The sequence below is a fragment of the Squalius cephalus genome, assembly GCF_949319135.1.
Source record: "Squalius cephalus genome assembly, chromosome: 6".
Lineage (NCBI taxonomy): Eukaryota > Metazoa > Chordata > Actinopteri > Cypriniformes > Leuciscidae > Squalius > Squalius cephalus.
This window is the reverse complement of record NC_137127.1, coordinates 26,881,843-26,953,931: the sequence shown is the minus strand read 5'-3', so window position 1 is coordinate 26,953,931 and position 72,089 is coordinate 26,881,843. Positions and strand designations below refer to the sequence as shown.

At 40.1% G+C, this 72,089-nt stretch overlaps 2 protein-coding genes and 1 long non-coding RNA gene across 3 annotated transcripts; 2 read left to right on the top strand and 1 right to left on the bottom strand.

Annotated features, from left to right (window-relative positions):
- Positions 1 to 2,905: 2,905 nt before the first annotated feature.
- Positions 2,906 to 6,630, top strand: LOC307160748 (extracellular calcium-sensing receptor-like; the record flags this gene model as incomplete). Its single annotated transcript, XM_079874933.1, has 6 exons — positions 2,906 to 3,114; positions 3,368 to 3,656; positions 3,742 to 4,497; positions 4,592 to 4,819; positions 5,440 to 5,563; positions 5,717 to 6,630. The coding sequence occupies 6 exons, from the start codon at positions 2,906 to 2,908 to the stop codon at positions 6,628 to 6,630; spliced, it is 2,520 nt and encodes an 839-aa protein (XP_079731059.1).
- Positions 6,631 to 36,148: 29,518 nt separating this feature from the next.
- LOC307160750 lies at positions 36,149 to 36,958 on the bottom strand. Its single transcript, XR_013821628.1, has 3 exons — positions 36,915 to 36,958; positions 36,431 to 36,481; positions 36,149 to 36,204 (listed from the first exon to the last, which is right to left on the bottom strand). It is a non-coding gene; the product is annotated as an uncharacterized lncRNA (long non-coding RNA).
- A 1,838-nt stretch (positions 36,959 to 38,796) lies between these two features.
- LOC307160747 (extracellular calcium-sensing receptor-like) lies at positions 38,797 to 48,640 on the top strand (the record flags this gene model as incomplete). The annotated part of the gene is made up of 6 exons (XM_079874932.1): positions 38,797 to 39,005; positions 39,096 to 39,384; positions 39,460 to 40,215; positions 40,307 to 40,534; positions 42,778 to 42,901; positions 47,736 to 48,640. The coding sequence occupies 6 exons, from the start codon at positions 38,797 to 38,799 to the stop codon at positions 48,638 to 48,640; spliced, it is 2,511 nt and encodes an 836-aa protein (XP_079731058.1).
- Positions 48,641 to 72,089: the final 23,449 nt, after the last annotated feature.

The following is a 72,089-nucleotide window of genomic DNA, read 5'->3' as shown; positions in this document are numbered from 1 at the left end:
CATACTTAATGAGCCATTCATTCAGGTGACGTGTCACCTATAGCTAACTTAAATATACAAGCTTCATAAAAATGATCATTCTAGGAGAAAATTTCAGATGGCATTTAGAGGCTTTTGCATCTGAACTCTTCATATATACACACACACATATATATATGCATGCACATACATACTTTATAATCTTTTCAAAACTAGTCAACGTCTTTCAAAACTAAAGTATACATTTTATCATACGTATTTCAAAGTAAAGGATTCATTAGTTAGTTGATGACTTTATTTTTGACAAAACACATACAGTATATATTCCTCATCTCAGTATAGCAATAGAGTTTGCTAAAAGCTGTTCATTCAATACAGCAGTATTTGAAAATCGATCATATTTTGTAAAATTACATTTATATTTGCATTTATGTCAAAACCTAGACACTTTTAAACATCAAAAGGACATTTATTAATATGTATTCGTGTCAAAATGACAAATAAACAGATTTTCCTATTCAATTTTGCATGGAAACGCTTCCAAGACGCTTGCGTGTCGCGTGAAAAATAGGCGTCGGTTCTATTTCTAGAATGCACGCGTTTTCCACGCGGCTCATGCCGCGCCTGAGACGCGCGTCTCACACAGGCAGTGTGCAAACTCTAAACTGTTAACATGGATGGGAGCCGAAATAAAAACGGACACGCCACGCAGCTGAGACGCTTACGCCACGCATCCAGTGTTTCACCGGCCTTATCCAGCGGATGTGGGCGTTTCACAGGTTTGTATGGATCGCCTCACATTTGCGTTTGAATAGCGCGGTCTCCGTAGGCGGAGTCACATTAAAACTTAATTAGCTGAGATGAGAACGACTGACATCTCTCTCTTTACATACATATTATATAAACTGTGAATATTTGTTTTTTATAAAAATTACTTCATTTGAAAGAAGATAATTCAAGCTTCATGCCTGTGTGACTGTATGCCTGTTTGACTGAGTATTCGCTGAGTTACAGTTCATTTTCGGACGCGTTTCAGAATTGACTTCACTGACGGAGAGTAGGCAGAACTCGCATCATGTTTATTTTTCTTTATTTGGCGAAAAGCACAACACTTTGTTTTTATTATGAGCATACACAAAAAAAATACACACTAAACAGGATCGATTGATGTATAACACAAGCATATAAGATAAAAATTAATTTTTTTTTTTTTTTTTTTTTTGCACTCATACGAAAAAAAACGAGCCTATCGCGCCGGCGCGATAGCCGACCTCAGGGGGTTAATAAAAAAATAAATAAACAAATACAAAACGAAAGTAAAGACAGCAGCCCCTCACGGACGACTGCTGTCATATATAATAAAACATAACACAACATAAAATCCAGGTCTGGCCTCTCTCGATCTTCACTGTCGTCACTCCTCCTTTAATGCTTCCGCTCCTCCTTGAGAGATACGAGACCGGTGCGTCTCATAGATGTCGCTCATTATCAATCATGCCTCTCGTCCTGCTCACCACAGTATGTAACCCTCGTTCCCTGAGGAGGGAACAGAGACGTTACATCCCCCTGCCACAACGCTGTACCACTGGTATCAGCCGGGAGTTCAGTCTCGGCTCCTCAGCATAACATGATGCGAGATTGCCGCACTGCTCCTTTTATACCCACGCGGTGGGGCAGTGTTGCGCTATGCAAAGACCCATTGTGATAGGCTTCTAAGCAAATCCCAGTGTTGCGCTATGCAAAGACCCATTGTGATAGGCTTCTAAGCAAATCCCCCATTTTGTCAGTCACTGACGTAACGTCTCTGTTCACTCCTCAGGTAATGAGGGTTACATACGTAAACGAGACGTTCCCTCCATGAGGTTTACACTAGTAACCGAAACATTTCAGCTTGACAGTGACGATATGAAGGACTTACATATTTCATTAACAAAATTCCCTTTCTGTGGGGAACATACACTGCCCAACCAAAAAATAAAATAAAATCATTGTTTGGATTTAAATAGGCAAATGCTTATCATTGGATAATTGCAGTGATTATTATGTTTCTAGCATGTTATATGTTTGGCAACAGTTCTTCTAACCCTATTTGATGGAGTGTATAGCTTTTAATTTCTTAAACAACCATGTGGGAAGACACATCATGGCCATATTTCAGGATGACAATTTCAAGATTTATCAGGCTCAAATTGTGGAAGAATGGTTGGACTTTTTTTTTTTTTTTTTTTTTTTTGGCCGGGCAGTGTAATTCATTCAAAAAAGAGGCCTTGTGTATAACAAAATGCATTTTCTGAATTAGCATGTTAAAAAATATCCACAAATTGTTAATTCTGTGCATGAAACAATCAATTAATACTTACCCTCGCACACCTGCAGGTAATATATATCAGTACTTGCAAAAGTATCAAAATTGCTTTATTCAGCGTTTCGGTCCTATGGCCTTGTATATGCCTGATGAAGGTCATGGGACCGAAACACTAAATAAAGTTATTTTGATACTTTTGCAAGTACTGCTAGTGTGTGGGACTTTCTTTTGTTCTTCATTCTGTGCACGAGAAACATATCTCAATGAAAGAATTAGTTCAAAAATGAGTATGTGCTTCCTGTTATGTTACTTTACTGAAACCTTACTTAAACTGCAGGGCCTTCTTGAAAACACAGAAATACATATATATATATATATATACTGGTGTAAGTTCAATGCAGTAACATAAATATTTACTACTGCAAAAGTATACTTTCAAGCAACCAAGTGTGACTGTATATAGATAAAACAAATTCTAACATAAAAACATGACTCATGCCCTACCCTGTGAGGTCATTGGCTACATTCTTAATCATTCATCCATACTAATTATGTCTATAAAAGTGCAAATACTGTCAAGTAATTTGCATTTGGCAGCCACAGCTGAGCTCAATGGTTAGAATGCTTCTCTTTCTTTACATATTCCTGGTTTTCCATCAACTTCATACCAAGGCGGGAAACACTCTTTGCCGAATGATAGGAGAACCTAAGTCCCCGCTGCTTTCCAAGAACGGAGACATAACCATTGGTGCACTTTTTGCAATACGCAGTAAAGAAACTTTACCATCATTTCAGTTTACACGAAAACCTCAGCTTCTGTCATGCTCCAGGTTTGTTACATTAGACGCATTATGTCAGATAATGTTTTTAAAACAAACAGATATTTTAAATGAAATCTTAAATGCATTATATTTATAAATGTATTGTATAACAGCAAACTATTATAATATTTGAAATGTTATAATATTTCAAACATGAGTATCTGAATTTTTTTTTTTTTTTAAACTGAAAGCAAAAAATATTGTTCACTTTTCTAACTTTTTATTTTTATTAATTGTTATTAATAGTTTAATGTTTTCACAGTGTGAATTTAAGAGATTTCAGGATGGCTCAAATTATGATTTTTGCAATTGAAGAGATTAACAGAAGTGAAAGTTTGCTCCCAAATGTTTCTATTGGTTATCGGATTTATGATACCTGTGGTTCAAGACTGTCTGCTATGAGTGCAACTATGGGGCTGATGAATGGGCCAGAGTTTTCTGCTGAGTATAGATGCAATGGACAGTCTCCTATACATGCTATCATTGGAGAAACTGAGTCTTCTGCCACAGTGATTCTGTCCAGAACTACAGGACCTTTTAAAATTCCAGTGGTAAGGAGTAGACACCAGACATTTTACAAAATCACCACACTGATGACTGTTTCAATGTTTGTTTGTTCTTTGTTTATTTTTCTAGATAAGTCACTCAGCCTCATGTGAATGCCTCAGTAATAGGAAAGATTACCCCTCATTTTTCAGAACTATTGCTAGTGATTACCACCAAGGCAGAGCACTTGCATACATAGTCAAGCAATTAGGCTGGTCTTGGGTGGGAGCTGTGAACAGTGACAATGACTATGGAAACAATGTTATGGCCATATTTCTGAATACAGCTCAGAAAGAGGGGATTTGTGTGGAGTACTCTGTGAAATTCTACCGAACAGAGACTGAAAAACTCAAAAAAGTGGTCGACACAATTAAAAAAAGCACAGCAAAAGTGATTGTTGCATTTGTTTCACTTATTGAAATGGGCTTACTTATTGATCAGCTAAATATTCAGAATATTACAGGCTTTCAATTGATTGGAGGGGAGGGATGGATAACTGCAAAGAGTTTGATCACTCCAAAGAGTTTTCATGTGATGGGAGGGTCACTGGGGTTTGCATTTAGAAATATCAAAATTGACGAGTTTTCAGATTATGTTATTAAGGCATTCTGGGACACAGCTTTTCCATGCTCACAGATTGAGGGGAATTCTTCTCAATATGCATTAAGGTGCAGCAGATATCAAGATCTACTTACACTAAAAAAAAACAATGAAGATGTGCCTGAACAAAGATATGCAAGCAACGTCTACAAAGCAGTTTATGCTGTGGCTTATTCTCTACACAGTTTATTGAAGTGCAAAGAACAAGAAGGGTGTGAGAAAGGTCTGACAATACAACCAAAACAGGTAAAAAAAAAAAAAAGAAAGAAAGAAAGAAAGAGAGAAAGTGTTAATAGCCTATGCCTCAAAAATAATGTACCAAAACTGTCTTTTTCAATAGGTGGTTGAAGCTCTAAAAAAAGTAAATTTTACCGTAAAGTTTGGAGATCATGTGTGGTTTGACAGCACTGGTGGTGCAGTAGCCCATTATGAAGTCGTGAACTGGCAGCAGGACTCAGATGAATCATTCCAGTTTAAACCAGTGGGTTACTTTGATGCCTCACTTCCCCCTGACCAGAGCTTTATGCTTAACACTAAAAATATTATTTGGGCTGGAGGACATCTGGAGGTAAATGGCAATCTGTTTGTACTACAGGGTGTGTTTAATTTACAGTAAATGTAATATCAATTTTTTTTTAAAATAAATAAATACTTGTCCTTCATGAAAGACAAAAAAATACTTCATCATAGCACTACAAAGATACTTCAAGCTCTGCACCTATTTAAAGTTTAGGGCACAACAGTATAAAAAATATTCCATTGGCTTCATGTTATGCTTTAACAATGCAAGATTCTGTTCTCAATAATATTGACAAATTAATGTTCTTTTTTTTTTCGAGTCAGTATAAATAACTATAGGTAACACTTTACAATATGTTTCACTAGTTAACTTTAGTTAACTACTTTAGATAACATGAATTATGAACAAGATTATACAGCATTTATTAATGAAAATGAATGTTGATTTCAACATTATTAAAATCTTTAAAAATAAAATTAGGTAATGCACTGTGAACTAACATGAACAAAGAAAGAACAACTGTATTTTTATTAACTAACAATAACAAAGACTAATAAATACTGTAACAAATGTTTTGTTCATTGTTAGTTCATGTTCATTAATACATTAACTTATGTTTACTAATGAAACCTTATTGTAAAACTATGTATAATGTATTTTCTATTTAGAAGCCAAGGTCTGTGTGCAGTGAGAGCTGTCCTCCAGGCACTAGGAAGGCTGCACAGAAAGGAAGACCTGTCTGCTGTTATGACTGTATTCCATGTGCAGAAGGAGAAATCAGTAATGAGACAGGTAATATTCAGCCCATCTCACAGTTTCATAGAAAATTATTTAGTTGCTCTTTTTGTGTTCTTATTTTGCTGTTCAGGATGCAGTATCTTGTCAAAGGAGTTCATAAATGAAAACATTTTCCCCTAACTATAGTGATCACAACTTCCTTTCCAGATTTAAATAACTGCAAGCAGTGTCCAGGGGAATACTGGTCTAATGCTGAGAAAAATAAATGTGTGTTAAAGGCTATAGAGTTTCTGTCATTCACAGAAGTTATGGGTATAGTGCTAGTCTTTTTCTCACTGTTCGGAGCAGGATTAACTGTGCTGGTGGCCATCCTGTTTTACAGCAAGAAGGACACCCCCATAGTAAAAGCCAACAATTCAGAGATTAGTTTCCTGCTGCTCTTCTCATTGACTCTGTGTTTTCTCTGTTCACTTACTTTCATTGGTCGGCCCACTGAGTGGTCCTGTATGTTGCGTCACACAGCGTTTGGGATCACTTTTGTCCTCTGTATCTCCTGTGTTCTGGGGAAAACAATAGTGGTATTAATGGCCTTCAAGGCCACACTTCCAGGAAGTAATGTCATGAAATGGTTTGGGCCTTCACACCAACGACTCAGTGTTCTTGCCTTTACACTTATACAGTTTCTTATCTGTGTGCTTTGGCTAACAATATCTCCTCCATTTCCCTACAAAAATATGAAACATTACAAGGAAAAGATCATTCTTGAGTGCAGTCTGGGCTCTACTATAAGTTTCTGGGCTATTCTGGGTTATTTTGGCCTACTTGGTGTCTTGTGTTTCATTTTGGCTTTTCTGGCTCGCACGCTGCCTGATAACTTCAATGAAGCCAAATTCATCACATTCAGTATGCTCATATTCTGTGCTGTATGGATCACATTTATCCCATCTTATGTCAGTTCTCCTGGAAAATTCACTGTAGCTGTGGAGATATTTGCCATTTTAGCCTCAAGCTTTGGTTTACTATTCTGCATATTTGCACCTAAATGTTATATCATTCTGTATAAGCCTGAGCAAAATACAAAGAAACATCTGATGGGAAAAACAACATCTAAGTCCTACTGACAAATAAAATTACGTCTATATTAATATTGCAACATGTTGGTGTTTTTTCTTTTATGTTTTTATTATTTATTTAAAGACAAAAGATTTAGTAAATTCATGAAAAACCATTTGCTTATAAACTGATAAAAACAGACTTTTATATTAAACAAAATATAATGCAGTGGTACAAGCTATATAAAAAATAGTACCTTTAATGCAAAATGTAAAATAATAATAATAATCCATTCTGAGGTTATACTGCACTGTAAAATTAATTTATGTTTACTTAATTGAATTAAGGCAATGAGTCTGCACAATATAACCAAGTAATCTCAACTTTCATCTCAACTGTCATTTATGTCTTATTTACTAATGTTAAAAGCATTCCTTACTTATATTGAGTCACATTTACATTTTGGTAACTTAAATGAATCTGTGATTTGAGGAACAGGGACAGTAAAGCTTACTTAAATTAAGTTACAGTATATAATAAAAATAATACTTATTATAATTATACTTATCCTTATCATTTTCTGTAGTTTCAAACACATGGTAACTAGTAAAACACACAGCTCTCCATTCATAATTGTCACAACACAGAAGGAGACAGACAGGTGTTAAGGTACAAAAAGTGTTTATTAAGCAGAGTGGTGGTGAAACAGCGGGAACCAAACGATGGTGACTTGCTGAATGATGGTGGTGACTTAGCTGGCGATGACTGAAGTGGATTCTCGGTGCAGGTGACGAGTGAACACGAAGACAGTTCTGGGTCAGGATAACGGATGGAAGAAGGACAGAAGACTGGAGACTTAGCGAGACTATCACAGGTAAGTAGAATGGTAAGGAGTTTGTTAAGCAGTGGTAAATGCGACGAGACCAGACTCTGAGGTGAAGGTAAAGCATGTAGATATAGGCTGTGTTGATGAGGGAGTGCAGGTGCAGCGAGTCAGTAATCTGGTGATTGTGAACGAGTGGGTGGGTCCTGGTGATGTTTGGGCCTGTGACGGTGTGGCTGACTCTTATTTTGCAAAATGCTTTACCAAACAGCAGAAACAGCTGAATCAATGGACAAAATTTGAATATAAACATGAACACACAAGAGGTTTCCTCTCCATGTAAACCTGGTTCTCTTACGAGAGGTCTCTCGTACTGCGTAAGGTATCTTACGCTAGGGGAAAATCCTTTTTCCGCGAGATATTGAAGCCAAAAATTATCCTTAATTTTGAAATAATGCAAAACGCGTTGCAGCAGCATGCAGACATAGGCGAGACAGCTCGCGCGCCTATTGGCTGGTCTGCGGCAACTGCAGCAGCCTATCGAGCGAGGCCTGGCGTGACGCCAGACCCAATGAGGGTGCTTCGCGCCCGCTGCGTCACGTCCCGCCGAAACGGGCGTGGTCTAGGCCTATAAATATCGCTCGCAGGCAGCTATTATCTGATTTTTCATCCTTCAAGCGAAGCACACGCATCGCTGGAGCTGGAGAGAAGCCGCGCCGTCGAGAGAGAGCATCTTCAGCGGGACGAGTCACTGAAGTCGCTGGCCGCGCCGCCTTCCTTGCCTTCCTGCTGCGCTTTCCGGCGCCTATATCCTTTCATTCTCTGTGTTATTTGTGTGTGTGCGTTGCCAACGCGACACACATTCTAAAAGAGCTAGCGTCTTTTTAAAGATGCCTTCCTGCAGCTCGTGCAGAACCACACTCAGCGACGGGGACCGCCATGTCATCTGCGTTTCCTGCCTGGGTGAGGATCATGCAGCTCTCGCGCTCGCTGAAGGCGGCTGCCCTCACTGCGAGCTACTGCCCATGGCGACTCTGCGGACTCGCCTGGCCTCTTTCGCCGAGACTGCTCCCCCGCCCACCGCGGCATCGCGCCGTAAAAAGCGCCGTGCCCAGCGGGTCCCGGAACCTTCCCCCAGCCGCCAAAGCTCGCCGGTTCGCCCGCCTGCTTCGCCGGCTTCTTCAGCCTCTCTTCCCGACGGACAGCGGCCGCCGTCCGCCGCCGCTTCCGTTGACATCGCTGAGGAGGAAGCCCTGCTGGGAGAGGAGGATTCCTGTTCTATCCTGGCGTCAGGCAGTGAGGATTGGGCGAGCTCTGAGGACCTCGCGCCCCCTGCCCGCACTTTGTCAGGCAAGAGAGCGTCCATTGAGATGGAACTCATGCGAATACTCGCACAGGCCGTGGCGAGCCTCGGCCTCGAGTGGTCTTCGCCCGAGCAACCCGCTCGCAACCGGCTGGATGGCTGTTTCCTGCCTGGGGATCGCGCTTCGCCTGCGTCCAGACCAGCGCCTTTTCTTCCTGAGTTACACGAAGAAGTCGCTAAGTCCTGGAACACTCCCCATTCAGCTAGAATGCGTCCTTCTGTTTCTCTGGCATTCTCTGCAGTTGACGATGCCAAAAACAGAGGATATCATTCGCTGCCGCCGGTCGAAGAGGCGATTGCGGCCCACTTTTGCCCGCCCTCCTCTGGACGGCGTGCTAACCTGGCCCTACCCTCTAAAGCTTGCCGCACAACGTCAAGTCTGCTCCGCCGCGCTTTCTCCGCCGCCGGGCAGGCTGCGTCTGCGCTGCACACCATGGCCACACTTCAGATCTTCCAGGCCGATCTCCTCCGAAGGCTGGACGAGAAGGGACCTGAAGCGATCTGTGTGCCGGACTTAAGGAGCGCCACGGACCTCGCTCTCCGTGCCACTAAGTCCGCGGCTCAGGCTATTGGGCGTACGATGGCTTCTCTCACTGTTACTGAGAGACACCTCTGGCTGACGCTCTCGGACATGGCCGATTCAGAGCGCGCCGCCTTCCTCGACGCCCCGCTTTCTCCCGCCGGTCTCTTCGGATCCTCCGTGAAGGACTTCGCTGAGAGATTCGCCGAGGTACAGAAAGCATCTCAGGCTATGAAGCACTTCCTGCCGAAGCGCTCCAGTTCTGCTGCAGGCCGTGCGAAACCGTCTGCGCAGAGCTCTCAGCCCCAGCCGCCGCCCACTGCCGCTGCTCCGCAGCGCCGCCAGGCCCGAAGCGCGAGACCGCGCTCCCGCTCATCCGGCCGCCGCCCCACCATGCGCGGCCCGCGGCCCAGGATTGTGGTAAAGCCCGAGGCCCCGAAGTCGTCCTAGCACGCCTAGGAAAACGACGGTGTTCAAGTCCCGCTGCGGCCGGACTTCCACCAAAACTATTCGCTCGTCCAGTTCCAGAAAATGTGACTGTTCCAGTGTATTATGCAGTCAACAAGCCGGTTCTGTCGCCCGCTTGCCTGCACACAAAAGCTGTTTTTACGGCTACCCAGATAAATCCCCAAGAGAGTGTATTTTTTGGTGTCCCGGCCAGATCAATTGCGCTTCAAACGTTGTGAATGTGCCCACTACCCAGTGCCCACATATACCACGTTGTGCATGTCTCACGGTTTCTGTAAAAACGAAACCAACAGGCATTCGCTTCACTCAAGCGAAAAATGCTTTCAGTGTAATGAATGTGCCCGCCGTCCCGCGCCCACATCTACACACAGACATGACAGTTCCTACGGGACTCGCCCAGCCCTCCCCCTCTCGGTTGACCACCGTAAGGGAGTCGAGCGCGGGCAATCTGCCCGCTGTTATCAGCGCGCCCCCTCCCTCAAATGTCACGAGCGCGACGACTATGTTGCAATGCACCGAAGCATCTCTATCGCAGAGCGAACGGAGCGAGCTTCGTCTTCAACCCCTAGCTATTCATGCGGATGCATGGGCAAAGCTGCCCGGGGTTTCGAAGTGGGTGCTAGACATTATAGAAAGAGGCTATTCGCTGCAGTTTTGCCGACGCCCTCGCCGTTATATGGCGCGCGTCAAGACCACGGTAAAAACAGAAGTAGCACATTTACTTCGAGCCGAAGTGACGAAACTATTGAGCAAAGGGGCTATAGAGCCTCTCTCTCAAGTTCAGAGCGAAGGAGGGCTATACAGCAGATACTTCCTGGTACCCAAAAAAGACGGGGGTCTCAAAACCAAAATAGATCTAAGGCAACTGAACAAAGTGCTTGTGAAGCGACAGTTCAGGATGCTCACGACCAGGAAAATCCTCGCGCACATTCGCCGAGAAGACTAGTTCGTGTCAATAGATCTGAAGGACGCGTATTTTCAGATACAAATAGCGTCACGTCACAGGCGATTTTTGAGATTCGCCTTCGAGGGCCAGGCATATCAGTACACAGTCCTGCCGTTCGGTTTGTCCCTGGCACCCCGTACATTTACGAAGTGCATGGACGCGGCGCTCGCGCCCCTCAGAATGAAGGGCTTGCGAGTGCTGAACTATTTGGACGATTGGCTGATCCTAGCGCAATCTCGCTCAGTGCTCGTAGAGCACACGACCATGTTACTCGATCACCTCGAGAAATTAGGTCTCAAAGTCAATTGGGCGAAGAGCTCCCTGTCTCCCAGTCAGAAGATTTCTTTCCTGGGCACAGAGCTGAACTCACTGTCTATGATAGCGCGTCTATCACCACAGCGCGCGGTGGACGTTCAGCGCGCAGCGAGCTCTTTTCGCTGCGGCGCTTCTGTCCCGCTCAAGAAATTTCAGAAAATGCTGGGTCTCATGGCCTCAGCATCCTCAGTGCTCCAGCTGGGCTTGCTCCGCATGCGCCCACTGCAGTTCTGGCTGAAAGCGCGAGTCCCACGCCGAGCGTGGAAGTCCGGTTCGCTTCATCTCAAGGTCAATCAGAGCTGCATTGCGGCTCTGAAACCTTGGAAAGTGGAATGATGGTACCGGTCAGGTGTAAGCCTGGGGACTTCCTCGAGGGTGAGGGTGGTGTCTACGGACGCATCCACCTCGGGATGGGGAGCGCAGCTCGAGGGCAGACCGTTCTTTGGCCATTGGTCAGAACGCGAGAAGCTCCTGCACATAAACTGCCTCGAAATGTTGGCAGTGGACAACACGTTGACGCGTTTTCGTCCCCAAATAAAGGGACACCACGTTCTGGTCCGGTCGGACAATATGTCAGTGGTGTCCTACATAAATCGCCAGGGCGGCCTCAGGTCCAGAAACCTGTACATGCTAGTGAAACGCCTCCTGGTGTGGGCTCAGTACAATCTGCGCTCGCTGAAAGCAGCGCATGTGCCGGGGCTCCTGAACATAGGACCAGACAGACTGTCCAGGAACAATGTTCCGGCAGGCGAATGGTCTCTACACCCACAGACAGTCCAGCTGCTGTGGAGGAAATTTGGCAGAGCGGAAATAGACCTGTTTGCGTCTCAAGAAAACGCTCGCTGCCCGGAGTTTTTCTCCAAGAGCAGGGACGCGCTGGCACATGTGTGGCCCCGCCGCCCGCTCTATGCTTTTCCCCCCGTCTCTCTCCTGCCTCAGGTGATAGAGCGGATAAGGGAAGAAGGATGTCCAGTACTGCTCGTAGCGCCACTCTGGAAAAACCAACCTTGGTTCCCAGCTGTGATGCAGCTAGCGAGCACTGTCCCGTGGCCAGTGCCAGTGAGGAGAGACCTCCTCTCCCAGGCTTACGGCTCGATATGGCATCCTCACCCGGAACTGTGGTCCCTTCATGTCTGGGCCATCAACGGGTACATGCTGAGCTCCCTAAGGGAGTGATGAACACGATCACACAGGCTAGAGCTCCGTCTACTAGACGCCTCTACGCATCGAAATGGTCAGTGTTTGCGGGCTGGTGCACAGCCCGTGACGTGTCACCCACAGTTTGTGGAGTGACGGAGGTGCTTTCCTTCCTACAAGAGCTGTTGGAAAAAGGTAGAACCCCTTCCACGCTCAAAGTCTACGTGGCGGCTATAGCAGCGTTCTCTAGAACAACGCTTGGTCAGTCAATAGGAAGGAACGATTTAGTTATTCGCTTCCTCAGAGGAGCTAAGAGACTGAATCCTCCCAGACCTCCCTCAGTCCTTATGTATGGGACCTTTCTACGGTTCTGGAAGCCATGAAAGGTGGCCCATTCGAGCCATTGCAGACGATTGATCTGAAACACCTGTCTTTTAAGACCGTGTTTCTGCTGGCTCTCGCTTCGGTGAAGCGCATAGGGGACTTACACGCGCTCTCAGTGAGCACGACGTGCATGGAGTTTGGGCCGAATGACTCAAGGGTTATACTCAAACCTAAGCATGGTTATGTTCCAAAATCTCTCAACACACCGTTTAGGGCGCAGGTTATTTCCCTGTCTGCCCTACCGGTCCCTGATGAGGAAAGAGACGCGAACCTCCTTTGCCCAGTCAGGGCGCTGCGAGCTTATGTGTCTCGCTCGTCTGCTTTTAGACAGACAGAGCAGCTCTTCGTTTCGTTCAGCGGGCGTTCTAAGGGACTAGCCGCGTCGAAACAGAGCCTATCCTAGCATACACTTCCAAGGGCGAGCAGTGCCCTTTGGGTGTCATAGCGCACTCCACGAGAGGCATGGCCTCCTCGTGGGCTTGGTCGAGTGGGATTGCCTTGCAAGATATTTGTACGGCGGCGGGCTGGGCCTCCCCGTCTACATTTATAAGGTTCTATAACCTAGAGGTTCCCGCCCTGCAGGCCAGGCTGCTGTCGGTCTTGTTACCAGTATTGTCTGTCCTAATACTATCAGCCCAGAATGCTGTGTCTGCTGAGCGCAGCTCATTGATCGACAGCGTAAAGTGATAGCACTAAATGTGTGCGGGTAGAATGTGTAAGACCCATTTTTCCACCAGTTCAGGCCGTACCCCGCCCTGTCTGTGTGATGTATTAGCGTTTAAACGACGCTGCTATGTGTGGAAGAGTACGGTTTCAACCCCTCTCTCTTCCCGGACTCCCTGTGAGCTCCATGGGTGATTGTGCACTTTATGAATCCCGGGCTTTCGCCCTTGGATCTATGGTGTCAGATCCCTGCACGCACGGCGTTTTGCATTGGGTCCCCTAGCGTAAGATACCTTACGCAGTACGAGAGACCTCTCGTAAGAGAACGTACTCGGTTACTAACGTAACCTCGGTTCTCTCTAGAAGAGGGAACGAGTACTGCGTATCTTGCCGTGCATGCACACGCTCTGGTTGCTTCTATGATGAAAAACCAGATAATAGCTGCCTGCGAGCGATATTTATAGGCCTAGACCACGCCCGTTTCGGCGGGACGTGACGCAGCGGGCGCGAAGTACCCTCATTGAGTCTGGCGTCACGCCGGGCCTCGCTCGATAGGCTGCTGCAGTTGCCGCAGACCAGCCAATAGGCGCACGAGCTGTCTCGCCTATGTCTGCATGCTGCTGCAACGAGTTTTGCATTATTTCAAAATTAAAGATAATTTTTGGCTTCAATATCTCGCGGAAAAAGGATTTTCCCCTAGCGTAAGATACCTTACGCAGTACTCGTTCCCTCTTCTAGAGAGAACCGAGGTTACGTTAGTAACCGAGTACGTTTTGGTTCAAAATGTTCTGGATCAAAATGCATTGAACTGCCATCTCTGAATAAAGCCAAAATAACTTTAGCTAGTTTTATAACTGTATGAAGGCACTTACCTTAAGTGTATGTACATGGTAACTAATAAGAAACACTGCTGTACTTACCAATGGTGCATACATGGTAACTGGTTTGTACTTATAGACAAGTGTTGGGTAATAACAGGCACTTACTCACAGTGTCCGTATATGGTAACTAATAGATACATTACCGTACTTACTAATGGTACATGGTCACTGTGTAGTACTTACAGACAATTGTGGGTAATAATGGACACTTATTTATGGTAACTAGTAAGACACATTACTGTACTTCCTAATGGTATATACATGGTAACTATGTAGTACTTACAGACAAGTGTGGGTAATAACGGACATTTAATTACAGTGTATGTACATGTTAACTAGTGAGAAACAAATGTGCTTGCCAAAATGATTTGTGGTATTTGTAAGTTCATGTCCTCATGCATTGTAAGTTGGATGGGAACACTGCAGTTACTATGCAGCACGTCATAGTGTTAATACTTAGCAAGTACAGTCCTTTTAAGCAAGGCTTTTGACACATGACAACAGAGTATAGGCCAAATGCAAATATGAGTCTGGTAGATATTGTAAAGTGTTACCGATCTGTCAAAACACACATAATTATTAGGTTATGGATGTCATCAAAAATCCCTTTTGGACCAATCGGTTAAGTGAATCACTGTCCAATAAAGAATAGGTAAGTTGCAATAGTAATTACCATCCAGTATTCAATATGTATCTTGTACCATGCTTTACCCCCCAACCTGAGTAATCTGTAACTTACACTTTAACTAACTGGTATATTCACTAGTACGTTTATAGTAAGTACACGGAAATAGGACCGTAAAATAAAGTGCACCGTTGTACATAAACATTACATAGGAATTACCAGCTCTTTAACCTTTGTAAAAATAAGCTTAAGCATATTAACTAGCATAAGGACTTTAAAATAAGATGCACTGTTGTGGAGAGCAATTTAGCAATATAGCTGCAAGCAGCGATGACGGGCCCAAGCCCTGAAGCCACCGCCAGCCTGGTAGCTTTAGGGCAACTGTGCTCAAAAGACAATGTGCATTTTAATCTGGGAAATGTAAAAGAAAACAAACATCTACATCCATGAGATAATAAAACAATTTAGATGAATATGATGTCATAGGGTGTTATAGCTCACTTTCAATGAGTGAGAAGTTATCATATGCAGCTGAAAATTTTGTAAGTCCATAAGTTTTCACTTGAAGTTTTGTATTTATTTATTTATTTTATTACCATATTATCTCCTTATTATTACACAAATTATTCAAATTGATATAAAAAGTTAAGGCCTGGGAAATTTCTTATCCTGCAATGCAGAAAGCTGCAGACAGCAAATAATGGGTTAAACTCGAAACCAGCAACCCCCCCCCCCCCCCCCCCCCCTCTCTCTCTCTCTCTCTCTCATCTCTCTCTCTCTCTCACACACACACACACACACACATTGTGAAGGTTTAGAAATTATTTTTATTAATCTAATTATTAAACTATTTATATAAAATTATGTTGTAAGTGCACTTTACATTAACTGGTTATATGCCATTCAAACACAGAAAAATACTTTTCTTATCCTCTAATGCAGGCAAAACTACACAGCAATGAAAAAGTTGAATTCTAAACCATCAATAGTGTACAATAGACTCTCTCTCTCTCTCTCTCTATCTCTGTCACATCCATAAAAAGTCAGACAAGGTAGAGTGTAACAAACAAACAAACTTTATTAAGTGCAGAGTGAGCGATGCAGGATGAGATGAACGATGAAAGCAATGCTGATAAGGTGAACACTTAGCTCAACTTGAATAATGTCTTTGCAGGTGATGACGATGACAATGACGAAAGCAATGCTGATAAGGTGAACACTTAGCTGAACTTGAATAATGTCTTTGCAGGTGATGACGATGACAATGACGATGAAACACAGGGCGAGTCGATGATGGACAGAGACGATGGGAAACAACTGGACTTCGGGTAAGTAGATCCACAGGTAGGTAATGCAGGTAAGAAGTCTGAATCGTGTAGAGACGAGACCAGACACTGAGGTGCAGGAAACAGTGACTGATAAAGGGAGTGCAATCATGACGTGCAGGTGCAGGTGATCAGAACTCAGGTGACTGTGATCTGGTGGGCGGAGTGCAGTGATCAGGTGCAGTGGGCAGAAGTGATGGCTCTTTTGACTCCGTGACAGTACCCCCTCCTTCACGGTCGGCTCCAGACGGCCGGAAACTGCGATGACAGGGATGACCTCGACCTCTGGGTGCAGGACGAATAGGATGATCTTGATGAAACTGGGTTAGAAGGGAGGGGTCAAGTATGTTATCTCGAGCTACTCAGGAACGTTCCTCTGGACCGGGCACCCAGAGGTCCAATCCCTTCTAACCCAGTTTCCTTCTAACTCCCAATCGACCAGATATTCCAGCCAGTTGCCCCGTCATCGCGAGTTGATGGATTGGACTCTGTAGATGAGCTCTTCTTCTGCGACTTCGGGAGGAGGAGGTACTTCAGCTTCACCGGGTTCTGTGTGAGGAGGAGACAAAGGTTCAGAATAATGTTTCAGGAGGGAAACGTGAAAGGATGGTGATATACGATACTGTGCAGGAAGGTTGAGCCGGTAGGTGACGTTGTTGAGCTGCCTCTGGATGGTAAAAGTACCTATGTAGTGGGGACTCAGCTTACGGCAAGGTAGGCGAAGACAGATATCTCAGGTGGATAACCATACTTTTTGTCCAGGTTGATACTGTGGTGTCTCAGATCTTCGGGCGTTGGCTTGAGCTGTGTGTCTACGCACTGCCTGCTGTAGATGTACATAAGCTGAGTCCCACACCCTCTCGCTCTGCTCGAACCAGTGGTTAACAGCTGGAACCTCAGATGGCTCACCGGACCAGGGAAACAGGGGAGGTTGATATCCGAGGATACACTGAAACGGAGTAAGCCTGGTGGTAGACTGGCAAAGAGAATTCTGGGCATACTCCGCCCAGGGAAGGAACCGGCTCCAGCTGTTCTGGTTGTGGTGGCAGTATGACCTCAAGTACCTCCCGATCTCTTGGATCTTATGCTCAGTCTGGCCATTGGTCTGAGGATGATAACCGGAAGATAAACTGATGGAGACTCCGAGGAGCTTGAAGAAGGCTTTCCAGACACGGGAGATAAACTGAGGACCTCGGTCGGATACAATATCTTCAGGAAGGCCGAAATGACTGAAGACATTGTGAAAGAGTGCTTTGGCTGCTTCGAAGTCTGTAGGCAGACTCTTTAGAGGGATCAATTTGCAGGCTTTGGAAAATCGGTCGACAATGACGAAGATGCAGGTATTAGAGGGTGGAAGGTCAGTCATGAAGTCGATTCCCAGATGGGACCATGGGCGATGAGGAATTGGTAGTGGAACCAGTTTGCCTGCTGGCAGTCGATGGGGAGTGTTTGTGATGGCACAGACTGAGCAGCCCTTGAGATATCGGGAGATTTTTTGGGTCATAGAGGGCCACCAGTAGCGTTGACTGAGGAGCGAGAGGGTTCGCTGGCTACCTGGGTGTCCAGAGCCCGGAGAGGTGTGAACTGAGTCCAGAAGGGGTAGACGACAGGATGTTGGTACATAGATACACCATTCTGGACCTCCCGGCAGAGCAGGTTCAGTTTGTGTGGCTAGGCGAATGTCTTCGTCTATAGACCAGAGGATGGGACTGATGATCATGGCTGGAGGGAGGATGGGTTCAGGAGTAATGGATTCCAGATCAGGTTGATGAAGACGAGAGAGAGCATCGGCTTTGGAATTCTTGTGTCCAGGTCGGTAGTGACTAGGAAGTCGAATCTTGTGAAGAAGAGGGACCATCTGGCTTGACAAGGATTGAGACGACGAGCTTCTCTGAGATATTTAAGGTTTCTATGGTTGGTGATTACTTCGAATTTGTGTTTGGCTCCCTCCAGCCAATGTCTCCATTCCTCTAGTGCAAGTTTGATGGCGAGGAGATCCCTGTTGCCGATGTCATAATTCTGCTCCGCCGGGGACAGCTTTTTGTAGTAGAAGGCACATGGATGGAGTAGTGGGGGGTTCCCCTGCCGCTGCAAAAGTACCGCTCCCACTCCTGTAGATGAAGCATCCACTTCTACGGTGAACGGTAACTCAGGATCATGATGGATAATGATTATGGATAATGACGAAAGCTTCTTTGAGGGTGGCAAATGCAGTGGTGGCTTCTGGGTTCCAGGACAAAGACTTGGGCCGGGTTTTGAGGAGTGAAGTCAGGGGAGAGCTGAGAAGACTGTAGTTGTGAATGAATCTATGGTAAAAGTTTGCAAATCCGAGGAATCTCTGAAGTTCTTTGATGGTGATGGGTTGAGGCCAGGTCCGGATGGCTTCCACCTTCCTCTAGTCCAGGGTTCACCAATCTCGGTCCTGGAGGGCCGCTGTCCTGCAGAGTTTAGCTCCAACCAGCTCCAACACACCTGTTTGAAAGTTTCTAGTATGCCTAATGAGACCCTGATTAGCTGGTTCAGGTGTGTTTAATTGGGGTTGGAGCTAAACTCTGCAGGACAGCGGCCCTCCAGGACCGAGATTGGTGAACCCTGCTCTAGTCCATCTGGATTCCTCGTTGGTTTATGATGTACCCGAGAAAGTGGACAGTGGAGGTGTGGAACTCACATTTCTCTAATTTCAGGTAGAGATGTTGTTCTCTGAGGCACTGGAGGACCTGCTTTACATGTTGACGGTGTTCTGTAAGGTTCTTGGAGAATATCAGGATGTCGTCGATATAGACAATGACAAATCGATGAAGGAAATCTCGGAAAATCTCATTCATGTAACCTTGGAAGACTGGAGCATTGGACAGACCATAGGGCATGACACAGTATTCGTAGTGCCCAGAGGGCATCACAAAGGCCGTCTTCCATTCGTCACCCTTGCGGATACGAATTAAATTGTAGGCACTTCGCAGATCCAACTTGGAGAATACGCAGGCACCACATAGCTGTTCTAGGGCAGAGGGGACCAGAGGAAGGGGATAACTGTATTTGATGGTTTGTGAGTTGAGAGTCCGGTAATTAATGCATGGCCGCAAGCCTCCGTCCTTCTTCGCCACAAAAAAGAAACTGGAAGCGGCAGGGGACGTGGAAGGATGAATGAAATTCTGTCGAAGTGCTTCCTTGATGTACTCATCCATGGCCTTCTGTTCCGGGATGGACAGGGGATAGACTCGACCCTTGGGTAGAGTCGCCCCAGGTAGCAGGTCGATGGCACAGTCATATGGCCGATGTGGTGGTAATTGCGTTGCCAACCGCTTGCTGAACACATCCTGGAGGAATCTCCATCTTCTTATCGGAATCAGGACTCTCAATGGTGGTGGAATTCAAGGCGATGGACAAAGTTTCTGAACAGGACTGAGAAGGAGGACGAGGAACTTTGATCACGGGCGTTAACCCCCTGGGGTCGGCTATCGCACCGGCGCGATAGGCTCGTTTTTTTCCTTATGAGTGCAAAAAAAAAAAAAAAAAAAATTATTTTTTATCTTATATGCTTGTGTTATACATCAATCGATCCTGTTTAGTGTGTATTTTTTTTGTGTGTGTATGCTCATAATAAAAACAAAGTGTTGTGCTTTTCGCCAAATAAAGAAAAATAAACATGATGCGAGTTCTGCCTACTCTCCGTCAGTGAAGTCAATTCTGAAACGCGTCCGAAAATGAACTGTAACTCAGCGAATACTCAGTCAAACAGGCATACAGACACACAGGCATGAAGCTTGAATTCTCTTCTTTTAAATGAAGTAATTTTTATAAAAAACAAATATTCACAGTTTATATAATATGTATGTAAAGAGAGAGATGTCAGTCGTTCTCATCTCAGCTAATTAAGTTTTAATGTGACTCCGCCTACGGAGACCGCGCTATACAAACGCAAATGTGAGGCGATCCATACAAACCTGTGAAACGCCCACATCCGCTGGATAAGGCCGGTGACACACTGGATGCGTGGTGTAAGCGTCTCAGCTGCGTGGCGTGTCCGTTTTTATTTCGGTATTTATTTTATTTTTTATTTATGTGTGTGTGTGTGTGTGTGTGTGTATATATGAAGAGTTCAGATGCAAAAGCCTCTAAACGCCATCTGAAATTTTCTTCTAGAATGATCATTTTTATGAAGCTTGTATATTTAAGTTAGCTATAGGTGACACACCTGAATGAATGGCTCATTAAGTATGCAGGGGCATTGTCTCATCAGGTGTGAACTACTAAATATGCATGATGCGGTTGAGCGTTATGCTCATGCATGATGCATGATAAATATGCATGATGCATGATGCTGTTGAGAGCGTTTACGCCCCATCCGCATATTGGCTTTCCAAACTAAAAGTGTTTCACAAAACTTAAATCAATGTATCGTTTTATGTGAATGATTAGGCAGGATGATTTTCACATAATTTTGAAGAAAAAACTCTAGGCGACGACATCCATTTCGCCAAATAAAGAAAAATAAACATGATGCGAGTTCTGCCTACTCTCCGTCAGTGAAGTCCATTCTGAAACGCGTCCGAAAATGAACTGTAACTCAGCGAATACTCAGTCCCACGAGCATACAGGCACACAGGCATAAAGTCAAGTCAAGTCAAGTCAAGTATATTTGTATAGCGCTTTTCACAATACAGATTGTATCAAAGCAGCTTCACAGTATTACATCAAAATAACACAATAGGGTTTGGTTCTAGTGGAAAAAAAACGTCCACATTTGGTAAGGCTGATCAATAGTATTATTGATTGATTAAATTAAATTAAATATCCCCAACTGAGCAAGCCAAAGGCAACAGTGGCAAGGAACCGAAAAACTCCATCAAGTGACCTAATGGTGACCTAAAACTCCATCAGGTGACCTAATGGAGAAAAAAAAACCTTGGGAGAACCCAGGCTCAGTCAGGGGCCAGTTCTCCTCTGGCGTTTATGAACTAGAGGCCGGATTTAACTGTAAGATTAAAAATATTATATGAATGCCTGGCTGAAGAGATGCGTCTTTAATCTAGTTTTAAACTGGGAGAGCGAAAAACGCTTGAATTCTGGGAAATATACCTCAGAAGTGCGGTTTAGTTTCATTTCGAGGAGCAACGGATGCAGCTGAGGATTGTAGTAAGTTCTTTATTCTTAAGTGCTTTGTTCTAAACGCGATATGCAATTGTGTCTGTAAACCACAAAAATACTGTTTAAATATGAATCGCGTGTCTGTGTGTGAATGAATGAACGGCACAGATGTTTACTACAGCTGTAGTAAAAAACGCAACTGTAGTAACAGCTGTAGTAAACAACAGCGCGCATCTGTGCCATTCATTCACACTTGCACTTACATTAGTAAACGTTATTTTGACATGAATACATCTACTAGTTTAGCTTTTACCAAAGTATATTGCTATTCTGAGATGAGTAAAACAGACGAAATATGAATGTTTAGACAAGATTTTGTTGACTAGTTTTGTATAGATTATACATTTTTTACTGTAAAAAAGACCACTGTCACATCAAATAAGCTTTTGTTCGCCAATTTCAATTTCTGTTAAATATATAATGATGTTTTGTCAAAAATAAAGTAGGTATATTGAATTATAAACTAAGATGTTATTATAGTGTTTGTTCCAATATTCAAACTAATGAATCCTTAACTTTGAAATACGTATGATAAAATGCATACTTTTTAAAAAGAAATATTACACTTGAAATATTGTTAAAATTGTAATTGTTGTTGATTATTGTTGCTAGAGACATATTGGATCACTCCCTTATAGATGATTACAATCGACAGGTAAGGGTGTCTTGGAATGCCAGGCGGCGTACCTGGGGGGGGGGGGGGGATTGTACTGTCACGGTTCATGAATTCGCTGTCTCTTCCTTGTCTCGTGTGATTGTGTATTGTGTGTGTGATTAGTGTGGGTGTGTCCTCTGATTACCGCTGATCATCAGCACCAGCTGATTCCACTCAACTCTCCTATATATTCTCAGTGACTGGTGTCTTGTGTTGTCAGATCGTTGTGGTGTCTACCGGTGTTGGTTCCTGTCCTGTTTGGCATCCTCTCGTGATCTTCGTTCCAGTTTGGATTTTGTCTCTTTGTGTCTTCGGTTCCTGTCGTCATCATTGCAATTCTGGATTACGGACTTCTCACTCATCTGCCATCCACCACCTGCCCGTTGCCCATCGAGGTCCCTGCGTCACTCGCCTGCCCCTGTGTGTCGTGTTTGTGTAGACCTGACCTTCACTGTTTATTTATAATAAACATATTTTACCTGCATCTTGCTTCCTCTCGCGTTCATGACAGAAAGCAACATCTTAATAGGTCAATATAAACCTTCTCATTAAATTATTTATTATTGTTTTTTATTAATGACACATTTGGGGAGAGGATATATTCCAAAACTTTCTGAAAATACAGTATGAGAATTAACTACATATATTTACTAGAAATGTTTACCTTGGATATTATACAATTTGCATGCATTCAAAATAAGTCCTCACATTCTTTACTTGTGGTACTCTCAGTGACACACCTGAGAGTATCACAAGTTTTACCACACCATTATGCGGGTCATTGTCTTCTCAGGTGTGAATCAGAGCATTATTCATGATCATTCACGCCCACTCGCATATTGCCTTTCCAAACAAAATGTGTCTTACAAAGTTTAAATCAATGTATTGTTTTATGTGAATGATTAGGCAGGATGATTTTCAGATCATTTTGAAGCAAAAACTCTAGGCAACAACATCCATTAGTCAAAAGTCTTGTGGACGCATATTTAGTATGTTTTTTATGGCCTTATTTCAGAAACTTTAATTTTTAGTTTTTTCAATAACCATGCATAAACATTATTCTCTCAAAAATACAAACATGTACATACATGTTGCTCACATATTATGGTAGCCCTGTTTGTGCTAAATAGAGTGTAATTACACCTTTGCCATTAATATGTTTATAAGCAACTGAAAAAGCACAAATGTCAGGGCATGTCAGAACATCTCAAGGACCCCAAAAACACCTTAGACCCCAGAGGGTTAACGTGCTACCTGGAAGTATAAAAGGGCACCTTGCAAAGATGACAATATCCTTTTCGTCTTCAGGGACTGTTCTGTCTGTTTCGCTAGAGGATATACGGTAAGAGAAAAAATTACAATGAAACGCACGGAGAAGACTGTCCGTTTTCTGAAATGTGCCGACCCGTGCCCAAGTTTTTTGATGCCGGGTGACACACATGAACTGTGCGTTTTCTGCCTGGGTGAAGAGCAGGCACGGGAGGTTCTCGAGGGAGCCTCCTGTGCAAACTGTGAGCGTTTTTCTATGAAAACGCTCCGCTCTCGTCTGGCCCTCTTCTCGAGTGAAGAGGGCTCAGCATCTGGACTTTGTGGTTCAGGTCCCGCTTGTGCTGAGGCAGAGCGGCGACTTGCATCATGGGGTTCCTAGATGGAGCTCGTTGATCGTCTTGAGAGGGGTGTGAACCTCTCAGACGATTCGACGGCTGACGAGTGAGCTGCAGGTGGATGAGGAAGACTTTTCTCCTACTGTTTCTGCAGACGGTCGTAGGCCTCTCATGAGGCCTCCCAGTTAAATCTGTCCTTAGGCCTTCTCAGGCCTCCTAAGTGCTTTGAAACATAAGCACTGGGTAGATCTGTGGATCGAGCAGAGTAACTCCCCTCGCTATCTAGGGTTGTAAGCACTATGCTGAGTCATGCTCTCCGGGATACCCCATCTCTGAGATCCGGGCCGAGTGGTTCACTGCCAGCTTCGCAGTCTCTCGGGTTGGATGCCTTACCTAAAGGCAAGTGTCCAGAGGCTCTGTCTTCAGACAGACAGGAAGTGGCCAGACTGAAGCTTCCAATGTAAGTGACACCAGGTCAGGCCTTACTGGTGGCATTTCAGGTGGTACGTTCCCCTGAATAGTGACTGGCTGGGGTTCCGTCAGGTTCCCTAGCCACATTCCCTAGAAGGGACCCCTTCTATCTTGAAGTTGTGGTCACTGACATCCCAGTGTGACCTGAGGATGAGTGGTGCTAGCGTTTCATTGAATTTGCTGGTTCTGACAGCTGTCACTGCCAATGGGCATGCACTCCCCTTAGCATGGCACCGTGGGTATATCGTTCCCCGAAGCTTAATTCGACGCAGTGCGAGTTCCCTTTCGAAAGGGAACGTCTCAGGTTACGACTGTAACCTATGTTGCCTGAGAACAGGGAACAAGACACTGCGTCTTCTCGCCATGCCTCAGGGCCTGCCTACCAAACAGTACCTTCAGACGAAAGGATATTGTCATGTTTGCAAGGCGCCCTTTTATACTTCCAGGTCGCACGTTAATCATTCACGCTAATGATTCACGGGCTGTCGCCGGTCAACATGATGGCGTTCCCCAAAGCGTCATTCGACGCATTGTCTTGTTCCCTGTTCTCAGGGAACGTAGGTTACAGTTGGAACCTGAGATGTTTTCTGAATCAAATAGCTTTTCAGTAGCAAAGCTCTTCTTTTGATCAAGTAGTGCGGTAGCGTCCACACAAGCTATATTTTCCCAAGCATTTCTAAAGCACAAGCTCAAATCAGAAATACAACTGCTAAGTATCACTGAAGCTGGATCAGTAAGTGATGGTGACTTCTTCTTCTTCGTGTTTACGGTGGTTGGCAACTATAGGACCATATGATTTCATTCCCGCGATGCGGAAAACACGAATGGAATCACGGAATCCAAGCATAAAAACGGAATTTTCTGTATAACGCGGAATTTCATAGATTTTTTTAGATCTTGGATAAAATCACGATATAGACTAGTGTCTGTGAATATTACCCATTTGTGCCCAATTTTTTCGAATGGTTTCATGCATATGGTTGTGTTAACCCTCTGGGGTCGACAAACGCGCACGCGCGTTTTGCTGGATTTTCTTCACATAGTAGCACAATAAACTTAAATTTCTCCGTCATTTATGGTCATACAGAAAAAAGAAATATGAAAAAAGAATCTGTGATATTTCTACTTTTGTATGTGTCCACTTACAATCAAATCAAAACATTGTGCTTTTGTAAAATAAAGAAAATATACAGGGTGTGCTTTCTGCCTCCCCGTCGCGGTGAACTTTTTTTTTCTTGAGCACGTCTATAAACTGAAACAAAACTCAGCGAATACTTGTCACACATTTATGAGCCATATACCTTTATAAACATTTAAGTGTGTACTTTTAAATGATCAGATTCAAACTGAAAACAAATATTCTCTGTTTAAGTAATTTGTATAAAACCAACAAGATGTCCAGTATCTCAAACACTTTATCATTATTTTTAATTTGACCATGCCCACGCGCGCAAAAGAGATTCACATGCAAATCTCCACATGGAACGCGAACGCGCTCATTACCTCAAAAACAAAGCAGCACCAAACATCATCAGTCTCTGCTTTTCGTCGAGTTTGGAAGACGCGCCGTGAGCTTACATTGGATTTACCTCAGAAGAAGAAGAACGCGATTTGAAGACAAGAAAGATGTAAGGTAAGAAATTCTTACTTATTAGTTTATGTTATTGTTGCATAAACTTTACATTGCAGTTGAACTGTTGCTAGATATATGGTGAATATTATAATATTTAGACCCGTGTTTACTGTTACTGTGTTTGTGGATATCTGCTCAAATGTAGATATGAATAATATGGTAACCATAATGTTTCATATTTTGGAGCATGCTGTGCATTTGAATGTATCATATTTTGGAGCACGATCGCATTTGAAAAGCAAAACGCACCAAACATTAGGCTTCATGTTTTTACTATTATCTCATTTCATATCATCATAACGAATGGAAACATTTGAAGTAACATATGATAATCAATATATTTTTCTCTAGCGTAGTTGTTACTGAAATCTTTTGGAAGATTTTTAGGCTGCTATGGGTTATTGTTATTATTATTTTATCAGCACTGCGCATAGCCTATGCTTACAAGGCACAACAAACCTGGTGTTCATTATATTATATATTGTTGGAAACATTTGTGTGTGTGTGTATTCTGTGAATTTTAAAAAGCAATTTTAACCTGAAAAATCTAAAATGTATTCCCAAAATCGTGCAGGCCTATAGAAATCTTGATATCAGTATGTTCACTTTTTTTTTTTTTTTCTTTCAGGGACCAGATGCTACTGAGTACTGCTGACTTCAACATTCACATGAGTCTCTGTATATAAACATGGTAAAGTGAAAATCAAACACCTTGTAAATGAAAGGTATGTACAATGTTTTTAGGAATGGCACAAAGGTCTCTGTCTTTGGATCATTGTTTTCAATAGTGTGCTTTTTTGTCATTTGTTGTGTATCTTTGGATTATGTTGTGTTGTAAATAAATCCAAACAATCAAAAAGCCATTCTTTTTTAAATCTCCTCATTCTTTGTGCAAGGTTGCTCAGAATGACAGGGCCTGATGGCTCCTAATAGGGCCATTAGGGAGGGTCTTTGTCTTTCTCAGGTGTGAAAAGCCTTACATATTAATGATGTGATCACGCCTCCCGCATAAAGCTTTCTCACACAAAACACGTCTTACAATTTTTAAATCAATATATTGTCTTATCTGAATGAGCAGTCAGGGTGATTTTCACAGTTTTGGAGCAAATATTCTAGGCTACGTGATACAATTTTCAAAAGTCTTGTGAAGAAATAATCAGTAGGGGTTTCATGGCCTTATTTCAGTGACAAATTTTTTTTGTATTTTCACAAACCACGCATAAATGTCATTATCTCAAAACTACAAACTTTTACATACATGCTGCTGACATATTATTGTAGCAGAGTTTGTGCTGAATACAGTGTAATCAGACTTTAGCCATGAAAATGTCACAAGTAACAGAAATAAGCACAAATGTCAGCGCATATCAGAACACCTCCAGGGCCAGAAAACACTTCAGACCCCAGAGGGTTAAGAGTGTCTATGTGAACATGTTCTGCATTTATTTTCCCCAGGTTTTTTTTTTTTTCTTTTTTTTGAAAATCCTATTTGAATGTGAGGCAACTATAGTTGCCAGTGGGCAAATATGTTATATGCACCCCCTCAATGTCAAATATGAATAGGAGTAGAACATTTGGCATCTATCTCAAAATAACTGCTTTCAACAGATCAATCTTTATTCATAAACAAATTTATTATGTATAAAAGTGAAGAACATTTGATGCAAACCCAAAAAAGATGCATCTAGCTTATAATCTTATGAATATGAAAACACAACAAACAACAAATCCATTTGTCTTAACCCTTGTGCGCTGTTCGGGGTCTTTTTGAGTCCCAATATACACGTATAGGCTAAATCAGCGTCTTCACAGCAAGGGAAATGTTTGGAATAACAAGTAGGACTGTGCGGCACAGCTTGCCCTTTATATTGTACAACAGACCAATTAAATTAGGCAGAATGACTTTTTATATGTTTGGTTGACTGTGTTTTATTTTGATAATGAACAGTCTGCGATATGAAGCAACGCCAGAACTGATACTATGTTGTGTGAGAGCGCGATGCACCTGCGCCATCACTTGGATTTGTTCCACTGCTGGGAAATAACTTAATACTCTGTTATTTATAGTCATACAGATAATATGACATCATTCGAAACAGTAAAATGTATATTTTTATTTGTGTACATTCAAAATGACTACAAAATATCATGCCGTTGAAAAATAAATAAAACATCATGATGCGCTGCTTTAGCAGTAATACTACTTTTGAAAGTCAGTATTTAGATTATTTAACGTTAAATGCATTAAATATGCCTGAGTCACTTTGGAATAAATCACAGCGTGTTTCATGATAAAACGTGACTTACAGTCCGGAAAATAGGCTACAGTATAGGTTTTAGCAAATTCAGACCAACTGCTGATCTACACAGAGAGAAAGCCCTGTCTAGGCTCTTCTGTTGTGCCGAGCCATTCGTTAGTCTAGTTGTTTGATGAGAAAATGAAATGTAGCCTAGTTGCAATACACGCGTTAAGTTTTGTAAGCTCCGTGCAACTGCAGCAGCGGAGCACTATTATTACTAGAATATTAGAAATCTAATACTCAAGCTTTTTTCTCATTAATATTAAATTAAAAAAACGACTGAGCGAAAGATACACGGATTCTCTTGAACCACCACTGCGTTTGGCAGAAAACAACTGCAGTGCAGCCAAAATGCTCCGTTCGACTTTTCTGAGATCCTTTACTCTTCCCTGTGGATGACCTGTGACCTACTTTCTGTAAGATCTGAATTTTTGAGTTTGAATTTTTGAGATTGAATTTTAGAAAACTGAATTTGAAGTTCCGAATTTCTTCATCTTGAAAACTTGAATCTGTATTTTTTCAAACTGAATATTTGCAGTATAAGAATTCAGAACAAAAAAACTAGCTGTTTGAAAATACATGTCTATAAAATTCAGCCATAAAACCATTTCAATTTGTTAAATTTCAAATGTTCAATATTCGTTTAAAAAAAAATCAAATTCAGAACTATTTAAACTACCACCTAAAATTCAATTTTGTTAGATTTCACTTGTAAATAATTCAAATTTACACAATTCAATTTCAAATCATATTGTCATATTTTAAGCTCCATAGCTGCAAAGCTCCAATATTTGCTATTTGCCTAACTGAAAGACATATTTTCACAAGTTTTTACAGTTGTATTCATATCTACATATTATGAAATCACAATTATAACAATAAAAAAAAAAATCTGTTTTTAAATAATATTATATTATATTATGATTAGAATCAAATGAATTTTATCAATGGACAAAATTCATCCTCAAAATCAGAAACACAGAACACACAGACAGAAATGAAGTGGCACACTTTAAATTTGTAGAATTATATGAAAAACAGATGTTTCCCCGTGAATGAAATTTAGAAATGTGGGTCTTTTATAAGGTGAATTTTACATAAAAAACTATTTAACAAAACCTATTTAAGTCCAGAGTCAATGCAGCCGTCTACCAGGACATTATAGAGCACTTCATGCTTCCTTCAGCAGACAAGTTTTATGGAGATGCTGACTTAATTTTCCAGCAGGACTTGGCACCTGCCCACACTGCCAAAAAACCAAAACCTGGTTCAATGACCATGGGATTACTGTGCTTGATTGGTCAGCAAACTCGCTTGACCTTAACCCCATAGAGAATCTATGGGGTATTGCCAAGAGAAAGATGAGAGACATGAGACAGAACAATGCAGAAGAGCTGAAGGCCGCTATTGAAGCATCCTGGTCTTCCATAACACCTCAGTAGTGCCACAGGCTGATAGCATACATGTCTCACCGCAATGAGGCAGTAATTCATGCAAAAGGGGCCCAAACCAAGTACTGAGGGACGAGGGACGGATTGGTCCAAAGGCCAGGCCCTTCAGATGGCAGACAGCAGGCCAACGTAAGTAATGAGTAGGACACAGGAGGCTACAGGTAAGGATCGACAAACGGTGGGTTTTCTCTTCTCACAGGACAGCATCAGATAACTGAGTGTCACCTCTCTTTCACAGAACGACGGGGATTGGACGGAGGACCAGGACCTTTTTGGTGGGGAGCAACGAGCAGTATATGGTAGGCAGAAGGCAATAACCGTCCGATCAAATGCAGTAGTCAGCAGTAGGTGACGGGCAGGGTACAAGGGACTACAGGTGGGTGGCAACAGACAGTGGGCTTTCTCTTTTCACAGGACAGCGTCAGCTAACTGGGTGTCACCTTCCTTTCACAGGCCAGCGGAAGTTGGAGTGTAGCGACGGATAATAGGATCCCTCACAGGGCAGCGATGGCAGAATGCAGTGGCGGATAGCAGTTTCTCTAAGTTCACAGAACAGCAGTGGTGAGTACAGAATCCAGCAGTTAACAACTGAGTCTTCTTACCACAGGACAGCGGTGGCAGCATGCGATGGCGGATAGCAGTTTCTCTATGGTCACAGAACAGCAGTGGTGAATACAGAATCCAGCAGTTAACAACTGAGTCTTCTTACCACAGGACAGCGATGGCAGCATGCAGTGATGGATAACAGGTTCTCTATGTTCACAGAACAGCAGTGGTGAGTACAGAATCCAGCAGTTAACAACTGAGTCTTCTTACCACAGGACAGCGATGGCAGCATGCAGTGACGGATAACAGGTTCTCTATGTTCACAGAACAGCAGTGGTGAGTACAGAATCCAGCAGTTAACAACTGAGTCTTCTTACCACAGGACAGCGATGGCAGCATGCAGCGACGGATAGCAGGTTCTCTATGTTCACAGAACAACAGTGGTGAGTACAGAATCCAGCAGTTAACAACTGAGTCTTCTTACCACAGGACAGCGATGGCAGCATGCAGCGGCGGATAGCAGGTTCTCTATGTTCACAGAACAACAGTGGTGAGTACAGAATCCAGCAGTTAACAACTGAGTCTTCTTACCACAGGACAGCGATGGCAGCATGCAGCGGCGGATAGCAGGTTCTCTATGTTCACAGAACAACAGTGGTGAGTACAGAATCCAGCAGTTAACAACTGAGTCTTCTTACCACAGGACAGCGATGGCAGCATGCGATGGCGGATAGCAGTTTCTCTATGTTCACAGAACAGCAGTGGTAAGTACAGAATCCAGCAGTTAACAACTGTGTCTTCTTACCACAGGATAGCGATGGCAGCATGCGATGGCGGATAGCAGTTTCTCTATGTTCACAGAACAGCAGTGGTGAGTACAGAATCCAGCAGTTAATAACTGAGTCTTCTTACCACAGGACAGCGATGGCAGCATGCAGTGGCAGATAGCAGTTTCTCTGTGTTCACAGAACAGCAGTGGTGAGTACAGAATCCAGCAGTTAACAACTGAGTCTTCTTACCACAGGACAGCGATGGCAGCATGCAGCGACGGATAACAGGTTCTCTATGCTCACAGAACAGCAGTGGTGAGTACAGAATCCAGCAGTTGACAACTCTGCCCTACAAAGGCTAAGAGCAGTATCAGCAAAAACACCAAACTGAGAAAAACAGCTTTTTGTGTTTTTCTTACACCAAATATAAGCATCCAATTAAATTTAACAACAAAGGGTACAATTAGATAGATCAGAGGGAGGTGAATATTAAACATTTAGTTTTTTGACAGTCAGGCAAAAATTTGGTAGTTTTATAGGCTATACTGCGCTTTGCCTTTGCATTACTGCGTATACTTACATGGCCATACAATAACAAATAGCAGTAAGTGTAGCAAGTCATCATAATCACTTGCTTATATCATAAATCATAAATCATAAATCAAATAATTTTTTATTACCCTGAGTCTGGAGAGAAGGGGGTAGGGGAGACGACTCTCTCCAGTATTTTGAATTTGTACTGCAGTAACTATTTTAAACACTAGCTGTCAGTATTACAGATTAATTTTGACCTTTAAGGTTATTTCTCTAAGGTATTCCCCAAGGTATGGTTGCTATCCCAATGCTGTAAAAAAAGCTAATGCTAGCTAGAAAGAGCTAAACAGACAAAATTGACAACAATAAAAAGGTTAAGAGGTTTAAAACTTAACAATTTTTGGTGACTTGTTTAAGGCAAGTTTCACCCGCATTTTTCCACGTAAAAGTGAAGCCATTTTGACAGTTCCTTTCTTCTCTGAGAGAGGTTTTATAACATACTGTATGCTATAAAACCTGACTCATGCCACTTAGCTAGCTGCAACAATGTTCATGCTGACACAAAGGCAAACTGCAGTATCATAGTGAAACCAAGGCAGTACGGGCAGATACTGCATTCTGCCTTGGTTTCACCCTACTTTTCAATACAATACTGCAACTAAAAATGTCAATTTATATAAGAAATTTATTAGGTAGCCATATGAAATTTTAACAGATTGAAGAGCAGATCCTGCACTTTTTATTTGTGCAAAAAAATTTTTTTTGAAAAATTGAAGATACTGCTCTTAGCCTTTGTAGGGCAGAACTGAGTCTTCTTACCACAGGACAGCGATGGCAGCATGCGGTGGCGGATAACAGGTTCTCTTCACTTCAGCTCGTCGGGGCCGGCCGATCCACTATGAGGATACTTTCAAAAGGGAGACACCGAGTTCGACCAACAATCTGCAATTCAGACCCCACTCATTTCCCTCGCCACGCCAACCGTCTTTACTTCCGCCGCCGTCCTGCCGCCTCTGCCTCTCGACTTCTCGTAACCTCGACTTCGATCACAACCGCTCTGCTTGCCTGCGCACTCCCCACTTCAACCTGCTGCTTCTCTCTCTTCAAACCGCCACGCACACTCACTCGTTCCCAACACACGCTCAAATAGCCACTTGATTATCCACCGCAGCTGTTGCTCATCAATATGGGCGGCCATGACAGGCCGCCGGAACCGGCCTGGTGTTACACCGGAACTGTTTCCCCAAGGGAACTCGTTCCGTTCATCGTAGTTCCTATTCGTCACCCGGTGACAAAAGGCTTGAAATATCTCACTTTGCATGTAATAAGTCTATATAATATATTAGTTTCACCTTTTAAGTTGAATTACTGAAATAAATGAACTTTTGCACGATATTCAAATTTTTCGAGTTTCACTTGTATATATGAAGACCTCCAATGAAAGAGCCTCTAAAAGCCACCTCTATCAAAAATGAAATAATAATATTGAGTGAATGCTCTCCGCACATAGTGTACGTTCATCAAATACCTTCACTTCAAACTCAATAAATCCCAGCTTTAACCCATTCAGAAATGCCGGTATTGGGTAGAAACTTATACATAGGAGCCTGATAAAAAATTTAATATTAAACAAAAACTTTAGACGGACTTAGAGGCTTTTGCATCTGAAGTCTTCATATATATCGTTGCTGCCCGATGAAACTCACGTATGTCCAAAACGGTTACTTTTCAGGAAGTGAAAAAAACACCATAATTTCAAAAGCAGTTGAACGTAGCGTTGTCATACTTGGTACGGCATCTTTAAATGTAACCATATTCTTGCCACTGTAATGATATAATCCACATTTGACCAAAATCGAGTTTAAATGGACATACGTGTATATTTTACAGTAACGGTGGTCGATACGTGTTCTTCCGATCATTAATTAGAATGGCCAAGTCGCGTTTCATTTTGACAGATGAATAGGCTACGCTCATTTTATTAAATAGCCTACGTCTCAGTTTATTAAATACGCTCAGTTTATTAAATGTCTCTTGCAAACTATGAAGGGACAATGAATCAATACACTGACATGGCAATGCTAGACAGATACTTTGTTTGCACAGTCCTACCGTAATTTTGTCACTCCTCTTCACTCCTAGACATACGTCTGGCGTCAGAGGGGAAACGTTTACCTCGATAAAGTTAGGCCTACTGTAAAGTAAAGTCATTGTCTCACCAGGCTATGTTTATTTGGCACTGTATTGCAGAAAAGAAAAGTGAAAATGAAGTTGCAGTTCCAGTAAGCTCCAGTTAACCAGTTTATGTTTATTCTTCAGGTGATTCAAGCAGTAACGACTAATTAGACTCAATACTGCTACTACAGGTGGAATTATAAAATAGCAACAGGCCTTAAAGGGATAGTTCACCCAACAAAGAAAATTCTGTCATCATTTACTCACCTTCAAGTTGTTCCAAACCTGTACGAGTTCCTTTCTTCTGTTGAACACAAAAGAAGATATTTTGAAGAATGTCAGTAACCAAACAGTTTCTGGTCCCCATTGACTTCCATAGTATTTTTTTTCCTACTACGGAAGTGATTGGGGACCAGAATATCTTTGATTATCAACATTCATCAAATTATCTTGTTTTGTGTTCAAAACAACATAGAAACTCATATACATTTAGAACAACTCGAGGGTGAGTAAATGATGGCAGAATTTTCATTTTTGGGTGAACTATACCTTTAATGCAAGATTTTAATCATGTCTTTCCAGTCAGAATTGGCTGACAGGAATTCCAAGAGTTCAACAGACAAGACCAAGTCATTTTAAAACATGCACATAAACAATTACATGCCAATACACAATACATAGAACATTTAATTAATAAATTAATCAGTAAGTCAGGACAGCCCATTCATCCAGGTAGTGAAATAGTGCATCACTCATGGTCAAGTGCATTGTAAAATGGATGAAAGTCCTTGGGTAAAAAAATTTTCAGTTCTTGAAGGTGCTTGAACTTCAGGGCTTTAATTTTTGGGGGGGATGTAAAGAGTGGGGCCATGATGACACACGTCTTCCTCAGGGATGGGGATGTGAAGGGTTGCCAGTTGTCCGAGTGTAGTAATTTAAACTCCATACTGCCATCCACATTGTATCTAATAGATAGATTAAAGAAAAGAAGGGGGGAGGGGTGTCGGGGAACATAGGACACAGAGATAAGAGGGATCCAAAAGCATGTTTAGATTTATGAAACAAAATATTTTAATATGATATGGTTAATGTTTCATTTATTTGTGAAAAAAGTGTGTAAAAAAAACAAAAAAACACCTGACTGTTCGAAAGTCATGCACCATAGGATCTCCAACTTTGCTACCAGGTCGGACTGACTTACAGATGTTGACTTTGCTGAAGTCTTGGAAAAAGCTGTAACCAACATACTTCACCTCGTATGGTTTTGGACTGGAACGAGCTTCTCGAATAACTGCAGCATACTCAGCTGGAACATGTATATGACGGTTTCTCAACTTCCTCTCAATCACACTGTGCACAGAGTCACATTCCATTTGTGTGTGACCTCTTTCAAGGTACTTCTGTGTCACACATTTCTTTTTCTCAGTAGCAAACTTTAAGAGGGCATTGCTCAGGACCAGATTTCTGTTTTGATAACCACACCCATCACTCCAAAGGATGAATTCATTGTAAGTGGGGTGTGCTTCAAGGTAATCCACAATGCAGGAGGCAAACTCGTTGGCAGAGACCCCAGCTTCGCCCTCATGCCAAAGGTAATTTTTTGCTTCATGTGATGCCATATTGTAGATGGTAAAATTATGGACACCAAGCTTCATTTTGTAGTAGAGGGCAGACGCTTGAAGCTTTGGGCACAGGAGAAGGCCCTGCAGATCCATGCATGCAACCAAGGTGGTGTTGTTTGCAAGTTGTTTGTCCTTTACCTTTTCTGCTTGTGCGTCGTCCTTTTTACAGTGTTCCTCCCACACGGCAGCCTCGATGTTCCCGGCTTTGAAGGCACAGCAAGTGTCACACTGATCTTTCTTCGGATGGAACAGAGAAAGATTTAAATCGTTGAAGGTGTTAGTGAATACTTGCCGTGACAGAGGCTGGATGCTGTGGTCTGCACATGATTGCTTATACTGTGTGTGGAGATGACTGATGGACTTGAAGAAAGGCTCCAGGTACATCTTTGATGAGGAGGACCTGCAGTAGTGCGATGGAACTTTTGGCAGATCCAGAAGGAAGGTCTTTGGGAAGTCCTGCTCCTCTGTCCTTACCCTCACTCTCGCCATCTTCTCAGGACTTTCCCCTCTTCGCCCAACCCACTTTAAAAAAGTCCACTGCTTGATGCCAAGTGCAGACAGGAACATCCTTTGACAAACTCTGAGCCTTTTACCATCTACACATAAACAACAAAAGAGAGATGCTGACCTCCGAGATTGAACCGCTTCTGTCCGGTGCCGCTTGACATCACTCACCTCCACCGATGTTTTCACATACATTCTCCTCTCTTTCCATTCCAATTTCCCCCAAAAATACTTGAAAATTTCCTCCCTCTTCCCTTCATCAATTTCGGAGCAGTGTAGTTTGCTCGATTTCTGGCAGGACACAGACTGGCACCGCCCGCCCATTTTTCTTTCTTCTTTGATGACAAATTCATTTTTTTTCCATCCAAGATAAGATTGGCCCCTCATTCTTTTCCTTTTCTGGATGTTACCCTTCCAAGTGTCTGGGTTGGCCCTCTTCCTTGACCTTCCCCGATTATCAATGGCACCTTCATATGATTAAAATAAAAATAAAAGAAAAATGATGTTCTACAAATGCACATTTCTCTTACATGGTTTCTTAGCATGTGGATATATGTGTGTGTGTCAGTGTGTAGGCATGCATTTAAGTTTGGCATTGCTGTGTGTGTGTGTGTGTGTGTGTGTGTGTGTGTGTGTGTGTGTGTGTGTGTGTGTGTGTGTGTGCATGCGGCTGAGCCCACTAGTAGCTGACAGAAATGTAAAAATAATGACAATAAGTTACTCACCTTCATTGACAGGTGTGTAATCCGGGTCATTTTCTGGATCGTGTTCAAGTGAGTCTTAGAATAATAAAGAGGAACACATTTAGTACAACTAATGCACTGTTCACATCATTCAGATATAAGATTGCATTCATTTTGACTGGTAATCGATTAAATACGCTAGATTTGTAATTAGTAATGGGCTTTAGTCTTTAAGTCCTACTCAAAACCAATGTGAGGTGGAGGCTGTAGTATAGTATAATCTGAGAAGAAGAAGGAGAAGAAGAAGAAGAAGAATACTTACCCTCACTGGCAGCTATTTCGGAATGATTTTCTTTATCACTTTCCAGAGAATCTAACAACAATAAAGATAAAATGCATTTAGCACACTGAATAGCCTACAATGTTTGAATAATTCAGAACTGAGCTTGCATCAGTAGCTTTGACCAGCAAATGTACAGTAACTATATATTTTGAATTCTCTATGATTAAAATGTTTTAATTTAGCCATATACAATTTGATGGGTTAGCACTTGGAAATCGTTAGCCTCATAGCATAATTGCCTAAGTCATTTTTGTTTCTTCTTGTTTTCCAAAGACATTGAAATATGACTTAGGCAATTATGCTATGAGGCTAACGAAATGCAACAGCAGTTTCCTTGATCAAGGGAACCAGAATAACATGTGTGACAGGCTTTCATCTTAATGTGCAACACATCAATAGGCTTTAGGTTGCTGTATAGGTAGCTGCTACTGGGAGAAAATAATTTTAAGCCTAAAGTACCTACCCTCATTGGCAGCTGTCTGAGAACTGTCACTTTCAAGTGAATCTAAGAATGACAGAGAGGAAAACCAGTTAACATTTGAGTAATGAATACAATGTAGACTTTACTGTTTGGCTGACTCAATTCTATTTTCCTACAAACCTTCCTCCTCATTGCTGACCCTCGCAATCGCCTCAACAACAGCCCTATCATAGCTAACATTCATCAATTCACACAGCTCCTTTACAGAGACAGACATCCTGAAGGAAGGGAGAAAAAACAGATCAGAAAAAATATAGCGCTATGCCCAGTCAACTTTGCTTCACTTCGGAAATCCGTACGTTAACATCTCCACAATAAAAACGTAGCAAGATAACTCTAGTGCTGGAAATTCTCAGCCTCTGGCAAGCGGTGATAGCACAGTATGAGTGAGGCATGTTCTAGTGACAATCATGACAGTAGTATTACAGGTTATAATTTGATCAGTTTGACTCAGAAAAAAAAAAGTTTGAATCTTATCAATGAGACGAGTTTATTTACATACTAGCAAGCAAGCTAATCTGTGAAGAACTAGGCTAACTAGCCTGTGGAGAGCTTCAATGTCATACTTTCGTCAGCCAGGTTCACAATAAAAATATTCGGTGACAATTACTTCGTCTAGACCATTTACCGGTAAATAACAGTTGTGAATATATAATAAACTTGAGAACAGTTGTCAAAAACAAACGTTTGCTGATACTTTACCTCACAGTGTTATTCGGCTATCCGATGCTGAGCTTCCAGAGACGCGAAACTTCACAAGACCGGCGAGATGCCTCCACATGGTGGGAGATACACGGCGTGATTGACAGCTTTGACACCAGATGGATATACGTGAAAATCAGATGACATGATTTCACAACTTTTCATTGGTCATTTAGATATGTGAAGCATACTGTATACGGAAATGAACCTGGACATTCTATCCGTCGAAAAATCTCAAAATCTGCTAAATGGACATACGCGGTTTTCATCGGACAGCGACGATATGTATCTATCTTTGGTCCTCACATTCTTCCTCAAAGTTCAATCTTAGTGACATACCCGACTGAAAGGCTCTATATGCGGGTCATTGTCTTCTCAGGATTGAATCACATCAATATTCATGATCATTCACACCGCCACGCATATTGCCTTTCTAAACAAAAAGTGTCTTACAAAATTTAAATAAATGTATTGTTTTATGTGAATGAGTAGGCAGGATGATTTTCACATTATTTTGAAGCAAAAACTCTAGGCGACAACATTCATAAGTCAAAAGTCTTGTGGACACATTTTTAGTATGTGTTTTGTGGCTTTATTTCAGAAACTTTAATTTTTTGTTTTTTCAGTAACCATGCATACACATTAGTCTCTCAAAAATACAAGCATGTACATGTTGCTCTCATATTATGGTGTGTAGGAGTGTAATGACAGCTTTGCCATTAATGTTTATAAGCAACTGAAAAAAGCACAAATGTCAGAGCATGTCAGAACATCTCAAGGACAAAAAACACGTTGGACCCTAAGGGTTAGTTATGCTAATTTATTGGAATGAATAGTTGAAGGTAATCTCTGACAAATATCTGTTTGGACCAAAAAGAGGCATACTGTGTTAGATAGGTATCACAGTATGATTTCACAGCAATGAGTGATTATTTAAATATTCACAGTTTAACAATTTAATGCCTTTTAATGGCTTGATTAAATCAGACTCTATCATAATAGCGTGACTCTATTCTGCCTCTGCTTGACTTGACCCATGTCCTTACCCAATGAGGTCACTGGCTGCATTGACAATCAATCATCCATATTAATTGTGCGTATAAAAGTGCAAATATTGAACTAAGCCAGTTGCATTTGGCCTCTGTTGAACTCAGACTTTTGGATGTCTGTCTTTATTTGCATACTCTTGCTTAACTTTCAACTTCATGCAAAGGCAGAAAAGCCTTTTTGCCGAATGATGGGGGACCCACAATACCCGTTGCTATCCAAGGATGGAGACGTAACTATTGGAGCACTTTTTCCAATCCACAGCATAGAGACATTACCTTCATTTAAATTTAAGCAAAAACCTCAGCTTTTATCATGCTCAAGGTTTTTTACTTCAAAATCTATTTTGGTCATTATAGCAGATCGTGCAAATAATATGTTTGTTTAACCTTCTGGTTTCATTTTTTTGTACAGTGTGAGTCTGAGAGATTTCCGAATGGCTCAAATCATGATCTTTGCCATAGAGGAGATTAACAGAAGTGAAAATTTGCTCCCAAATGTTTCTATTGGCTACCGAATTTATGATACGTGTGGTTCAAGACTATCTTCTATGGGTGCAAATATGGCATTGATGAATGGTGTACAATTTGCATCAGGGGACAGATGCAATGGACAGTCTCCTATCCATGCTATCATAGGAGAAACAGAGTCATCCAACACAGTGATTCTGTCCAGAACTACAGGACCTTTTAAAATTCCAGTGGTAAGGAGCAACAACACTTAATGTTTGACATAAATACTGATGACTGTTTCACTGTTTTCTTATGCCTTATTTCAGATAAGTCCCTCAGCCTCATGTGAATGTCTCAGTAATAGAAAAGATTACCCCCATTTCTTCAGAACTATCGCTAGTGATTACCACCAGAGCAGAGCACTAGCATACATAATCAAATACTTCGGCTGGTCTTGGGTGGGAGCAGTGAACAGTGACAACGATTATGGAAACTATGGAATGGCAATATTTCTGAATACAGCCGAGAAGGAGGGGATTTGTGTGGAGTACTCTGTAAAATTCCAGAGAACAGAGCCTGAAAAACTAAAAAATGTGGTAGACACAATAAAAAAAGGCACTGCAAAAGTTATTGTTGCATTTCTTACCAATTTTGAAATGAACAATCTACTTGATTATTTAATTATTCAGAACATTACAGGCCTCCAAGTAATTGGTGTGGAGGCATGGATAACAGCAAACAGTATGGTCACTCCAAACAGTTTTCATGTGCTGGGAGGATCATTGGGGTTTGCTGTAAAAAAAAACAATATTGAAGGTTTTGCAGATTATGTTATAAAAGCATTCTGGGACACAGCTTTTCCATGCTCACAGACTGAGGGGAATTCTTCTCAATATCAATTAATTTGCAACACATATCAAGATCTCCTTGTGTTGAAGAGCAACAATGAAGATGTGCCTGAACAAAGATATGCAAGCAATGTATACAAATCAGTTTATGCCGTGGCTCATTCACTTCACAATCTATTGAAGTGCAAAGAAAAGGAGGGTTGTGAAACAGACCTGAAAATACAACCACAGCAGGTAATAAAAAAGAAAGACAGAGTGATAGACTGAAAGCCAATGAACAAGAGGATTCACCAATTTGTGCCTGCAAATGACTTTTTCTCAATAGGTGGTTAAGGCTCTGAAAAAGGTCAATTTCACCATAAAGATGGGAGATCATGTGTGGTTTGACAGCACTGGTGCAGTTGTAGCCCAATATGAAGTCGTGAACTGGCAGCAGGACTCTAATGGATCAATCAAGTTTAAACCAGTAGGATACTATGATGCCTCACTGACCCCTGACCAACGATTTGTTCTCAACACTGACAACATAATCTGGGCCGGAGGACAGCTGGAGGTAAATGGCTGTAACATACAGGGTTTGTTTAAAGTTTGGAAACAAAATGTCAAAACATTTGAACTGGTCAATAAAAATAGCTTGAAGGATATCACATTAGAAAGGTATTTTTAACAGTGCCCTCCACCTTTGCTCAAGGCTTTGCACCAATTCAAATTCAGAACAGAAATTTTGGTTTCAACCACACAAAACCGTTTACAGATGTATGCTGTATGATTCCACATTTATGAAAGTAAAATAATGACAAATGTATTTGAAACAAAAAAGATTGTTGAATTTCACTAATTGAAAAATAAAAATGCACTGCTTGCATTTCAATGCATTGTATTTTTATGACTTGCATTTTTATGGTCTGAAATTCAACATTATATTTAAGCTGTGAATGTTTCAATTAAAAACATTTCACACACATTTTCATTATTAAAAATTCAATATTACTTATTCACATTCCAGATTTCAGTCTGTTTAAAAATACAACGCATCATATTCGACAGGCAATTTTCGGACCATTTTATTTCGCCATACAAATTCGCTTCCATAAATTCAGTGGTTCAAATGTATATAGTGTGCCTCATTAATAAGGTGCACACTGAGATGATCTTTTAATACTGTATTAGTCTAATAAGCCACGTTAAGCGTTTTCTTTTATAAATGCTTAGTTTTGTATGTTGCATAACTTGCGTTCATATTGTGGGCTAATCTTCTTGCCTGTATATAGTTTGAATCTTATCAATAAGGTTTATACTAAGTTTGGTCTTTTAATGTTACTGCATTTTTCCATTAAGCTATGTTAAGTGTGTTACTTGTCCCATCGGCTGGAGAATCCTGGAGTTTGCCGTATGAGGGAAACCCTAATACAGCAGCACGGCGCCACAATATAAAGTTAAGGAAACTTAACAACCGAGAGACTCAGATGTAATGTTTGATCTGTACATCAGCATTGGGAGAATAACGTTATAATCTTGTTCATGGTAGAGAAAGTTGCTTACATGTACACGGGGAAAGTAACCATGAAGACTTAAATGTAAATGCAGATTTTGTGTCTTAATCAGCTTTTCCGCACAAATACTGGCCCTGATAATCATTACATATACTTACTGCTTGCTCCATTTCTGCAAATCCACTTTTGTGGATGAATGTTTCTCTCTGGTATACCACCAGCTGGTTGCACCACCAGCTGGTGAAGCTGACTAACAGCAGATGGAGATTACGCACCAATACTCTACTGCTATTCCTGCAGTTCCCAGTGTGTAATGATGTATTCATTATCCAATAATGAATTTATGGACCACTGAATTTATGAAAACTGGACCATAAAATGGACTTAAAAATTGCCTGTCGAATATTATAGGTTGTATTTTTAAACAGACTATTTTGGAAGTGAAATCTGAAAGGTGACTATGGATTATTACATTTTTTTATAATGAAAATGTGTGTGAAATGTTTTGAATTGAAATATTCACATCTTAAAGGTGGGGTAAGCGATATTTCAAAAAGGCTGTTGGACATTGTTGATATTTGAAATCAACACAAACAAACACACCCCTCTCTTCATTGCTCCGTCTCCAAAACTCACCCTCCAAACCTAACCGCCCTGCTCCGAGTCGGTCTCAAACCCCGTTCGCTGGCATGCGAGGCGAGTACACTAAAAATGCAAGACCTAAACATAAAACGCATTAAAATACAAGCAATGTTAATGCAATGCATTTTATTTTTTTCAATTAGTGCAGTTCAACAAGCTTTTTTGTTTCAAATACATTTGTCTTTATTTAACTTCCGTCACATTGGTTTCAAAGAAGATAACATGATTTACTTTACCAAGAATCAACTGAATATTAGAAAACGAAAATTGCATTAATTCTTGGTGTACAAGGAAAATAGTTGTGGTCTAAATTGTATTTATATTGTTTACTGACACTGGAAATTCAGAGCAAAAAGGTCAAGTGGATAATGATGTTTGATCAAATGTACAAAAGCAACAGCAGAGGGCATTACTGACCAAGTTTTGAACAAAATGGCATCACTACAGTAGTAATTGTTTTGAATTACTGTAACAGCACTTTGAAATGAATTTCATTCCAAAAACATTTTCACTGACCATGAGCATTGCATATTGGCATTAATTAACATTGCAGGTATGAAATACTGTTCTCCGAAATTGACAAATTAACAAAAAAATTACAAATATTTTTATTTTGCAAAGTAAAATTAGATAATTGTGTACAGTGTATTTTTCTATGTAGAAGCCAAGGTCTGTGTGCAGTGAGAGCTGTCCTCCAGGAACTAGGAAGGCTGCACAGAAAGGAAGACCTGTCTGCTGTTATGACTGTATTCCATGTGCAGAAGGAGAAATCAGTAATGAGACAGGTAATTTTCAGCCCATCTCTCAGTTTCGGTCCATGTACCTTCGGATAATTTGTTTTCTCGTTTTTGTTTTCTAAACAGAAAAACAAAGAAACCATTAATTTATCACATATTCGACCCTTCTCATGAACATAAATAAACAAATCTCTGAACAGATTTTCATCACACTTTGTTCTATTCTGCCAACTGGAATAACAATAAAACCAAAATGGTTAAACAGCTTGAATATTCGATCTCTACATGGGCGGGAATAAAACACCCCTTTCCACTGATTGGTCAACCAAAGATCAAGCTGTGACATCAGTTCTTACTCAGGTCCGCGCAACAGAATAATAAGTCATCTGATACAGTTGTTTGGATTATTACAGAGTTTATTGCAACTACATTTATTCTCTTTCTCATCAAACATCCAGACTAATAAATGGCTTGACACAAACCATACCAGGGCAGAGCCTAGACAGAGCTTTCTTCTGTGTAGGCTACACATAAATTTGCATGCCGTGAAATACTAATTTATCATATTAAATAACAGTTTACTTTGCATTTGCTGTCACAACTACCCCTAGTCTACGTATTTGGCACACCGCCTGTGTTGTTTAGCTGACCAAATCTTAAAATCTGTGTCTGTGCATTCAGACCGCCACCGGCAAGAGCGTCAAAGTGACCAGAAGTCATTCATTTTCAATGCGAACTCTGACGACACAAAAGAACACAAGCCTTACCACACAAATGGCTTTTAATTGGTTTATTTTGTTAGCAAGCATATAACTATAATTGTTAAGTTCTTTCCATTGATCAATTTCTTACTTTCACATTTAAAAGATTTCATGAGGTTAACTTATACCCTACTTGTAGCCTGGGAAAACCCAGACAACTTCCGGCAAATTTAGATTTGCTCTGCAAGTAGTCTGGCAAAGAGCTCATTCAAGTCCATTTCCCCATGCCGAGAAATCGCGGCACCAATCAGAAACGTTGAGGCGGGCTTTACACATGACGATAGCTCTGATTGGTTTTAGGTCTAGCCTATCCAATTGCGCCCAGAGGCATTTGAGCGACGTCCACTCCGACGTTCGTTGGTGAAGCGCACCAACTTTTAAATGCATTATTATATTCAAATTGCAAACACATGAGGACAGTCTCCATTAAAGACCCACTGGCAGATGAACGTGCAACTACATTTCTCTCCGAAACGGTAGGAAATTAAATTAGATTTAATAGAGGATTTTAACTGTGACAAGATGATTGACAGGGCAGTTTACATGATGGGATGCACGCGACAGATCCGTCCGATAAAGATGACGAAGTAGTATGTCCCAAAGTTGCCTACTTTTTTGCTACACATTCAAAAGTAAATACATTTTCTTCACAAAAAGAGTACATATGGCGTAGTGTAACATAGGCGAATTGGGACGCAGCATATGGCTTTACACATGACGATCTCTGATTGGTTTTAGGAGTTTTAGGTCTATCCAATTGTGCCCAGAGGCATTTGAGCGACGTCCGTTGGTGACGCCCCTTTGGAAATGAGTTATTAAAGGAGCTTTGCCAGACCATAACTCAGTTACTACTGAGAATGGTCTGGTTTTAACCAGGCTACCCTACTTGTGGTCAGTCTGCACAAATACCAATCAACATGCTTGTTTGCTTTGCGGCCCTTTTAAATAAAGTTTCAAAATGCGTTCTTCTGCCTACACATAAATTTGCGTGCCGTGAAATTAGTTTATCATATTAAATATTAATTTACATCATATCTGCTGTCACAACTACCCGTAGCCTACCTATTTGGCACACTGCCTGTTTTATTTAGCTGACCAACACTTGAAATATGTATGCCAAAACTGTGCGACGCACTGGACAGTGCGGAGAGAATGTAGCATATTTACACTGTAGAGAAGTGCAGAGCAGCAGTCCTGACTGTTGTTTTGAGCAATAGACTGAGTGTATTTCATTAACACTGAGTATTAAAGGAATAGTTCACCCAAAAATGAAAATTAGCCCATGATTTACTCACGCTCAAGTCATCCTAGGCGTAAATGACATTCTTCTTTCAGACAAATACAATTGGAGTTTTGTATTAAAAAATTGTTTGGCTCTTCCAAGCTTTACAATGGCAGTGAATGGCCGTTTCTGTTTTGAAGTCCATAAAAGTGCATCTATCCATCATTAAAGTGCTCCACACTGCTAATAAAGGCCTTCTGAAGCGAAGCAATGCGTTTGTGTAAGAAAAATTTCCATATTTAAAACTTTATAAAGTAAAATAACTAGCTTCCGGCCAAAAGAACATACGGATTCCACTTTCGCCTAAAGCGCAACTTATGACGTCGGAAGTAGTTTAGTGCGTCATGTCGTAGCGTAAATATCAGTAGTACGTTGCATTAATCACATAAGTTGCGCTTAAGACTTTAGTGTAATTATTTTACTTTATAAAGGTATAAATATGGATCTTTTTCTTACACAAACGCATCATTTCGCTTCAGAAGGCCTTTATTAACCCCCCGGAGCCGTATGGAGCACTTTTATGATGGATAGATGCACTTTTATGGACTTATAAAGCCATTATAAAGCTTGGAAGAGCCAGGATATTTTTTTATATACCTCCAATTGTATTCGTCTGAAAGAAGAATGTCATATACACCTAGGATGACTTGAGGGTGTGTAAATCATGAGCTAATTTTCATTTTTGGATGAACTATTCCTTTAATATCACTCAAAACAATGTTTTAATTTTTTTCTGGCAGCTAAACTTCTAAAGCAAAGTCACAGATCATTGTGCGACATACAGCATAAGCACACAGAGTAGTGATTAATTTCTGAACAAATCGGTTAAGTAAGTGATTCACCAGCCATACAGCCTTTTATTACTGAACGAGTCAGTGTTTGACAAAATGACTCATTCATTAACACAGTGAGTTTCTGCCACCTACTGGCGATATTTCATAATCGTTTCATCTTGTAATTTATTTCATATTTCTGTATTCAAAATGTTGTTTAAAACATCAAATTAATCTCATTGTATTATTCATTTGCAGTTGCTGTGTAAATGCATTTACTGACCTCTCTGAGCAGCATTACTTTGTGTAAATAGGCCTCCATCAAAAAGCAACTTCAGATGCTGCTTCTAATGCCACCTCTACAGCACAAGATGCCTTTGGTTGAATCAGCCTATAGAGTTAAACTCTAATTTTATTGACTAAATTTAAGAATTTAAATTTAAAGATGACATAGGCCTACATTAAATAAAAGTATTAATTATTTAAGTATACTTAATTATTTAAGTATATTTGGCTTAATTAATTTCTGATGGTGATACATGGCAAGAAAAAAAAATACTCTTCATCTCTGGCTTTATTATTCAAAGTGTTATTTCATAGTCTACCATTGAATTGATTCTGCTCTGTGCTTCACTGTAACTTATGCATTCTCTCTGCGCTGTCCAGGCCGCCGCGTAGATTCGGGACACAGACACATTCTGAGAGTTGGTCAGCTAAATAAAACAGGCAGTGTGCCAAAAACGATACGATAAATTAGTATTTCACAGCATGCAAATTTAGAGATAAGAAAAACACTGTCTAGGCTCTGCCCTGGTATGATTTGTGTCGAGCCATTTACTAGTCTGGCTGTTTGATGAGAAAGAGATTAAATGTAGTTGCAATAAACTCTGTAATAATCCGAACAACTGTATCAGATGACTATTATTGTTACGGTCACCAACTGGAGTGCCCTTGAGAGCCCCCAGAGGGCACTCCACATCAGACTATTGTTATTCCCTCTCAAACTACAATTCCCATAATTCTCATTGTTCTCAGAACTCATTGTTTTCAGCTGTGTCTCATTATCCTGTTAAAGGAGAACTCCGGTCAATTTTAACATTGAGCTCATTTTTTTTGTAAATTTGGAGTGCTGTCAGTACAGAGAACAACGACAAAAATCGGTGTTGCCTACACCGTGTTATCCTCTTTTTAAAATTTGCACCCTGTTGACTTGCAATGGGGCAAGTTTTAAACCTTTATTGTGTCGAGGCTTCGAACCAATTCGACACCCGTCTCTACGGTGACCCCTAGTTGTCAGAACAGTGTAAATGCAACAAAAATGAGAAGACAGAGAACATCGCCCCCAGCTGTGAACCATTGAAATTTTTAAGTGTTTTGAAACGTTTCGAAACAGTTTTGACGTAATGAAGCCTCGTTTATTGAAATCACGCGACTCTGGCAGTTTGATACACGCTCCGAACCATTGATTTGGAACAAAAGATTTATAAAGGTTTCGAAGCTTCATGAAGCAGTGTTTCGAAATTACCATCATTATATTTAACTGTTATTGTTTGTTTGTGTATGACCCTTGTCTGGATTTGGATTACGATTGTGGAAAACTCTTTAATTAAATACTGTATTTGGATCCTCAACCTTCTTGTCTCTGAACAGTAAGTGTAACAATTATTCTGTTGTGCGGAGATAAGAACTGATGACAACACGGCTTGATCTTTGGTTGACCAATCAGCGGAACCATCTAGAGATCGAATATTCAAGCTGTTTATCCATTTTGGTTTTAGTGTTTTTCAATTTGGCGGATTAGAACAAAATGTGATTAAAATAAAAATATGAAAAAAACGAGAAGGGTCAGATATGTGATAAAAACGGTTATACGAAAAAGAATACGAAAACGAGAAAACAAATTATTTGAAGGTACACAGACCATTTTTTTTTAAATGGTTATTTCCTTCTTTGTTTTTCCCTTCTCTTGCAGTATTGACATGCAGTACTGCAAGAGAAGTATTAGCAAAGAGTTCATAAATAAAATTATTCTCCTTTTGTTTGTAACATCACAATTTTCTTTCCAGATTCAAATAACTGCAAGCAGTGTCCAGGGGAATATTGGTCTAACGCTGAGAAAAATAAATGTGTGTTAAAGGCTGTCGAATTTCTGTCATTCACAGAAGTTATGGGTATAGTGCTAGTCTTTTTCTCACTATTTGGAGTTGGATTGACTATACTGGTGGCCATCCTGTTTTACAGCAAGAAGGACACCCCCATAGTAAAAGCCAACAACTCAGAGCTAAGCTTCCTCCTGCTCCTCTCATTGATTCTGTGTTTTCTCTGTTCACTTACTTTCATTGGTCGGCCCACGGAGTGGTCCTGTATGTTGCGACACACAGCGTTTGGGATCACTTTTGTCCTCTGTATCTCCTGTGTTCTGGGGAAAACAATGGTGGTGTTAATGGCCTTCAGGGCTACACTTCCAGGAAGTAATGTCATGAAATGGTTTGGGCCTGCACAACAACTACTCAGTGTGCTTGCCTTTACACTTATACAGGTTCTAATCTCTGTGCTATGGCTAACAGTATCTCCTCCATTTCCCAACAAAAATATGAAATATTACAAAGAAAAAATCATTCTTGAGTGCAGTCTGGGTTCTACTATAGGTTTCTCAGCTGCTCTGGGTTATATTGGTCTACTGGCTGTCTTGTGCTTCATGATGGCTTTTTTGGCTCGGACGCTGCCTGATAAATTCAATGAAGCCAAATTCATCACATTCAGTATGCTTATATTCTGTGCTGTATGGATTACATTTATCCCATCTTATGTCAGTTCTCCTGGAAAATTTACTGTAGCCGTGGAGATATTTGCCATTTTAGCTTCAAGCTTTGGTTTACTATTCTGCATATTTGCACCAAAATGTTATATAATCATGTGTAAGCCTGAACAAAATACAAAGCAGCATATGCTGGGAAAGTTTAACAAATAAACTGATTTAATTTAACTGTTCTTTTTCAATGCTATATATGTGGACAAAGTCATAACAATTTGACCATGTACAAAGTAGCTCTGTAGAACGTATGTGGTCCACGAGTTTGAGTTAGTCACTATGTTCTGTATGTTGTAGGTTTTCATGTTGCTAGTTGCATTAAATAATAGTTTAGGGTATTTTCTTACAAATTTCACACTGCTTTTTATGGTGGTATCTGAATTGTTGTAATATGTGTAAAACAGAGCTGTTACTTGCATGAATGACATGTGGTAGGCCTACCTGAACTGTTAATCTGGCAGTTTTCAGTGCTAAAATTGGGTCTTTTCATTGGAAGAGATTGCAGCAGATGGTAGTTTAAATAATCTTTTATTTAAATGAAAAACTTAACTGACAAATATATTTATTGCTTGTGTGTATCTCTTTTACCGATCTAAAAGTGTGTAGAACTACTTTTTTATACATCCCATCTCAAGTACCCATTGATTCCAAAGCATAATTTAATACCAAACAGAGGCCATTAATATCCAGTTATTGGAGCCAAAGAAAGAGTGTGAGTGATTGTGTGTGAGAGAAAGATTGAACGTGTGAATTACTGAGTCTGTGCAGCACTCAGCAGTGTTCGACAACAGCTTTAAAATAACTGGAATATTTTGGTGAAATGATATGGAACTGTAGTGCATTCAAGACCTGCCTGAAATATCTTTAGGCTTGCAGTTACATGAGCAATTTCAATTGGATGTGCGATATAGCTCTATATCAGCATGACTGTGATTGCCTACTCTATAGGTAGTGTAAATAAATAATGTCTCGGTTACTGTCGTAACCTCGGTTCCCTGAGATGAGGGAACGAGTATTGCATAAGGCTAGCTTACGCAATAGGAAAACTCCTTTTCTCGAGAATATTGAAACCAATTTTTTTAAACGCAGTGCAGCTGCACAGCATACACAGATGAGTGACTAGCGTGGTCATTGGCTGTGCTGCAGCAACTGCACGAACCTATGGCGAGGCGGCTCAGATGCGTGAACCAATCAGGCTGCTTCGCGCCCTAGCGTGTTTTTGGGGTTCTTGAGATGTTTTGACATGCCCTGACATTTGTGCTTTTTTCAGTTGCTTTTAAACATATGAATGGCAAAGGTGTAACTACACACTATTTTAGCACAAACAAGGCTACCATAACATGTGAGCAACATGTATGTACATGTTTGTATTTTTGAGAGAATAATGTTTATGCATGGTTATTGAAAAAACTAAAAATTAAAGTTTCTGAAATAAGGCCACAAAACACATATTAAATATGTGTCCACAAGACTTTTGACTAATGAATGTTGTCGCCAAGAGTTTTCGCTTCAGAATGATCTGAAAATCATCCTGCCTAATCATTCACATAAAACAATACATTGTTTAAACTTTATAAGACACGTTTTGTCTTACGAAATATGCGTGGGGGCATGAATGATCATGAATAATGATGTGATTCACACCTGAGAAGACAATGACCCACATAATGAGCTGCATAATGAGCCATTCATTTAGGTGTGTCACTGAGAGTACCACAAGTAAAGAATGTGAGGACTTATTTTGTATGCATGCAAATTGTATAATATCCAAGGTAAACATTTCTAGTAACTATGCAGTTAGTTCTCATACTGTATTTTCAGAAAGTTTTGCAATATATCCTCTCTCCAAATGTGTCACCAATAAAAAACAATAATAAACTACAAAGTTGGCTTGAAAAAGCCTAGCAAGAAAATGTTTTAGCATGGTTTAACATGATTTACCATGTTTCTAGTGGTTTACCACATTGCTAGCATTATTTACCATGGTTTACCACGTGATTTAGCATGATTTTGCATGTTTTAACATGACCATGGATGGATAGATAGATATATAGATATATAGATAGATAGATAGATCATCAAGATTAGTTAGAAAGAAAGATAGATAGTAAGAAAGATAGATTAGTTAGAAAGAAAGATTAGTTAGAAAGAAAGATTAGTTAGAAAGAAAGAAAGAATAGTTAGAAGAAAAAATAGATAGATTAATTAGAAAGAAAGAAAAGTTAGAAAGAAAGAAAGATAGCTTAGTTAGAAAGAAAGAAAGATTAGTTAGTAAGAAAGATACATTGTTAGAAAGAAAGAAAGAAAGAAAGATTAGTAAAAAAGAAAGAAAGATTAGTTAGAAAGAAAGAATATTTAGAAAGAAAGAATGAAAAAGAAAGAAAAATTAAGATATAGATAGATAAGTTAGTTAGAAAGAAAGAAAGATTAGTTGGTAAGAAAGAACGAAAGATTAGTTAGAAAGAAAGAAAGATAGATTGTTTAGAAAGAAAATAAATAAAGAAAGAAATGTTAGTTAGAAAGAAAGATTAGTTAGAAAAAGAAAGATTAGTTAGAAAGAAAGATTAGTTAGAAAGAAAGTAAGAATAGTTAGAAGAAAAAATAGATAGATTAATTAGAAAGAAAGAAAAGTTAGAAAGAAAGAAAGATAGCTTAGTTAGAAAAAAAGAAAGATTAGTTAGTAAGAAAGAATGAAAGATTAGTTAGAAAGAAAGAACGAAAGGTTAGTTAGAAAGAAAGAAATGTAGATTGTTAGAAAGAAAGAAAGAAAGAAAGAAAGAAAGATTAGTAAAAAAGAAAGAAAGATTAGTTAGAAAGAAAGAAAGAATATTTAGAAAGAAAGAATGAAAAAGAAAGAAACATTAAGATAGATAGATAGATAGATTAGTTAGAAAGAGAGAAAGAAAGACAGAAAGAAAGATTAGTTAGAATGAAAAAAGATTAGTTAGAAAGAAAGATAGATTAGTTAGAAAGAAAGAAAAGTTAGAAATAAAGAAAGAAAGAAAGATTAGTTAGACAGAAAGAAAGATATTTTAGTCAGAAAGAAAGAAAAGTTAGAAAGAAAGAAAGAAAAGTAAGAAAGAAAGATTAGTTAGAAAGAAAGATTAGTTAGAAAGAAAGAAAGAATAGTTAGAAAGAAAGAAAGAAAGAATAGTTAGAAAAAAGAAAGAAAGAATAGTTAGAAAGAAAGAAAAGTTAGAAAGAAAGAATAGTTTGAAAGAATAAAAGATAGATAGATAGATAGATAGATAGACAGATAGATAGATAGATAGATAGATAGATAGATTAGTGAGATAGAAGAAGAGTAAAAAAGAAAAAAGTTAGAAAGAAAGAAAGAAAGATTAGTTAGAAAGAAAGAAATAATAGTTAGAAAGAAATTAAGAATAGTTAGAAAGAAAAAAGTTAGAAAGAAAGAAAGAAAGAAATAATAGTTAGAAAGAAATAAAGAAAGAATAGTTAGAAAGAAAGAAAGATTAGTTAGAAAGAAAGAAAGAAAGAAAGAAAGAATACATTATACACATAAAGTTTTAAGCAATTTGGGTAAAATAAGAGGGTGATTTCAAAGCATTTTGAAAGTGACACACTTCCTGCTGCCAGTTGGTGGCACTATAACTTTGACTCACAATAGTCACATCCATGTGATCGGCCTCTTACAACAATCACTCTTAATGTATTTGTGTGAATTAATGTATGCTAAAGTTATAACACACTTCCTTTTTCCCTTATTCGCCATAAATTTGTTTCCTCGCCACGGCCAAACCGTTTGAGATATCAAAAATCCGTCCGCAATTTCTCATCCTCAATGTCTTGACTTCATGCACACCGAGTTTGGTGGCGATTGAATTAATTCTATAGGAGGAGTACATTAAATTCCACAGCATGCGTTTCCAAACAACCCATAATAGCCGACTTCCTGTTGGGCTGGCGTATAACTTAAGAGTGCAAAAGTTGTTCGGCCCGATGAGATCTATATGTGTGCTGAGTTCCATATTAATTTATACAAGCTAGTTTGATCTATGGACCAAGTTTTCGGACCCCATTCAAGGGGGCGCTGTTGAGCCCCCCTGCCACGCCCGGGTACCAGCTTCAGCCCGGCCCTGATGGCCGCAGGTTCTGACCTATGTGTAAAGTTTCAAGAGTTTTCGAGCACGTTAAGGGCCCCAAAAGCCCTTGAAACCTTGAAAAACAATTATAAAAGCAAACCTCTCCTAACAGAAATATCCCCCCCACACACACAGAGAGGCAGAGAGAGAGAGAGAGAGAATTCTCCAAAAAATCACATTCAAACCAAAATATCTGACTTCCTGTTGGTCAGGGCTAATGACTGTAAATTAGAAAGTTGTCCGGCTCGATGAGACCAATATACATACTGATTTTTGTAACTGTTGGTAAAACTAACCTCCCCACTTTTGTCAAAAGCATTTTGAAAGTGACACACTGCTGAAGTTTCATCAAGATCAGTTAATGTATGCAGAAGTTATAACACTTCGTGTTTCTTTTTTCTCGCCATAAATTCGTTTCCTTGCCACGGCCAAACCGTTCGAGATATCAAAAATCCGTCCGCAATTTAGCATCCTCAATGTCTTGACTTCATGCCGACCGAGTTTGGAGGCGAATGGATGAATTTCCTAGGAGGAGTACATCAAATTCCACAGCATGCGTTTTTCAAACAACCCATAATAGCCGACTTCCTGTTGGGCGGAGCTAATAACTTAGAGTGCGGAAGTTGTTCGGCCTGATGAGATCTATATGTGTACCGAGTTTCATATTAATTCAGGCAAGCGTGTTTGATATATGGACCAAGTTTTCAGACCCCGTTCAAGGGGGCGCTGTCGAGCCCCCCTGCCACGCCCAGGTACCAGCTTCAGCCCGGCCCTGATGGCCGCAGGTTCTGACCTGTGTGCATAGTTTCAAAAGTTTTCGAGCACGTTAAGGGCCCCAAAAGACCCTGAAACCTTGAAAAACAATTATAAAAGCAACTTTCTCCTAACAGACAAATCCCCCACACCCCCCACACACACACAGAGACACAGATACAGAGAGAGAGAGAGAGAGAATTCTCCAAAAAATCACATTCAAACCAAAATATCTGACTTCCTGTTGGTCGGAGCTAATAACTCTAAATTAGAAAGTTGTCCGGCTCGATGAGAACCATATATACATACCGATTTTTGTGATTCTAGGAAAAACTAAGCCCCCATTTTTGACTAAAGGTGGCGTTACTGAGCCATTCCACCACGCCCGTTTCTGAAACTTTGCACATGTCTACTGGCTAATAAATGTGATGTGTCTGTCGAGATTCATCCAATTTCAAGCATGCTAAGAGTCTCAAAAGCATCAAAAAAGAATATTAAAGTTCGATGCGTTGCCATGGCAACAGTATCTAAGATATCAATAATCCTTTCACAGGTCTACATCTGCCGTGTGTCTACATTATACACATAAAGATTGAAGCAAATCGGGTAAAAATAAGAGAGTGATTTCAAAGCATTTTGAAAGTGACACACTTCCTGTTGCCAGTTGGTGGCGCTATAACTTTGACTCACAATAGTTACATCCATCTGATCGGCCTCTTACCATGAACACACTGCTTAAGTTTCATCAAGATCAGTTAATGTGTGCAGAAGTTATAACACTTTGTGTTTCTCTTTTCTCACCATAAATTCGTTTCCTCGCCACGGCCAAACCGTTCGAGATGTCAAAAATCCGTCCGCAATTTAGCATCCTCAATGTCTTGACTTCATGCACACCGAGTTTGATGGGGATGGGATGAATTTTCTAGGAGGAGTAGTTCACATTCCACAGCAAGCGTTTTCCAAACAACCCATAATAGCTGACTTCCTGTTGGGCTGGCGTGAAACTTGACAGAGGGAAAGTTGTTCGGCCCGATGAGATCTATATGTGTACCGAGTTTCATATTAATTCATGCAAGCGTGTTTGATATATGGACCAAGTTTTCAGACCTCGTTCAAGGGGGCGCTGTTGAGCCCCCCTGCCACGCCCGTTTCTGAAACTTTTCACATGTCTACTGGCTAATAAATGTGATGTATCTTTCGAGTTTCATCCAATTTCAAGCATGCTAAGAGTCTCAAACGCATCCGAAAAGAATATTAAAGTTTGATGCGTTGCCACGGCAACAGTATCTAAGATATCAATAATCCTTTCACAGGTCTACATCTGCCTTGTGTCTACATTATACACATAAAGTTTGAAGCAAATCGGGTAAACATAAGAGGGTGACTTCAAAGAATTTTGAAAGTGACACACTTCCTGCAGCCAGTTGGTGGCGCTATAACTTTGACTCACAATAGTCACATCAATGTGATCGGCCTCTAAAAATGAACACACTGCTGAAGTTTTATCAAGATCAGTTAATGTATGCAGAAGTTATAACACACTTCCTGTTTCTCTTTTCTCGCCATAAATTCGTTTCCTCGCCACGGCCAAACCGTTCGAGATATCAAAAATCCGTCCGCAATTTAGCATCCTCAATGTCTTGACTTCACGCTGACCGAGATTGGTGGGGATCGGATGAATTCTGTAGGAGGAGTACATTAAATTCCACAGCATGCGTTTTTCAAACAACCCATAATAGCTGACTTCCTGTTGGGCGGAGCTAATAACATAGAGCGCGGAAGTTGTTCGGCCCGATGAGATCTATATGTGTACCGAGTTTCATATTAATTCATCCAAGCGTGTTTGATATATGGACCAAGTTTTCGGACCCCATTCAGGGGGGCGCTGTTGAGCCCCCCTGCCACGCCCGGGTACCAGCTTCAGCCCGGCCCTGATGGCCGCGGGTTCTGACCTGTGTGCAAAGTTTCAAGAGTTTTCGACCATGTTAAGGCCCCCAAAAGTGCCTGAGAAGTAGAAAAATAATAATAAATATAGCTGCGAGCAGCGATTACGGGCCCAAGCCGGTGGCACCGCAACCCCGGTGGCGGTACCGCCGGCTTTGGCCCTTCATCGCTGCTCGCAGCTATATTTATATATATATATATATATATATATACAGTATATATATATATATATATATATATATATATATATATATACACACATATATAAATATATAAAAGACAGAAAATATTACTTGACTTACCTTATTCTGATTTTACGATACACTCAAAATATTCCACACCAAATCCTTTAAATTTAATGTAAAAATAAAAATGAAAGTAAGCAGTGTTGGGTTCACGTAACCCTCTCATTAGAATCAAAATGTTTCAACATTTGCCATGTATTTGGATGCTAAACTATTCTTTATTATAGGCTTTGTTCTTCACTCGTGTTCCAATATTGATGGAAAAAATCATCCTCTTCACATGCACAAAAATGTGCTTGGAAACATCACAGTGGAGCGGTGCTTACTGTGAATGTACGAATTGTACTACTGACTATTTAAAGCAGTGTAATTTTTATATGTTAGGTTGACTATTTTATTATTATATTTTATTAAGGCTATAATGATCAGGCTGCGATGTCAAGATTGCAATGCTGGAATGTGTGTGTGTGTGTGTGTGTTCATGTTTTTCTATCCCGGTGGGGACTTCAACCTGAATGCACACAGACTCATGGGGACTCGTGTCACAGTGGGGACCTAAATAGAGGTCCCCATGAGTAAACAAGCTTATAAATCATACAGAATGAGTTTTTTGGGAAATGTAAAAATGCAGAAAGTTTTCTGTGATGGGTAGGTTTAGGGGTAGGGTTAGTGTGAGGAGATAGAATATACAGTTTGTAAAGTATAAAAACCATTAAGTCTATGGAGAGTCCCCACAAAGATAGTAAACCGTGTGTGTGTGTGTGTGTGTGTGTGTGTGTGTGTGTGCGTGTGTGTGTGTGGCGTGGGCGCGATGGAACAGTGGACACATAAAAACATACTCCGTCATTATACAGGACGACATTCAAACTGCAAAGTGTTAACTTATATTTGTGTACAGTCGCAATAAAACACAACATTGTGCTTTTGTAAAATAATTTCAAGCAATCCACCCCCGAAAGGCGCTAATTTTAAAATTAAACTAAAATGCTCATGGCTGCACGGGCATTCATAACGGTGCGCATCCACGGCGAGGAACGAGCAGAACAGAGTGAACGTTTTTCAGTTAATTCCTACTTCCATAGGAATTAATTTGAAACGCTCGCTCAACCACTATCAATGTCAGTGCGGACGAACATATTTTACTTTCGTTTTTATGTTGGCGATTCAAAAGCCCCCAGCGGTGTCACACGTCGATTAACCGGTGGTAAAATATTCTCACCGTCACTAGTATATTTTTATGTAGATACAATAGGCCTACCTGATTTTGAACACAAGAGGGCAGTATAGCCCTATGTATGACTTGACTTTTATGGGACTAAATAGTACAATTACTATTTTTAAACTTATAAATATTTATTAGATTGAAAAAAAAGAATAAAATGGGTTTAGTTGTGATATTTTTATACTTTTATATAGAAATAAATGGTGTTTAATTACATTTTTAGAAGATGAGGCTTTTAGTTTCCTTTTTGTACATTACTTTAGTCCCTCACTATAGAAAAACCGTTTGAGATGTTTAATATCCGTTCACAATTTAGCATCTTTAATGTGTTTTCATCATGTTGAAAAAGTTTGGTGTGAATAAAATAAACCAGTTAGGAAGAGTAGCTAAATACTCAGAGTCTGAAATATCCAAAAAATCCACATTCAAACCAAAATATCTGACTTCCTTTTGCTCTGAGCTAATAACTGTAAATTAGAAAGTTGTCCGGCTCGGTGAGACCAACATATATTGTGATTTTTTTTAACTGTTGGTAAAACTAACCCCCCCACTTTTGTCAAAAACATTTTGAAAGTGACACACTTCCTGCTGCCAGTTGGTGGCGCTATAACTTTGACTCACAATAGTTACATCCATCTGATCGGCCTCTTACCACGAACACACTGCTGAAGTTTCATCAAGATCAGTTAATGTATGCAGAAGTTATTCCACTTCGTGTTTCTCTTTTCTCGCCATAAATTCGTTTCGTCGCCACGGCCAAACCGTTCGAGATATCAAAAATCCGTCCACAATTTAGCATCCTCAATGTCTTGACTTCATGCACACCGAGTTTGGTGGGGATGGGATGAATTCTCTAGGAGGAGTACTTCACATTCCACAGCAAGCGTTTTCCAAACATCCCATAATAGCTGACTTCCTGTTGGGCTGGCGTGAAACTTGACAGAGGGAAAGTTGTTCGGCCTGATGAGATCTATATGTGTACCGAGTTTCATATTAATTCATGCAAGCGTGTTTGATATATGGACCAAGTTTTCAGACCCTGTTCAAGGTGGCGCTGTTGAACCCCCCTGCCACGCCCATTTCTGAAACTTTTCACATGTCTACTGGCTAATAAGTGTTATGTATCTGTCGAGTTTCATCCAATTTCAAGCATGCGAAGAGTCTCAAAAGCATCCGAAAAGAATATTAAAGTTTGATGCGTTGCCGCGGCAACAGTATCTAAGATATAAATAATCCTTTCACAAGTCTACATCTGCCATGTATTTACATTATACACATAAAGTTTGAAGCAAATCGGGTAAAAATAAGAGGGTGATTTCAAAGCATTTTGAAAATGACAAACTTCCTGCTGCCAGTTGGTGGCGCTATAACTTTGACTCACAAAGGTCACATTCATGTGATCGGCCTCTTACAACGAATACACTGCTGAAGTTTCATCAAGATCAGTCAATGTATGCAGAAGTTATAACACACTTCCTGTGTCCCATTATTCGCCATAAATTCGTTTCCTCGCCACGGCCAAACCGTTCGAGATATCAAAAATCCGTCCGCAATTTAGCATCCTCAATGTCTTGACTTCATTCACACCTAGTTTGGTGGCGATCGGATGAATTCCCTAGGAGGAGTATTTCACATTCCATTGTATGCGTTTTCCAAACAACGTATAATAACCGACTTCCTTTTGGGCTGGTGTAAAACTTAGTTGTTGAAAGTTGTTCGGCCCGATGAGATCTATATGTGGACTGAGTTTCATATTATTACATGCAAGCGTGTTTGATTTATGTACCAATTTTTCAGACACCATTCCAGGGGGCGCTGTCGAGCCCCCGTGCCACGCCCGGGTACCAGCTTCAGTCCGGCCCTGATGGCCGCAGGTTCTGACGTGTGTGCAAAATTTCAAGAGTTTTTGAGCATGTTAAGGGCCCCAAAAGTGCCCAAGAAGTAGAAAAAAAAAAAAAATAATAATAATAATAATAATAAACAATAATCCTACCGAAAACAATAGGGCCTTCGCCCTTTCAGGGCTTGGGCCCTAATTAAAGCTGCAAGCAGCGATGAAAGGGCCCTCGCACCCGTGCCATCAACACTCGGTGGCTTTAGGAAGGCAGAGCATGGTTGGGAAATGTACATTTAAGGAGGTATATATAGTAAGAGTATGTCAAAGTCAGTTACAAAATGTTTTGTATAATGGTGATAATAGCATGCTTCATGACTCAGCTAAGTGTTGCTAGCATGTTCAGTCTGTTTCTAGCATGCTTAGTACACAATAATTATGTGGTTAGTACTGCATTACGGTGTTAACCATGTCAGTTTCTGTTGCCAGTAGGTGGCGTTATGACTATAACTGAATATGAGCATGGATGTGTGTTCAGGACAGAACTCTTATCAAACATGTGAAGTTTGGTGCAAATTGGACATTGCCTTCTTGAGTAACAACAAAGTCATGTTTCATTGAATTAGCATTCTTTAGAACTTAGCTAAGCATTGTTAGCATGTTTTAACATGTTGCTAGAACGGCATCAACGTGTTAAACATGTCACTTCCTGTTGCCAGTTGGTGGCGCTATTACTATAACTGAACATTCTCATGTAGATGTGTTCAGGCCATGACTCTTATCAAAAGTGTGAAGTTTGGGGCAGATTGGACATTCCATGCCTGAGTTACAGCAAATTCCTATTTAATTGCAATAATAGCATGCTTTAGCACTTGGCTAAGAGTTTGCTAGCATGTTTTAGCATGTTTCTAGTATGTTGTTAGCATGTTTAACACTTGCTGGCACTTTTTTATATGTTATTAGGAGTCCACAACAGTGTTAACCTGTTAAGCTTCACCAGTGCGTCGGCGCACTGAAGCGTTTTTTATTTATTTAATTCAAAATTACTATCAGATTTAATGTTATACCTTGACAAACTATACATCATTAAAAAGATATAAGACTCAAGTTTCAGTATTTGACCACTATTGTATTCTGAGAAACTCATAGTGACAGTTATGTCTTAATTTGTGTCAGGAGTTATGAAATGAAAAAATGAGTCGATACCTTTAATATGAATTATGCGCGTCAGCCGCTTTCATTCATAAAAAACTCCCGTGCTGTCGTCATGACAGCGATACACAAAACAACGTCCCTCAGGGCTTTAGCTCAAAAATGTGCAGATTTGGAGAAATATTGATAGATTCTTTTAGATTTACATCATATTTCTATAGACAGGAATAATATTTATTGAATTTATACCCAAATGCGTCAATGTAATCTTTATGAGCGTTTGGTATTCTAATTCACAGTGTTTTCAATTCATACCAATAGCCTGAGGGCGCTATATGCACAGTAATATAGTCCATATATGAAACATGAAGAAGAGCCATGATCATGTGACATTCCAGGAAGCCTCGAACACACACAAAGCTACAGAGTTCGCGCTGTAAAATGCAGATACAGATGTTTTGAAGACAATAAACATGATTGCAATGATATCTGATTTGCCTGTGTTCTTCAAGCCATGCCAGGTATTTTCATAATAATATATTATATTTATAATGTAATGCTAATCTATATAGACTTCATCATTGTGCATAATACTATCAAATAATATATTTTCTGTCTGATTTTTTTATCTGAAGCTAAATTAGATCACAGAAGATTATTTAAAACATTCGGCTTGAGTTATAAAGTACGTTTTGAGCATAAACATGGTTTTAATCTCATATATTGTCGTGTATTGATGGTGTGCTAAGCTAACATGCTAGCTAGCCCTAACTGTTAGTCACATGACATGGTCTTGAAAAACATTTAACTAAATACAGAGTTTTGGGCTTATTATCTTCAGATTTTAAACATAAAATGTTTAGACATGTGGCTTTAGCTGTAGTGCATTTCTAGATTGCTCCAGTGCCAACTTCAATTTTATTTTCATGAGGATGTTTCATAAAAAATAATTTCTAATAACTTTACAAAACTTTGAAGCTATTTATAACAATTTTTGTCATTACGACAATAATTAATTCTACATTTACAATAAACTGCCAGGTGTCAGCTTTCAAACGAGATCATACTTGTGCTTTTAGTACAAAGGGTTCATGAACTGTATCTGTTTCAGTTTGGGTATGTCATTTCTGGGGATTTTTCAAAAGTGGCGTTGCAGCTTAACAGGTTAAACATGTCACTTCCTGTTGCCAGCAGGTGGCGCTATGACTGTAACTGAATATAAGCATGGTCATGTGTTCAGGACAGAACGCTTATCAAAAGTGTGAAGTTTGGGGCAGATTGGACATTCCATGCCTGAGTTACAGCAAATTCATATTTAATTGCAGTAATATCATTCTTTAGCACTTAGCTAAGTGTTTGCTATTATGTTTTAGCATGTCTCTAGTATGTTGGTAGGATGTTTAGCACCTACTGGCATTTTTTTATATGTTATTAGGAGTCAAGAACAGTGTTAAACGTCACTTCCTGTTGCCAGCAGGTGGCGCTATGACTATAACTAAATATGAGCATGGACATGTGTTCAAGAGATAACTCTTATCAAACGTGTGACGTTTGGGGTAGATTGTACATTGCCTTCTTGAGTAACAACAAAGTCCTGTTTCATTGAATTAGCATGCTTTAGCACTTAGCTAAGTATTGCTAGCATGTTTTAATATGTTTCTAGCATGTTTAGAACTCAATGGCATTTTTAACATGTTGCTAGAACGGCATCAACGTGTTAAACATGTCACTTCCTGTTGCCAGTAGGTGGCGCTATTACTATAACTGAATTTGAGCATAGGCATGCGTTCAGGCCATGATTCTTATCAAACATGTGAAGTTTGGGGCAGATTGGACGTTCCATGCCTGAGTTACAGCAAATTCCTATTTAATTGCAGTAATAGCATGCTTTATCACTTAGCTAAGTGTTTGCTAGCATGTTTCTAGTATGTTGCTAACCTGTTTAGCACTTGCTGGCTCTTTTATATATGTTATTAGGAGACCACAACAGTGTTAAACATGTCACTTCCTGTTGACAGCAGGTGGCGCTATTACTATAACTGAATATTCTCATGTAGATGTGTTCAGGCCATGACTCTTATCAAACGTGTGAAGTTTGGGGCAGATTGGACATTCCATGCCTGTGTTACAGCAAATTCCTATTTAATTGCAGCAATAGCATGCTTTAGCACTTAGCTAAGTGTTTGCTAGCATGTTTTAGCATGTTTCTAGTATGTTGTTAGCATGTTTAGCACTTGCTGGCACTTTTTTTATATGTTTTTATATGTCCACAACAGTGTTTAACATGTCACTTCCTGTTGCCAGCAGGTGGCACTATGACTGTAACTGAATATGAGCATGGTCATGTGTTCAGGACAGAACGTTTATTAAAAGTGTGAAGTTTGGCGCATATTGGACATTGCCTTCTTGAGTAACAACAACATCCTGTTTCATTGAATTAGCATGCTTTACCACTTAGCTAAGTATTGCTAGCATGTTTTAACATTAGCTAGCATGTTTTAACATGTTTCTAGCATGTTTAGACCTCAATGGCATTTTTAACATGTTGCTAGAATGGCATCAACGTGTTAAACATGACACTTCCTGTTGCCAGTAGGTGGCGCTATTACTATAACTGAATATTCTCATGTAGATGTGTTCAGGACAGAACGCTTATCAAAAGTGTGAAGTTTGGGGCAGATTGGACATTCCATGCCTGAGTTACAGCAAATTCCTATTTAATTGCAATAATAGCATGCTTTAGCACTTAGCTAAGAGTTTGCTAGCATGTTTTAGCATGCTTCTAGTATGTTGTTAGCATGTTTAGCACTTGCTGGCACTTTTTTATATGTTATTAGGAGTCCATAACAGTGTTAAACATGTCACTTCCTGTTGCCAGCAGGTGGCGCTATGACTATAACTGAATATGAGCATGGCCATGTGTTCAGGACAGAACTCTTATCAAACGTGTGAAGTTTGGGGCAGATTGGACATTCCATGCCTGAGTTACAGCAACTTCCTGTTTCATGGCGAAACATCGAAATTTGTAAGGCCGCCGAGGACCCGCCCTTCGACGAAAACTCAAGATCTTCGCAATTTAACCCTCTGGGGACCAAGGTGTTTTTGGGGCCCTTGAGAAGTTCTGACATGCCTTGACATTTGTGCTTTTTTCAGTTATTTATAAACATGTTAATGACAAAGGTGTAAATTCACTCTATATAGCACAAACAGGGCTACCATAATATGCAAGCAACTTGTATGTAGATGTTTGTATTTTTAAGAGAATAATGTTTATGCGTGGTTATTGGAAAAAATAAAAATGAAAGTTGCTGAATTAAGACCACAAAACACATATTAAATATGTGTCCACAAGACTTTTGACCAATGGATGTGGTCCCTTTGAGTTCTAGCTTCAAAATTATATGAAAATAGTCTTGCTTTATCGTTCACAAAAAAAAAATACATTGATTTAAATGGTGTAAAACAGGTTTTGCTTGGAAAGCCAATATGCGAGGGGGAGGAGTAGTTCACACCCACTCTGCATAATGACTCTGCCTAATGAGCCATCCTTTCAGGTGTGAAACTGACTGAGCCACAATACAAGGACAAAGGATGTATTTAGAAGAAGACTTATATTGACCATTTAAGATTTTGCTTACATCTCTCTTGTAAATATGTTTTGCTATTTTATTAAAAATGTTACAATTACAACAATAATTACAATTTCAACAATATTTCAAGTGTACTCTTTCTTTGTAAAAAAAGAAAAAGAAAAAAAGATTATAGGCCTACATTTTATCATATGTATTCATTAGTTTGAATATAGCCGCATTGGAACATCTAACATCTTAGTCTATGACTTTATTTTTGACATATATATATATATGTATATATATATATATATATATATATATATATATATATATATAAAACGTTAGATATGAGCAGAAATTGCTAAACAAAAGCTTATTTTATGTGGCAGTATATTTTACAGTAGCCTAAAAACTGTACCCAAATCTAGTCAACAAGTGACTGACTGTAGCGTTGTTTTTATGAAATATTAGGGCATATAAATGCTAATTTGCAGTTTAATACGTTGCTTGTACAAATACATTTTATTTCAACATATTCCAGTCGATTTTTACTCATCTCAGTAGGCTATAGCAAAGCAGTTTATTCTTTCACACACAGACGCGCGATTTATATTTAGGCTAAACAGTCTTTACAAATATGTACCCTTCATTCATCTCACAGAATGGCGAGTCATATTATAGAAATGCGATTCATCTTTTTGCGGTTTGCATAGGCCTACACTAACGTTATTCCATAACGTTATTCCACACGTGAGAAAAGAAAACAGCCTACCTCACTCCTCAGCGGGATCTGCTCCTCATATCAGGATATTGTTCCTCATATCAGCACTGTTCTGAGGAATCTTTTCTCCATAAGGTAGGCTATATTATGCCTCACTCGATCGCGACGCGCTTTGTTTACAGCTGATGTGGGCGTTTCACAGATCTTCAATAGTTCTCAGAATTTGCGTTTGAATAGCACGCGCTCTCCGTGGGCGTGTCACATTACTGTGAATTAGCTCGTAATGAGGTCGACTGGAGTCGCTCTCTTTTTATACAGATTACAGAAGCTGATAATATTTGTTTTTTATATAAATGACTTCATTTAACAGATGCGATCTCAAGCTTTATGCCCGTGGGTCTGTTTGCCTGTTTGACTGAATTTTCGCGGAGTTATAGATCATTTTCGAACGCGTTTCAAATGGGAGTTTACGGATAGAGAGAAGGCAGAAATCGCATCATGTTAAAGTTTCTTTATTTGTCAAAAAGCAAAACACTTTATTTTTATTTTGAGTATACAGAAAAAAAATAGAAACTGAACAGGATCGATTGATGTATAACACGAAAACTAAAGATCAAAATTAACAGAGCATTTTGTGTTTATTTTTCATTGCTAAAAAAAAAAACGAGCAAAACGCGCCGGCGCGTTTTTGGTCCCCAGAGGGTTAACGTCGCAAAGGCCTTAAGATTACACTCACCAAATTTGAAGATGATCAGATTAAAACTGTAGGAGGAGTTCGTTAAAGTACGAGGCCTGAAAATGGCAAAAACTGCACAAAAATCTGAGAGGAAGTTCAAAATGGCTGACTTCCTGTTGTGTTTAGGGCTATGCTCCAAGAGACTTTTTTGTAGGTATTAGGTCATTACACGTATGTACCGAATTTCGTGCACGTACGTTGAACGTTGCGGGAGGCGCACTCCGTTGAACTTTTATAGGTGGCGCTATCGAGCCATTTTGCCCCGTCCAATTCTGAAACCTATATCAGATGTAAATTTTCGCCAGTTCTGACGCGTGTGCAAAGTTTCGTGAGTTTTCGCGCATGTTTAGGCCCTCAAAAATGCAATTCAATGCGGAGAAGAATAATAATAATAATTAAAGCTGCAAGCAGCGATGAAAGGGCCCTCGCACCCGTGCCATCAACACTCGGTGGCTTTAGGAAGACAGAGCATGGTTGGGAAATGTACATTTAAGGAGGTATATATAGTAAGAGTATGTCAAAGTCAGTTACAAAATGTTTTGTATAATGGTGATAATAGCATGCTTCATGACTCAGCTAAGTGTTGCTAGCATGTTTAGTCTGTTTCTAGCATGCTTAGTACACAATAATTATGTGGTTAGTACTGCATTACGGTGTTAACCATGTCAGTTTCTGTTGCCAGTAGGTGGCGTTATGGCTATAACTGAATATGAGCATGGATGTGTGTTCAGGACAGAACTCTTATCAAACGTGTGAAGTTTGGTGCAAATTGGACATTGCCTTCTTGAGTAACAACAAAGTCATGTTTCATTGAATTAACATTCTTTAGCACTTAGCTAAGCATTGTTAGCATGTTTTAACATGTTTCTAGCATGTTTAGAACTCAATGGCATTTTTAACATGTTGCTAGAACGGCATAAAAGTGTTAAACATGTCACTTCCTGTTGCCAGTAGGTGGCGCTATTACTATAACTGAATTTGAGCATAGACATGTGTTCAGGCCATGATTCTTATCAAATGTGTGAAGTTTGGGGCAGATTGGACATTCCATGCCTGAATTACAGCAAATTCCTATTTAATTGCAATAATAGCATGCTTTAGCACTTAGCTAAGAGTTTGCTAGCATGTTTTAGCATGTTTCTAGTATGTTGTTAGCATGTTTAGCACTTGCTGGCACTTTTTTATATGTTATTAGGAGTCCATAACAGTGTTAAACATGTCACTTCCTGCTGCCAGCAGGTGGCGCTATGACTGTAAGCATGATCATGTGTTCAGGACAGAACGCTTATCAAAAGTGTGAAGTTTGGGGCAGATTGGACATTCCTTGCCTGAGTTACAGCAAATTCATATTTAATTGCAGTAATATCATTCTTTAGCACTTAGCTAAGTGTTTGCTAGTATGTTTTAGCAAGTCTCTAGTATGTTGGTAGGATGTTTAGCACCTACTTGCATTTTTTTATATGTTATTAGGAGTCAAGAACAGTGTTAAACGTCACTTCCTGTTGCCAGCAGGTGGCGCTATGACTATAACTAAATATGAGCATGGACATGTGTTCAAGAGATAACTCTTATCAAACGTGTGAAGTTTGGGGTAGATTGTACATTGCCTTCTTGAGTAACAACAAAGTCCTGTTTCATTGAATTAGCATGGTTTAGCACTTAGCTAAGTACTGCTAGCATGTTTTAACATGTTTCTAGCATGTATAGAACTCAATGGCATTTTTAACATGTTGCTAGAACGGCATCAAAGTGTTAAACATGTCACTTCCTGTTGCCAGTAGGTGGTGCTATTACTATAACTGAATTTGAGCATAGACATGTGTTCAGGCCATGATTCTTATCAAATGTGTGAAGTTTGGGGCAGATTGGACATTACATGCCTGAGTTACAGCAAATTCCTATTTAATTGCAGTAATAGCATGCTTTAGCACTTAGCTAAGTGTTTGCTAGCATGTTTCTAGTATGTTGCTAACCTGTTTAGCACTTGTTGGCTCTTTTTTATATGTTATTAGGAGACCACAAGAGTGTTAAACATGTCACTTCCTGTTACCAGTAGGTGGCGCTATTACTATAACTGAATTTTCTCATGTAGATGTGTTCAGGACAGAACGCTTATCAAAAGTGTGAAGTTTGGGGCAGATTGGACATTCCATGCCTGAGTTACAGCAAATTCCTATTTAATTGCAATAATAGCATGCTTTAGCACTTAGCTAAGAGTTTGCTAGCATGTTTTAGCATGCTTCTATTATGTTGTTAGCATGTTTAGCACTTGCTGGCACTTTTTTATATGTTATTAGGAGTCCATATCAGTGTTAAACATGTCACTTCCTGTTGCCAGCAGGTGGCGCTATGACTGTAACTGAATATGAGCATGGTCATGTGTTCAGGACAGAACGCTTATCAAAAGTGTGAAGTTTGGGGCAGATTGGACATTCCATGCCTGAGTTACAGCAACTTCCTGTTTCATGGCGAAACATCGAAATTTGTCAGGCCGCCGAGGACCCGCCCTTTGACGAAAACTCAAGATCTTCGCAATTTAACGTCGCAAAGGCCTTAAGATTACACTCACCAAATTTGAAGATGATCAGATTAAAACTGTAGGAGGAGTTCGTTAAAGTACGAGGCCTGAAAATGGCAAAAACTGCACAAAAATCTGAGAGGAAGTTCAAAATGGCTGACTTCCTGTTGTGTTTAGGGCTATGCTCCAAGAGACTTTTTTGTAGGTATTAGGTCATTACATGTATGTACCGAATTTCGTGCACGTACGTGGAACGTTGCGGGAGGCGCACTCCGTTGAACTTTTATAGGTGGCGCTATCGAGCCATTTTGCCCCGTCCAATTCTGAAACCTATATCAGATGTAAATTTTCGCCAGTTCTGACGCGTGTGCAAAGTTTCGTGAGTTTTCGAGCATGTTTAGGCCCTCAAAAATGCAATTAAATGCGGAGAAGAAGAAGAAGAAGAAGAATAATAATTAAAGCTGCAAGCAGCGATGAAAGGGCCCTCGCACCCGTGCCATCAACACTCGGTGGCTTTAGGAAGGCAGAGCATGGTTGGGAAATGTACATTTAAGGAGGTATATATAGTAAGAGTATGTCAAAGTCAGTTACAAAATGTTTTGTATAATGGTGATAATAGCATGCTTCATGACTCAGCTAAGTGTTGCTAGCATGTTCAGTCTGTTTCTAGCATGCTTAGTACACAATAATTATGTGGTTAGTACTGCATTACTGTGTTAACCATGTCAGTTTCTGTTGCCAGTAGGTGGCGTTATGACTATAACTGAATATGAGCATGGATGTGTGTTCAGGACAGAACTCTTATCAAACATGTGAAGTTTGGTGCAAATTGGACATTGCCTTCTTGAGTAACAACAAAGTCATGTTTCATTGAATTAGCATTCTTTAGAACTTAGCTAAGCATTGTTAGCATGTTTTAACATGTTGCTAGAACGGCATCAACGTGTTAAACATGTCACTTCCTGTTGCCAGTTGGTGGCGCTATTACTATAACTGAACATTCTCATGTAGATGTGTTCAGGCCATGACTCTTATCAAAAGTGTGAAGTTTGGGGCAGATTGGACATTCCATGCCTGAGTTACAGCAAATTCCTATTTAATTGCAATAATAGCATGCTTTAGCACTTGGCTAAGAGTTTGCTAGCATGTTTTAGCATGTTTCTAGTATGTTGTTAGCATGTTTAACACTTGCTGGCACTTTTTTATATGTTATTAGGAGTCCACAACAGTGTTAAACATGTCACTTCCTGTTGCCAGCAGGTGGCGCTATGACTGTAACTGAATATAAGCATGGTCATGTGTTCAGGACAGAACGCTTATCAAAAGTGTGAAGTTTGGGGCAGATTGGACATTCCATGCCTGAGTTACAGCAAATTCATATTTAATTGCAGTAATATCATTCTTTAGCACTTAGCTAAGTGTTTGCTATTATGTTTTAGCATGTCTCTAGTATGTTGGTAGGATGTTTAGCACCTACTGGCATTTTTTTATATGTTATTAGGAGTCAAGAACAGTGTTAAACGTCACTTCCTGTTGCCAGCAGGTGGCGCTATGACTATAACTAAATATGAGCATGGACATGTGTTCAAGAGATAACTCTTATCAAACGTGTGACGTTTGGGGTAGATTGTACATTGCCTTCTTGAGTAACAACAAAGTCCTGTTTCATTGAATTAGCATGCTTTAGCACTTAGCTAAGTATTGCTAGCATGTTTTAATATGTTTCTAGCATGTTTAGAACTCAATGGCATTTTTAACATGTTGCTAGAACGGCATCAACGTGTTAAACATGTCACTTCCTGTTGCCAGTAGGTGGCGCTATTACTATAACTGAATTTGAGCATAGGCATGCGTTCAGGCCATGATTCTTATCAAACATGTGAAGTTTGGGGCAGATTGGACGTTCCATGCCTGAGTTACAGCAAATTCCTATTTAATTGCAGTAATAGCATGCTTTATCACTTAGCTAAGTGTTTGCTAGCATGTTTCTAGTATGTTGCTAACCTGTTTAGCACTTGCTGGCTCTTTTATATATGTTATTAGGAGACCACAACAGTGTTAAACATGTCACTTCCTGTTGACAGCAGGTGGCGCTATTACTATAACTGAATATTCTCATGTAGATGTGTTCAGGCCATGACTCTTATCAAACGTGTGAAGTTTGGGGCAGATTGGACATTCCATGCCTGTGTTACAGCAAATTCCTATTTAATTGCAGCAATAGCATGCTTTAGCACTTAGCTAAGTGTTTGCTAGCATGTTTTAGCATGTTTCTAGTATGTTGTTAGCATGTTTAGCACTTGCTGGCACTTTTTTTATATGTTTTTATATGTCCACAACAGTGTTTAACATGTCACTTCCTGTTGCCAGCAGGTGGCACTATGACTGTAACTGAATATGAGCATGGTCATGTGTTCAGGACAGAACGTTTATTAAAAGTGTGAAGTTTGGCGCATATTGGACATTGCCTTCTTGAGTAACAACAACATCCTGTTTCATTGAATTAGCATGCTTTAGCACTTAGCTAAGTATTGCTAGCATGTTTTAACATGTTTCTAGCATGTTTAGACCTCAATGGCATTTTTAACATGTTGCTAGAATGGCATCAACGTGTTAAACATGACACTTCCTGTTGCCAGTAGGTGGCGCTATTACTATAACTGAATATTATCATGTAGATGTGTTCAGGACAGAACGCTTATCAAAAGTGTGAAGTTTGGGGCAGATTGGACATTCCATGCCTGAGTTACAGCAAATTCCTATTTAATTGCAATAATAGCATGCTTTAGCACTTAGCTAAGAGTTTGCTAGCATGTTTTAGCATGCTTCTAGTATGTTGTTAGCATGTTTCGCACTTGCTGGCACTTTTTTATATGTTATTAGGAGTCCATAACAGTGTTAAACATGTCACTTCCTGTTGCCAGCAGGTGGCGCTATGACTATAACTGAATATGAGCATGGCCATGTGTTCAGGACAGAACTCTTATCAAACGTGTGAAGTTTGGGGGAGATTGGACATTCCATGCCTGAGTTACAGCAACTTCCTGTTTCATGGCGAAACATCGAAATTTGTAAGGCCGCCGAGGACCCGCCCTTCGACGAAAACTCAAGATCTTCGCAATTTAACGTCGCAAAGGCCTTAAGATTACACTCACCAAATTTGAAGATGATCAGATTAAAACTGTAGGAGGAGTTCGTTAAAGTACGAGGCCTGAAAATGGCAAAAACTGCACAAAAATCTGAGAGGAAGTTCAAAATGGCTGACTTCCTGTTGTGTTTAGGGCTATGCTCCAAGAGACTTTTTTGTAGGTATTAGGTCATTACACGTATGTACCGAATTTCGTGCACGTACGTGGAACGTTGCAGGAGGCGCACTCCGTTGAACTTTTATAGGTGGCGCTATCGAGCCATTTTGCCCCGTCCAATTCTGAAACCTATATCAGATGTAAATTTTCGCCAGTTCTGACGCGTGTGCAAAGTTTCGTGAGTTTTCGCGCATGTTTAGGCCCTCAAAAATGCAATTCAATGCGGAGAAGAATAATAATAATAATAATAAACAGAGCAATTCCAAGAGGGTCCTCACACCATCGGTGCTCGGGCCCTAATAATAAACAGAGCAATTCCAAGAGGGTCCTCACACCATCGGTGCTCGGGCCCTAATTAAAGCTGCAAGCAGCATTTATCGGGGTTCAAGCAATTAAGGCCTTTAAGGCCTTTAAGCACAAAAGCGTCAAAAGTTATTAAGTTTTATTTATCAAGCATGTAACCACTGACATAATATTTGGAAAAAGACCATTAACAGCCAATACAGGCAGTTTACCATGGGAAATATATGGTTTTAAAGCTTTTTAACAGTTATAGTGCCACTTATGGTCCGATCTCAATAAAATTGTTTACTGTGACCTCAAATTGAACCCATACACATGTGTACTGAGTTTGGTGAAGATATCTCATTTACTTCTTGAGTTATAGCCATTTTAGTAAAATAGGCTCCTCCCACAACAATTGACCACATTCTAGTATTATTTACTATGATTCTAGCATGATTTACCATACTTTATCATGATTTACCATGATATACTACATTCTAGTGTGATTTACCATTGTTTACTGTGATTCTAGCATGGTTTACCATATTTTACCATGATTTATCATAGTTTACCATGATTTACCCTGTTCTGGCATAGTTTACCATGATTACCATGTTTTAGCATGATGTACTATGATATACCACGTTCTAGAATGATGTATCAGGATTCTAGTAAGATTTACCTTGATACACCACATTCTAGTATTATTTACTATGATTTACCATGTTTTTAGCATGATTTACCATGATTTACCACATTGCTAGCAATTATGTGAAGTATCAATACAAATGAAGTGATAAACTCTGACAAAATATGATTGTGCTACAATCGTAATTGTTATATAAGTGATTTTTTAGTGTCTTATTTTTAAATAAGTGATTTTTTTAGTGTCTAATGAATGCAAAAACATGTGAGTAGACTTCATTAATAAGTAGAATGGCCAGCAGAGGGCAGTAGAAGACCACTTATTGCCTCACTTTCATTTTAAACCTCTTGATTTTCACCAGTTTTCTGCACTAAAGAAAACCAGTTTTTCCATGTTAACTCAATAATGCATGCTTACACACACACACACACACACAAATGTTGTTTTTTCAATGCTATTGGGATATGTCATTATGAAAATATATTTGAATGGTCTATAAACATTTCACAAAGTCTTTGTAAACTATTAATCAGATAAATATCTCTCTGTCTCTCGATGAGAAACCGCTAAGT